At 41.8% G+C, this 63,327-nt stretch overlaps 4 protein-coding genes and 1 long non-coding RNA gene across 5 annotated transcripts; 4 read left to right on the top strand and 1 right to left on the bottom strand.

Annotated features, from left to right (window-relative positions):
* Positions 1-16,155: 16,155 nt before the first annotated feature.
* Positions 16,156-16,875, top strand: LOC133001321 (uncharacterized). The gene is made up of 4 exons (XR_009678232.1): positions 16,156-16,223; positions 16,352-16,467; positions 16,655-16,724; positions 16,842-16,875. It is a non-coding gene; the product is annotated as an uncharacterized LOC133001321 (long non-coding RNA).
* Positions 16,876-29,636: 12,761 nt separating this feature from the next.
* Positions 29,637-30,655, top strand: LOC133001537 (uncharacterized). The gene is made up of 2 exons (XM_061071137.1): positions 29,637-29,725; positions 29,902-30,655. Exons 1-2 carry the CDS (start codon positions 29,718-29,720, stop codon positions 30,653-30,655), a joined length of 762 nt encoding a protein of 253 aa, XP_060927120.1. The 5' UTR covers positions 29,637-29,717.
* Positions 30,656-31,956: 1,301 nt separating this feature from the next.
* polk (polymerase (DNA directed) kappa) lies at positions 31,957-40,076 on the top strand. The gene is made up of 14 exons (XM_061071678.1): positions 31,957-32,320; positions 32,631-32,750; positions 32,896-33,048; positions 33,481-33,612; positions 33,741-33,891; positions 34,024-34,281; positions 35,091-35,215; positions 35,416-35,582; positions 35,677-35,709; positions 35,819-35,915; positions 36,604-36,775; positions 36,930-37,913; positions 39,076-39,124; positions 39,263-40,076. Exons 1-14 carry the CDS (start codon positions 32,192-32,194, stop codon positions 39,342-39,344), a joined length of 2,652 nt encoding a protein of 883 aa, XP_060927661.1. The 5' UTR covers positions 31,957-32,191; the 3' UTR covers positions 39,345-40,076.
* A 780-nt stretch (positions 40,077-40,856) lies between these two features.
* Positions 40,857-46,080, top strand: ankdd1b (ankyrin repeat and death domain containing 1B). Its single transcript, XM_061071997.1, has 15 exons — positions 40,857-41,031; positions 42,166-42,266; positions 42,382-42,480; positions 42,584-42,682; positions 43,117-43,221; positions 43,329-43,430; positions 43,568-43,666; positions 43,965-44,063; positions 44,146-44,244; positions 44,435-44,533; positions 44,639-44,737; positions 44,970-45,065; positions 45,395-45,596; positions 45,790-45,921; positions 46,025-46,080. Exons 1-15 carry the CDS (start codon positions 40,857-40,859, stop codon positions 46,078-46,080), a joined length of 1,662 nt encoding a protein of 553 aa, XP_060927980.1.
* On the bottom strand, positions 45,973-57,222 carry poc5 (POC5 centriolar protein homolog (Chlamydomonas)). The gene is made up of 13 exons (XM_061071996.1): positions 57,163-57,222; positions 54,190-54,273; positions 53,536-53,689; positions 52,729-52,836; positions 52,370-52,569; positions 51,024-51,200; positions 50,663-50,767; positions 49,881-50,060; positions 49,237-49,420; positions 47,525-47,661; positions 47,125-47,226; positions 46,846-47,016; positions 45,973-46,755 (listed from the first exon to the last, which is right to left on the bottom strand). The coding sequence occupies exons 2-13, from the start codon at positions 54,271-54,273 to the stop codon at positions 46,621-46,623; spliced, it is 1,737 nt and encodes a 578-aa protein (XP_060927979.1). The 5' UTR covers positions 57,163-57,222; the 3' UTR covers positions 45,973-46,620.
* Positions 57,223-63,327: the final 6,105 nt, after the last annotated feature.

Raw genomic sequence — 63,327 nt, 5'->3', positions numbered from 1 at the left:
TTTCACACAGACAGCAGTACAGCCACATAGAGGTTTCTGAACCAAAGCTAAACATCCACTGTTATACGTTCAATGAATCTTGTTATCTTGCAAAGCGAGGTCGTGATGACTGGATGGAACAAAACAGTATTTATTCAACAGCACATACAATTAATACAGCAACATAATTCTGATCAACAACCGTCATGCTGCACCAACGTTTTCTTGCAGTGGCCAACTTGTAATGTTGGTATAATAATATTAAATATATTAATCAACAATTTCACAGGTGTGGTGTATGTAAAACACTTCTGGGTTTTATGTTTGGCAACGTGGTTTGAACACTTCTTCCCAACAACATTTAAGTGTTTCAATTTATCTGGGTTTGTATTTGTATTTGGACAAGACAAAAAAAAATATATATATATTTTTTAATAAATATATAAATATTATATACTGTACAGTCTGCGCTCTGAGCCCTCCTTCACCCGCACTCACACTAACCTGAGGACAAACCCCTGACTCCCAGCCAATGAGAAGCACACCATCTCACCCAACCACAGCCATTGGTAGCTTCAACTGACAACAGTGTCACGTGCCCAAACACTGACGTATTTACGGACAATCTGTAAAACTCAGTTATTCAAATAATAATCCTTATAACTAAACGGAACTCTATAAGTAAGCCATCAACATTGACAATTAGTTACCAGTCCGTTACAATATCATTAACTCCACAACACAATAAAACATAATTCTGAAGATGGTCATTAATTTATTGATATCAAACGGAACATTCGAATATTTTTAAATATCAACTTTCGGGCGGTTGCCACGGAAACAGCATTCACGTCATTCAAGCGTGTCTTAGCTGCCTCTGATCACTGAGGACGTCAGGCAGAACCAGACTCTCTCCAGTTAGGTTTCGTCTTGCGCTTGCAACCATCACTTGTGTCTGGATTATCTCTGCGTTGGACGACTCCGTTTATCGTTATATTTAACGTTTTTTGGACATTCTGCGTTCTCTGCTTGTTTTGTATTGTCATGTACACCATGGCTACAAAGTTGGAGAAATCCGACAACCCAAAAGGCATCTACAAACCCATCGAGGTATGTGTGAACATAGTGTTTTCTGTTGAAGTTGGACCGTAAACATTTTTATATGTAGTTTCAACTGTAGATCCAATCCCATTTCACCCATTAGCCCTTCCCCTCCTTTGTTTTAACAATAACCTTTGAGAAATCGCTACCATTGGCATGATGGCGATTTTTTTAGAGGGTCTAGCTAGCGATTTTAACTAGCATGCTAACGATAGCGATTTTAGCTAGCATGTTATGGCATTTTTAAAGGTTGTTATAAATGACCATAATACGTTGAAATTAATATTAAACTAAGATATTACAAGTAATAACCGTCGAAAAGAAGGAGTGGGGGGGTGGGTGAAATGGGATATGAAACTGTAGAATGACATTCTCTTATTTCATTACAGGAATTGTTTCAAACGCCTTGTTATGAGATATCCCAGCTGTGCTGCTGGAACAGCATCTCCTACATAAGACAGGTGAGTAAGACCCACTGAAGTTTTTAGTCTGCAGCAAAATGAAGTCACTAAAATAATATGTGTCCTTTATTTATACGTAAAAACTAAGATTTATATATAAAGACATTTGACCTATTTTCTGTTGTGTAGACTGCAGCTCTGACTGAGCTGCTGAGACTTCAGGAGAACAATCAGCTCCCGTCATCAGTGTCTGGTGAAGACATGATGAATCTGATCGAGGATCGGTGCAAAAGCTGGCTGACCGTGCAGTAAGTTAGTGACAAACACTCACAAGCACACACACACGGTCCAGTTCTAACTTTGACCTCTCTGCTCATGTCACACCAGTGTGTTTGTGAGGAAGAGGAGCAGTAGACATGAACCTTGTGTTTTCTTTCTTTGTCAAGGCTTTGGGAGTTTCATCTGAAGCCCTACGATAACCCTGAGTCCCTCCCCCTGCTCAATCTGTACAATCTTGTGAGTAAACACTCCTGAGAAGACATCACAGGAGTTTGGCCTAAATTGTTAAATGACTCTTGATTTCTTCTGTAAAGTCGTCCAATCTTCTCATCACGTCATCTTTCCTTGTGTCAGGTCTGGGAGGTGAGCAACAGTTTGAAGAAGAGGGACATTGAGTTTGAGGCACGACAGTTCCTCAAGTTCCCAAAGACCAGGCCACCTATGTTCATGTGAGTTTTGTCACAATTGCAACATTTATTACCCTGTGTGTGTGTGTGTGTGTGTGTGTGTGTGTGTGTGTGTGTGTGTGTGTGTGTGTGTGTGTGTGTGTGTGTATACATCGCACCTCCAATACTTTTTATCATTGGTTCATTTGCAGTGGTTGTTTTGTGTTTGTGAAGTTGTGTTAACACAAACTTTCAATGACTGTAACCTACAGAGATCCAAGCATCATCAGTGTGGCTCAGGAGTTCTCCAGCATCCTGAAGGAGCAGCAGCCCCTCACCTCCAAACACCTGGGCCCACCAGAGGTGGTGCTTGAGGTGGTGCCTAAGGTCCTTCAGGGCTTCTGGCTGCCTCCTGAAGACACCTGCCTGAACATGCCCTCCCAGCACCTCAGTGTTCTGGCTGTTAGCCTGACCAAAGCAGTTGAGGACAAGGTCTCCAAACTTTTGCCCTCACTGCTCCCTGAAGTTAGCTTCACCCGCTCCACCAGGGACAAACTGGTCCAGTCGATCCAGGACAGTGTTAGACGGATCTTCCCTCCCCCCGTCCTGATGGAGAAGATCAGCTGCTTTGCAGTAGATCTGATGAAGTCCATCACCACCATCGCATCAAATAACATATGTGAGCTGTTTCAGCCACAGATTTCAACAAAGAAGCCAAACACTGTTGCTGAAGAGGTGAAGCAGGAGCCTCATGAGGAGTCAGCATTCACTCCTCCACCACCAGCTCCTCCTGTGAGTCCTCCTGCTGAGCCTGCTGTGGTCCTGGGTGGTGAGGGTCTCTCTCAAGTACCCACCATCCCACCAGATACTGTGAATCCTGTCATAAACAACATGAAGACAACAATGGAGAAATCCGACGCCGCAAAAGGCATCTACACGCCCATCAAGGTATGTGTGAAAACTTTTCTGCTGGAGTTGGGCTGTAAACATTTAAAGATGTAGTTTAAATTCTGAACAAGGATCTTTAGAATGATATTCTCTTATTTCATTACAGGAATTGTTTCAAACGCCCATTTATGAGGTTTCCCAGCAGTGCTGCTGGCACACCAACTCCTACATTGTCGAGGTGAGTAAGACCCACTGTAGTTTCCAGACTGCATCAAAATGAAGTCACTTAAATAATCCTTGTCCGTTATTTATACATACAAACTAAGATTTATATATAAGACGTTTGACCTTTCTTCTGTTGTGTAGACTGCAGTTATGACTGAGCTGCTGAGACTTCAGGAGAACAATCAGCTCCCGTCATCAGTGTCTGGTGAAGACATGATGAATCTGATCGAGGATCGGTGCAAAAGCTCGAGAGTGCAGTAAGTTAGTGACACACAATCACAAGCACGCACACACACGCACACACACAAACACACACATATAAACACACACACACACACACAGTCCAGTACTACACTTGACCTCAACTTTGCTCATGTCACACATGTGTGTTTGTGAGGAAGAGGAGCAGTAGACATGAACCTTGTGTTTTCTTTCTTTGTGAAGGCTTTGGGAGTTTCATCTGGAGCCCTACGATAACCCTGAGTCCCTCCCCCTGCTCAATCTGTCCAATCTGGTGAGTACACAGTCCTGAGAAGACGTCACAGGAGTTTGGCCTAAATTGTTAAATGACTCTTGATTTCTTCTGTAAAGTCGTCCAATCTTCTCATCACATCCTCTTTCCTTGTGTCAGGTCTGGGAGGTGAGCAACAGTTTGAAGAAGAGGGACATTGAGTTTGAGGCACGACAGTTCCTCAAGTCCCAAAAAACCCGGCCTCCTCAGTTCATGTGAGTTTTGTCATATTTCACACAAATTAATTTCCCTGTGTCTTTGTGTGTGTGTGTGTGTGTGTGTGTGAATACATCGGTCCTCCATACTTTTTATTAGTTTACTCTGCAGTCGTTGTTTTGTGTTTGTGCTGTTGTGAAGTTGTGTTAACACAAACTTTCAATGACTGTAACCTACAGAGATCCCAGCATCATCAGTTTGGCTCAGGAGTTCTCCAGCATCCTGAAGGAGCAGCTGCAACAGCCCATCACCTCCAAACACCTGAGCCCACCAGAGGTGGTGCTGGAGGTGGTGCCTAAGGTCCTTCAGGGCTTCTGGCTGCCTCCTGAAGACACCTGCCTGAACATGCCGTCCCAGCACCTCAGTGTTCTGGCTGTCAGCCTGACCAAAGCAGTTGAGGACAAGGTCTCCAAACTTCTGCCCTCACTGCTCCGTGAAGTCAGCTTCACCCGCTCCACCAGGGACAAACTGGTCCAGTTGATCCAGGACAGTGTTAGACGGAGCTTCCCTCCCCCCGTCCTGATGGAGAAGATCAGCTGCTTTGCAGTAGATCTGATGAAGTCCATCATCACAATCGCATCAAATAACATTTGTGAGCTGTTTCAGCCACAGATTTCAACAAATGAGCAAAACACTGTTGTTGAAGAGGTGAAGCAGGAGCCTCATGAGGAGTCAGCATTCACTCCTCCACCAGCAGCTCCTCCTGTGACTCCTCCTGCTGAGCCTGCTGTGGTCCTGGGTGGTGAGGGTCTCTCTCAAGTACCCACCATCCCACCAGATACTGTGACTCCTCCTGCTGTCACCAGTACAAAGCAGAAGAACATGGACCTCAAGGCCAGGACACAAAAGTTTAAAAAGTCTAAAAAGTCTCGGCTGAGTCCGTCCCTTCACTCAGTGGTGAAGGAAAAATCTCTGCTGCTCTTTTCTTACTAAAGAGGCAGAGTGAAAAAACTATTCCCTCGCATTGTTGGATATAATTATCATGTATCATTTCTTTTCCATTTTATTTTATTATGAAGATAAGATATCTTTTTAATTATTGATTCATGTAGTTATATTGTATCATGTCCATCAGTCATTTCAAGTGTAAATAACAAATTCCTTTAAATGTCATATTTCATATTACAAATAATAAATGTATTGTTTGATCGCAGTCTGTCTCTATCAGTCCTTTTCTATTTGTTGTGAGTTGCACCAGAAAATGAAAACATGGATAAATTAAAACCGGAGTCTGACTGATTTCATTTCATATTGTTGCGCTGGTAACCCAGTCTGATCTCAAGCTCCACATGTCGGAAAGTTTGCGTTGAAATGACGATGATCCATTTTTCAGGCTAGTTATGATACATCTCTGAGCTTTAGTTGACAAATACTGCTTGATCATTGGATGTTGCATCGATTCTTTATCACTTAAAAGATATATGTTTGACACAAGTAGGAATAAATTCACCACAACCCAGATATAATTTTTATTTAACAGTGATGTTTTTATTTTCTCTTCATGCTAATATTCTGAGATCCCTTCCTCACCTTGAGCTCATCAGGCAGCTTCTTCTCCCCCACCACGAGGAGACACTGCCTACATCTCCTTCTTGTTGGCCACGTAGGCAGTGATCCTTTATCATTATGCTATTTGAAACTACTTTCTATTATGCATTATGCTAAAGTTGTAATTGGTCTTGTTGAAACCATATACAGTCTATGGTTGAAACCTGCAGTTACCCTGTGTCAGCGGACCTGGACCATCTGACAGCCGTTCAGTTGTGCAGTGACTTACCACATCCTCTAGATGTAGGTGTTGTCTGCTTTCTTTGCTGTTGTTAATGACTCATGTCTCGGTATTTCCCTTTCACACAGACAGCAGTACAGCCACATAGAGTTTTCTGAACCAAAGCTAAACATCCACTGTTATACGTTCAATGAATCTTGTTATCTTGCAAAGCGAGGTCGTTATGACTGGAAGGAACAAAACAGTATTGATTCAACAGCACATACAATTAATACAGCAATATAATTCTGATCAACAACCTTCATGCTGCACTAAAGTTTTCTTGCAGTGGCCAACTTGTAATGTTGGTATAATAATATTAAATATATAAATCAACAATTTCACAGGTGTGGTGTATGTAAAACACTTCTGGGTTTTATGTTTGGCAACGTGGTCTGAACACTTCTTCCCAACAACATTTAAGTGTTTCAATTTATCTGGGTTTGTATTTGTATATGGACAAGACAAAAAATATATATATATATATTTTAATAAATATATAAATATTATATACCGTACAGTCTGTGCTCTGAGCCCACCATCACCCGCACTCACACTAACCTGAGGACAAACCCCTGACTCCCAGCCAATGAGAAGCACACCATCTCACCCAACCACAGCCATTGGTAGCTTCAACTGACAACAGTGTCACGTGACCAAACACTGACGTATTTACTGACAATCTGTAAAACTCATTTTTTCAAACAATAATCCTTATAACTAAACGGAACTCTATAAGTAGGCCATCAACATTGACAATTAGTTACCAGTCCGTTACAATATCATTAACTCCACAACACAATAAAACATAATTCCGAAGATGGTCATTAATTTATTGATATCAAACTGAACATTCGAATATTTTTAAATAACAACTTTCGGGGTTGCCACGGAAACAGCATTCACGTCATTCAAGAGTGTCTTAGCTGCCTCTCATCTCTGAGGACATCAGGCAGAACCAGACTCTCTCCAGTTAGGTTTCGTCTTGCGCTTGCAACCATCACTTGTGTCTGGATTATCTCTGCGTTGGACGACTCCGTTTATCGTTATATTTAACGTTTTTTGGACATTCTGCGTTCTCTGCTTGTTTTGTATTGTCATGTACACCATGGCTACAAAGTTGGAGAAATCCGACAACCCAAAAGGCATCTACAAGCCCATCCAGGTATGTGTGAACGTAGATTTTTCTGTTGAAGTTGGATCGTAAACATTTGTATTTGTAGTTTTAACTGTAGATCCAATCCCATTTAACCCATTAGCCCTTCCCCTCCTTTGTTTTAACAATAACCTTTGAGAAATCGCTACCATTGGCATGATGGCGATTTTTTTAGAGGGTCTAGCTAGCGATTTTAACTAGCATGCTAACGATAGCATTTTAGCTAGCATGTTATGGCATTTTTAAAGGTTGTGATAAATTACCATAATACGTTGAAATTAATATTAAACTAAGATATTACAAGTAATAACCGTCGAAAATAAGGGTGGGGGGGTGGGTGAAATGGGATATGAAACTGTAGAATGACATTCTCTTATTTCATTACAGGAATTGTTTCAAACGCCTTGTTATGAGATATCCCAGCTGTGCTGCTGGAACAGCATCTCCTACATAAGACAGGTGAGTAAGACCCACTGTAGTTTTTAGTCTGCAGCAAAATGAAGTCACTAAAATAATATGTGTCCTTTATTTATACATAAAAACTAAGATTTATATATAAAGTCGTTTGACCTATTTTCTGTTGTGTAGACTGCAGCTCTGACTGAGCTGCTGAGACTTCAGGAGAACAATCAGCTCCCGTCATCAGTGTCTGGGGAAGACATGATGAATCTGATCGAGGATCAGTGCAAAACCTGGCTGACCGTGCAGTAAGTTAGTGACAAACACTCACAAGCATGCACACGCACACACGCACACGCACGCGCACACGCACACACAGTCCAGTATTAACTTTGACCTCCACTCTGCTCATGTCACACCAGTGTGTTTGTGAGGAAGAGGAGCAGTAGACATGAACCTTGTGTTTTCTTTCTTTGTGAAGGCTTTGGGAGTTTCATCTGGAGCCCTACGATAACCCTGAGTCCCTCCCCCTGCTCAATCTGTACAATCTGGTGAGTACACAGTCCTGAGAAGACATCACAGGAGTTTGGCCTAAATTGTTAAATGACTCTTGATTTCTTCTGTAAAGTTCTCAAATCTTCTCATCACGTCCTCTTTCCTTGTATCAGGTCTGGGAGGTGAGCAACAGTTTGAAGAAGAGGGACATTGAGTTTGAGGCACGACAGTTCCTCAAGTCCCCAAAGACCAGGCCTCCTATGTTCAGGTGAGTTTTGTCACAATTGCCACATTTATTACCATGTGTGTGTGTGTGTGTGTGTGTGTGTGTTTGTGTGTGTGTGTATACATCGCACCTCCAATACTTTTTATCATTGGTTACTTTGCAGTGGGTGTTTTGTGTTTGTGAAGTTGTGTTAACACAAACTTTCAATGACTGTAACCTACAGAGATCCCAGCATCATCAGTTCGGCTCAGGAGTTCTCCAGCATCCTGAAGGAGCAGCAGCAGCAGCCCATCACCTCCAAACACCTGGGCCCACCAGAGGTGGTGCTTGAGGTGGTGCCTAAGGTCCTTCAGGGCTTCTGGCTGCCTCCTGAAGACACCTGCCTGAACATGCCGTCCCAGCACCTCAGTGTTCTGGCTGTTAGCCTGACCAAAGCAGTTGACGACAAGGTCTCCAAACTTCTGCCCTCACTGCTCCCTGAAGTCAGCTTCACCCGCTCCACCAGAGACAAACTGGTCCAGTCGATCCAGGACAGTGTTAGACGGAGCTTCCCTCCCCCCGTCCTGATGGAGAAGATCAGCTGCTTTGCAGTAGATCTGATGAAGTCCATCACCACCATCGCATCAAATAACATCTGTGAGCTGTTTCAGCCACAGATTTCAACAAAGAAGCCAAACACTGTTGCTGAAGAGGTGAAGCAGGAGCCTCATCAGAAGTCAGCATTCACTCCTCCACCACCAGCTCCTCCTGTGACTCCTCCTGCTGAGCCTGCTGTGGTCCTGGGGGGTGAGGGTCTCTCTCAAGTACCCACCATCCCACCAGATACTGTGACTCCTGTTATAGACAACATGAAGACAACAATGGAGAAATCCGACGCCGCAAAAGGCATCTACACGCCCATCAAGGTATGTGTGAACACTTTTTCTGCTGGAGTTGGGCTGTAAACATTTAAAGATGTAGTTTAAATTCTGAACAAGAATTTTTAGAATGACATTCTCTTATTTCATTACAGGAAATGTTTCGAACGCCCATTTATGAGGTTTCCCAGCAGTGCTGCTGGCACAGCAACTCCTACAAGGTCGAGGTGAGTAAGACCCACTGTAGTTTCCAGTCTGCATCAAAATGAAGTCACTAAAATTATCCTTCTCCGTTATTTATATATAAAAACTAAGATTTATGTATAAAGACATTTGACCTTTCTTCTGTTGTGTAGACTGCAGTTATGACTGAGCTGCTGAGACTTCAGGAGAACAATCAGCTTCCTTCATCAGTGTCTGGTGAAGACATGATGAATCTGATCGAGGATCGGTGCAAAAGCTTGAGAGTGCAGTAAGTTAGTCACAAACACTCACAAGCATACACACACACACACACACACACACACACACACACACACACACACACACACACACAAACACATGCACACACACACACACACACACACACACACACACACACACACACACACACACACACACACACACACACACACACACACACACACATACACACACACACACACAGTCCAGTACTAACTTTGACCTCCACTCTGCTTATGTCACACCAGTCTGTTTGTGAGGAAGAGGAGCAGTTATCATGAACCTTGTGTTTTCTTTCTTTGAGAAGGCTTTGGGAGTTTCAGCTGGAGCCCTACGACAACCCTGAGTCCCTCCCCCTGCTCAATCTGTACAATCTTGTGAGTAAACACTCCTGAGAAGACACATTGTCCTGAGAAGACATCACAGGAGTTTGGCCTAAATTGTTAAATGACTCTTGATTTCTTCTGTAAAGTCGTCCAATCTTCTAATCAAGTCCTCCTTCCGTGTATCAGGTCTGGGAGGTGAGCAACAGTTTGAAGAAGAGGGACATTGAGTTTGAGGCACTGCAGTTCCTCAAGTCCCCAAAGACCAGGCCTCCTATGTTCAGGTGAGTTTTGTCACAATTCACACATTTATTACCCTGTATGTGTGTGTGTGTGTTTGTGTGTGTGTGTGTACATCACACCTCCAATACTTTTTATCATTGGTTACTTTGCAGTGGTTGTTTTGTGTTTGTGCTGTTGTGAAGTGGTGTTAACACAAACTTTCAATGACTGTAACCTACAGAGATCCCAGCATCATCAGTTTGGCTCAGGAGTTCTCCAGCATCCTGAAGGAGCAGCAGCAGCAGCCCCTCACCTCCAAACACCTGGGCCCACCAGAGGTGGTGCTTGAGGTGGTGCCTAAGGTCCTTCAGGGCTTCTGGCTGCCTCCTGAAGACACCTGCCTGAACATGCCCTCCCAGCACCTCAGTGTTCTGGCTGTCAGCCTGACCAAAGCAGTTGAGGACAAGGTCTCCAAACTTTTGCCCTCACTGCTCCCTGAAGTTAGCTTCACCCGCTCCACCAGGGACAAACTGGTCCAGTCGATCCAGGACAGTGTTAGACGGAGCTTCCCTACCCCCATCCTGATGGAGAAGATCAGCTGCTTTGCAGTAGATCTGATGAAGTCCATCATCACAATCGCATCAAATAACATTTGTGAGCTGTTTCAGCCACAGATTTCAACAAAGGAGCAAAACACTGTTGCTGAAGAGGTGAAGCAGGAGCCTCATCAGGAGTCAGCATTCACTCCTCCACCACAAGCTCCTCCTGTGACTCCTCCTGCTGAGCCTGCTGTGGTCCTGGGTGGTGAGGGTCTCTCTCAAGTACCCACCATCCCACCAGATACTGTGACTCCTCCTGCTGTCACCAGTACAAAGCAGAAGAACATGGACCTCAAGGCCAAGACACAAAAGTTTAAAAAGTCTAAAAAGTCTCGGCTGAGTCCGTCCCTTCACTCACTGGTGAAGGAAAAATCTCTGCTGCTCTTTTCTTACTAAAGAGGCGGGGTGAAAAAACTATTCCCTCGCATTGTTGGATATAATTATCATGTATCATTTCTTTTCCATTTCATTTTATTACGAAGATAAGATATCTTTTTAATTATTGATTCACGTAGTTATATTGTATCATGTCCATCAGTCATTTCAAGTGTAAATAACAAATTCCTTTAAATGTCATATTTCATATTACAAATAATAAATGTATTGTTTTATCGCAGTCTGTCTCTATCAGTCCTTTTCTATTTCTTGTGAGTTGCAACAGAAAATGAAAACATGGATAAATTAAAACCGGATTTCAACACACTTACAAATATCCAGAATAACATAAAATACAGGTGTCTGACTGATTTCATTTCATATTGTTGCGCTGGTAACCCAGTCTGAACTCAAGCTCCACATGTCGGAAAGTTTGCGTTGAAATGACGATGGTCCATTTTTCAGGCAGGTTATGATACATCTCTGAGCTTTAGTTGACAAATACTGCTTGATCATTGGATGTTGCATTGATTCTTTATCACTTAAAATATATATGTTTGACACAAGTAGGAATAAATTCACCACAACCCAGATATAATTTTTATTTAACAGTGATGTTTTTATTTTCTCTTCATGCTAATATTCTGAGATCCCTTCCTCACCTTGAGCTCATCAGGCAGCATCTTCCGCAGCTTCTTCTCCCCCACCACGAGGAGACACTGCCGTAGCATCTCCTTCTTGTCGGCCACATACTGATTGGTTGAATTGGGAGGTTGAGGTCCAGCCCCCCCTCCTCAGTGTCACTGCCAATCCTGTCCAGCTCTGGGGCAGCACATTCATCTTTGGAGTTTACCTTTAAAAAACAGTACAATACGTTAAAAGACACGTTAAAAAGTGTCTGTAGGTCTGTAAACAACTTGAAATCAGATTTGAGTGTGTTAAAGGTGGAGAAGGTTATATTAATATCAAATGCTTTAATTGACAATTTGTTTTATTCAAACTGATTTTAAGAAGTCCTAATACGCCCCTTAATTAATGTATTTCATTATTATCCCCTGTTTAATGGGAAACACATTACCAAGTTCCTAAAGTTGACAAGATATGTGCTAATCTTGTGATATCTAGCTTCTTCCTGATACAAATGGTGGATGAAGTTCGGATTACCTTTCAGTATATACACTACTGTTCAAAAGTCACCCAGACAACTTCGTGTTTTCCATGAAAACTCACACTTTTATTTATCAAATGAGTTGCAAAATGAATAGAAAATATATTGATGTGCACCAGGTCTAAGTATTCTTTTCCTGTGTGTGTGTGTGTTTGTGTGTGTGTGTGTGTGTGTGTTTGTGTGTGTGTGTGTGTGTGTGTGTGTGTGTGTGTGTGTGTGTGTGTGTGTGTGTGTGTGTGTGTGTTTTCTCCTCTGCACTTTGTATGAGCGTGTCTGAATTTTAGTCCTTAAATATGTTAAAATATTACTTTACAGGTCTCAAATGTGTTTAGGTAGGTCTTAGTTATCTTAACATTCATCTACTGCTGCATCTGTTGCACTTGAAATCGGTTTCTTCAGAGAAATGTTTGAGAGACCCACATAGTTTGTAATGTTTTCATGTGTTAGCTCTTTCTCAGTGGTACCAGGTATTAGGATGCTGTAATAAAACAACAAACAAGACCAGCATGGAACTGATGATTGAAATACACACTAGGCCCGGCTGTGGGAAGTACTGCACATACCTACTCTCTCTGCCTGTAGTTCATGAAATACGAGGCATTTCTACACTTGACTACATCACCTTATCTTCAATTATAAATTTCCTTCATATCTATTTGACGTAGGTCTTAAACTTAGTTCATTATGCTATTTAAACTACTTTCTATTATGCATTATGCTAAAGTTGTAATTGGACTTGTTGAAACCATATACAGTCTATGGTTGAAACCTGCAGTAACCCTGTGTCAGCGGACCTGGACTATCTGACAGCCGTTCAGTTGTGCAGTGACTTACCACATCCTCTAGATGTAGGTGTTGTCTGCTTTCTTTGCTGTCGTTAATCACTCATGTCTCGGTCTTTCCCTTTCACACAGACAGCAGTACAGCCACATAGAGGTTTCTGAACCAAAGCTAAACATCCACTGTTATACGTTCAATGAATCTTGTTATCTTGCAAAGCGAGGTCGTGATGACTGGAAGGAACAAAACAGTATTTATTCAACAGCACATACAATTAATACAGCAATATAATTCTGATCAACAACCTACATGCTGCACCAACGTTTTCTTGCAGTGGCCAACTTGTAATGTTGGTATGATAATATTAAATATAATAATCAATAATTTCACAGGTGTGGTGTATGTAAAACACTTCTGGGTTTTATGTTTGTCAACGTGGTTTGAACACTTCTTCCCAACAACATTTAAGTGTTTCAATTTTATCTGGGTTTGTATTTGTATATTAATGGACAATACAAAATATATATATACATTTTTTAATAAAAATATAAATATTATATTCTGTACAGTCTTTGTTCTGAGCCCACCTTCACCCGCACTCACACTAACCTGAGGACAAACCCCTGACTCCCAGCCAATGAGAAGCACACCATCTCACCCAACCACAGCCATTGGTAGCTTCAACTGACAACAGTGTCACGTGCCCAAACACTGACGTATTTACTGACAATCTGTAAAACTCAGTTATTCAAACAATAATCCTTATAACTAAACGGAACTCTATAAGTAAGCCATCACCATTGACAATTAGTTACCAGTCCGTTACAATATCATTAACTCCACAACACAATAAAACATAATTCTGAAGATGGTCATTAATTTATTGATATCAAACTGAACATTCGAATATTTTTAAATAACAACTTTCGGGGTTGCCACGGAAACAGCATTCACGTCATTCAAGAGTGTCTTAGCTGCCTCTCATCTCTGAGGACATCAGGCAGAACCAGACTCTCTCCAGTTAGGTTTCGTCTTGCGCTTGCAACCATCACTTGTGTCTGGATTATCTCTGCGTTGGACGACTCCGTTTATTGTTATATTTAACGTTTTTTGGACATTCTGCGTTCTCTGCTTGTTTTGTATTGTCATGTACACCATGGCTACAAAGTGGGAGAAATCCGACAACCCAAAAGGCATCTACAAGCCCATCCAGGTATGTGTGAACGTAGATTTTTCTGTTGAAGTTGGATCGTAAACATTTGTATTTGTAGTTTTAACTGTAGATCCAATCCCATTTAACCCATTAGCCCTTCCCCTCCTTTGTTTTAACAATAACCTTTGAGAAATCGCTACCATTGGCATGATGGCGATTTTTTTAGAGGGTCTAGCTAGCGATTTTAACTAGCATGCTAACGATAGCATTTTAGCTAGCATGTTATGGCATTTTTAAAGGTTGTGATAAATTACCATAATACGTTGAAATTAATATTAAACTAAGATATTACAAGTAATAACCGTCGAAAATAAGGGTGGGGGGGTGGGTGAAATGGGATATGAAACTGTAGAATGACATTCTCTTATTTCATTACAGGAATTGTTTCAAACGCCTTGTTATGAGATATCCCAGCTGTGCTGCTGGAACAGCATCTCCTACATAAGACAGGTGAGTAAGACCCACTGTAGTTTTTAGTCTGCAGCAAAATGAAGTCACTAAAATAATATGTGTCCTTTATTTATACATAAAAACTAAGATTTATATATAAAGTCGTTTGACCTATTTTCTGTTGTGTAGACTGCAGCTCTGACTGAGCTCCTGAGACTTCAGGAGAACAATCAGCTCCCGTCATCAGTGTCTGGGGAAGACATGATGAATCTGATCGAGGATCGGTGCAAAACCTGGCTGACCGTGCAGTAAGTTAGTGACAAACACTCACAAGCATGCACACGCACACACGCACGCGCACACGCACACGCACACACAGTCCAGTATTAACTTTGACCTCCACTCTGCTCATGTCACACCAGTGTGTTTGTGAGGAAGAGGAGCAGTAGACATGAACCTTGTGTTTTCTTTCTTTGTGAAGGCTTTGGGAGTTTCATCTGGAGCCCTACGATAACCCTGAGTCCCTCCCCCTGCTCAATCTGTACAATCTGGTGAGTACACAGTCCTGAGAAGACATCACAGGAGTTTGGCCTAAATTGTTAAATGACTCTTGATTTCTTCTGTAAAGTTCTCCAATCTTCTCATCACGTCCTCTTTCCTTGTATCAGGTCTGGGAGGTGAGCAACAGTTTGAAGAAGAGGGACATTGAGTTTGAGGCACGACAGTTCCTCAAGTCCCCAAAGACCAGGCCTCCTATGTTCAGGTGAGTTTTGTCACAATTGCCACATTTATTTCCCTGTGTGTGTGTGTGTGTGTGTGTGTGTGTGTGTGTGTGTGTGTATACATCGCACCTCCAATACTTTTTATCATTGGTTACTTTGCAGTGGTTTTTTTGTGTTTGTGAAGTTGTGTTAACACAAACTTTCAATGACTGTAACCTACAGAGATCCCATCATCATCAGTGTGGCTCAGGAGTTCTCCAGCATCCTGAAGGAGCAGCAGCAGCAGCCCCTCACCTCCAAACACCTGGGCCCACCAGAGGTGGTGCTTGAGGTGGTGCCTAAGGTCCTTCAGGGCTTCTGGCTGCCTCCTGAAGACACCTGCCTGAACATGCCCTCCCAGCACCTCAGTGTTCTGGCTGTCAGCCTGACCAAAGCAGTTGAGGACAAGGTCTCCAAACTTTTGCCCTCACTGCTCCCTGAAGTTAGCTTCACCCGCTCCACCAGGGACAAACTGGTCCAGTCGATCCAGGACAGTGTTAGACGGAGCTTCCCTACCCCCATCCTGATGGAGAAGATCAGCTGCTTTGCAGTAGATCTGATGAAGTCCATCATCACAATCGCATCAAATAACATTTGTGAGCTGTTTCAGCCACAGATTTCAACAAAGGAGCAAAACACTGTTGCTGAAGAGGTGAAGCAGGAGCCTCATCAGGAGTCAGCATTCACTCCTCCACCACAAGCTCCTCCTGTGACTCCTCCTGCTGAGCCTGCTGTGGTCCTGGGTGGTGAGGGTCTCTCTCAAGTACCCACCATCCCACCAGATACTGTGAATCCTGTCATAAACAACATGAAGACAACAATGGAGAAATCCGACGCCGCAAAAGGCATCTACACGCCCATCAAGGTATGTGTGAAAACTTTTCTGCTGGAGTTGGGCTGTAAACATTTAAAGATGTAGTTTAAATTCTGAACAAGGATCTTTAGAATGATATTCTCTTATTTCATTACAGGAATTGTTTCAAACGCCCATTTATGAGGTTTCCCAGCAGTGCTGCTGGCACACCAACTCCTACATTGTCGAGGTGAGTAAGACCCACTGTAGTTTCCAGACTGCATCAAAATGAAGTCACTTAAATAATCCTTGTCCGTTATTTATACATACAAACTAAGATTTATATATAAGACGTTTGACCTTTCTTCTGTTGTGTAGACTGCAGTTATGACTGAGCTGCTGAGACTTCAGGAGAACAATCAGCTCCCGTCATCAGTGTCTGGTGAAGACATGATGAATCTGATCGAGGATCGGTGCAAAAGCTCGAGAGTGCAGTAAGTTAGTGACACACAATCACAAGCACGCACACACACGCACACACACAAACACACACATATAAACACACACACACACACACAGTCCAGTACTACACTTGACCTCAACTTTGCTCATGTCACACATGTGTGTTTGTGAGGAAGAGGAGCAGTAGACATGAACCTTGTGTTTTCTTTCTTTGTGAAGGCTTTGGGAGTTTCATCTGGAGCCCTACGATAACCCTGAGTCCCTCCCCCTGCTCAATCTGTACAATCTGGTGAGTACACAGTCCTGAGAAGACGTCACAGGAGTTTGGCCTAAATTGTTAAATGACTCTTGATTTCTTCTGTAAAGTCGTCCAATCTTCTCATCACATCCTCTTTCCTTGTGTCAGGTCTGGGAGGTGAGCAACAGTTTGAAGAAGAGGGACATTGAGTTTGAGGCACGACAGTTCCTCAAGTCCCAAAAAACCCGGCCTCCTCAGTTCATGTGAGTTTTGTCATATTTCACACAAATTAATTTCCCTGTGTCTTTGTGTGTGTGTGTGTGTGTGTGTGTGAATACATCGGTCCTCCATACTTTTTATTAGTTTACTCTGCAGTCGTTGTTTTGTGTTTGTGCTGTTGTGAAGTTGTGTTAACACAAACTTTCAATGACTGTAACCTACAGAGATCCCAGCATCATCAGTTTGGCTCAGGAGTTCTCCAGCATCCTGAAGGAGCAGCTGCAACAGCCCATCACCTCCAAACACCTGAGCCCACCAGAGGTGGTGCTGGAGGTGGTGCCTAAGGTCCTTCAGGGCTTCTGGCTGCCTCCTGAAGACACCTGCCTGAACATGCCGTCCCAGCACCTCAGTGTTCTGGCTGTCAGCCTGACCAAAGCAGTTGAGGACAAGGTCTCCAAACTTCTGCCCTCACTGCTCCTTGAAGTCAGCTTCACCCGCTCCACCAGGGACAAACTGGTCCAGTTGATCCAGGACAGTGTTAGACGGAGCTTCCCTCCCCCCGTCCTGATGGAGAAGATCAGCTGCTTTGCAGTAGATCTGATGAAGTCCATCATCACAATCGCATCAAATAACATTTGTGAGCTGTTTCAGCCACAGATTTCAACAAATGAGCAAAACACTGTTGTTGAAGAGGTGAAGCAGGAGCCTCATGAGGAGTCAGCATTCACTCCTCCACCAGCAGCTCCTCCTGTGACTCCTCCTGCTGAGCCTGCTGTGGTCCTGGGTGGTGAGGGTCTCTCTCAAGTACCCACCATCCCACCAGATACTGTGACTCCTCCTGCTGTCACCAGTACAAAGCAGAAGAACATGGACCTCAAGGCCAGGACACAAAAGTTTAAAAAGTCTAAAAAGGCTCGGCTGAGTCCGTCCCTTCACTCAGTGGTGAAGGAAAAATCTCTGCTGCTCTTTTCTTACTAAAGAGGCAGAGTGAAAAAACTATTCCCTCGCATTGTTGGATATAATTATCATGTATCATTTCTTTTCCATTTTATTTTATTATGAAGATAAGATATCTTTTTAATTATTGATTCATGTAGTTATATTGTATCATGTCCATCAGTCATTTCAAGTGTAAATAACAAATTCCTTTAAATGTCATATTTCATATTACAAATAATAAATGTATTGTTTTATCGCAGTCTGTCTCTATCAGTCCTTTTCTATTTGTTGTGAGTTGCACCAGAAAATGAAAACATGGATAAATTAAAACCGGAGTCCGACTGATTTCATTTCATATTGTTGCGCTGGTAACCCAGTCTGATCTCAAGCTCCACATGTCGGAAAGTTTGCGTTGAAATGACGATGATCCATTTTTCAGGCTAGTTATGATACATCTCTGAGCTTTAGTTGACAAATACTGCTTGATCATTGGATGTTGCATCGATTCTTTATCACTTAAAAGATATATGTTTGACACAAGTAGGAATAAATTCACCACAACCCAGATATAATTTTTATTTAACAGTGATGTTTTTATTTTCTCTTCATGCTAATATTCTGAGATCCCTTCCTCACCTTGAGCTCATCAGGCAGCTTCTTCTCCCCCACCACGAGGAGACACTGCCTACATCTCCTTCTTGTTGGCCACGTAGGCAGTGATCCTTTATCATTATGCTATTTGAAACTACTTTCTATTATGCATTATGCTAAAGTTGTAATTGGTCTTGTTGAAACCATATACAGTCTATGGTTGAAACCTGCAGTTACCCTGTGTCAGCGGACCTGGACCATCTGACAGCCGTTCAGTTGTACAGTGACTTACCACATCCTCTAGATGTAGGTGTTGTCTGCTTTCTTTGCTGTTGTTAATGACTCATGTCTCGGTATTTCCCTTTCACACAGACAGCAGTACAGCCACATAGAGTTTTCTGAACCAAAGCTAAACATCCACTGTTATACGTTCAATGAATCTTGTTATCTTGCAAAGCGAGGTCGTTATGACTGGAAGGAACAAAACAGTATTGATTCAACAGCACATACAATTAATACAGCAATATAATTCTGATCAACAACCTTCATGCTGCACTAAAGTTTTCTTGCAGTGGCCAACTTGTAATGTTGGTATAATAATATTAAATATATAAATCAACAATTTCACAGGTGTGGTGTATGTAAAACACTTCTGGGTTTTATGTTTGGCAACGTGGTCTGAACACTTCTTCCCAACAACATTTAAGTGTTTCAATTTATCTGGGTTTGTATTTGTATATGGACAAGACAAAAAATATATATATATATATATTTTAATAAATATATAAATATTATATACCGTACAGTCTGTGCTCTGAGCCCACTTTCACCCGCACTCACACTAACCTGAGGACAAACCCCTGACTCCCAGCCAATGAGAAGCACACCATCTCACCCAACCACAGCCATTGGTAGCTTCAACTGACAACAGTGTCACGTGACCAAACACTGACGTATTTACTGACAATCTGTAAAACTCAGTTTTTCAAACAATAATCCTTATAACTAAACGGAACTCTATAAGTAGGCCATCAACATTGACAATTAGTTACCAGTCCGTTACAATATCATTAACTCCACAACACAATAAAACATAATTCCGAAGATGGTCATTAATTTATTGATATCAAACTGAACATTCGAATATTTTTAAATAACAACTTTCGGGGTTGCCACGGAAACAGCATTCACGTCATTCAAGAGTGTCTTAGCTGCCTCTCATCTCTGAGGACATCAGGCAGAACCAGACTCTCTCCAGTTAGGTTTCGTCTTGCGCTTGCAACCATCACTTGTGTCTGGATTATCTCTGCGTTGGACGACTCCGTTTATCGTTATATTTAACGTTTTTTGGACATTCTGCGTTCTCTGCTTGTTTTGTATTGTCATGTACACCATGGCTACAAAGTGGGAGAAATCCGACAACCCAAAAGGCATCTACAAGCCCATCCAGGTATGTGTGAACGTAGATTTTTCTGTTGAAGTTGGATCGTAAACATTTGTATTTGTAGTTTTAACTGTAGATCCAATCCCATTTAACCCATTAGCCCTTCCCCTCCTTTGTTTTAACAATAACCTTTGAGAAATCGCTACCATTGGCATGATGGCGATTTTTTTAGAGGGTCTAGCTAGCGATTTTAACTAGCATGCTAACGATAGCATTTTAGCTAGCATGTTATGGCATTTTTAAAGGTTGTGATAAATTACCATAATACGTTGAAATTAATATTAAACTAAGATATTACAAGTAATAACCGTCGAAAATAAGGGTGGGGGGGTGGGTGAAATGGGATATGAAACTGTAGAATGACATTCTCTTATTTCATTACAGGAATTGTTTCAAACGCCTTGTTATGAGATATCCCAGCTGTGCTGCTGGAACAGCATCTCCTACATAAGACAGGTGAGTAAGACCCACTGTAGTTTTTAGTCTGCAGCAAAATGAAGTCACTAAAATAATATGTGTCCTTTATTTATACATAAAAACTAAGATTTATATATAAAGTCGTTTGACCTATTTTCTGTTGTGTAGACTGCAGCTCTGACTGAACTCCTGAGACTTCAGGAGAACAATCAGCTCCCGTCATCAGTGTCTGGGGAAGACATGATGAATCTGATCGAGGATCAGTGCAAAACCTGGCTGACCGTGCAGTAAGTTAGTGACAAACACTCACAAGCATGCACACGCACACACGCACGCGCACACGCACACACAGTCCAGTATTAACTTTGACCTCCACTCTGCTCATGTCACACCAGTGTGTTTGTGAGGAAGAGGAGCAGTAGACATGAACCTTGTGTTTTCTTTCTTTGTGAAGGCTTTGGGAGTTTCATCTGGAGCCCTACGATAACCCTGAGTCCCTCCCCCTGCTCAATCTGTACAATCTGGTGAGTACACAGTCCTGAGAAGACATCACAGGAGTTTGGCCTAAATTGTTAAATGACTCTTGATTTCTTCTGTAAAGTTCTCCAATCTTCTCATCACGTCCTCTTTCCTTGTATCAGGTCTGGGAGGTGAGCAACAGTTTGAAGAAGAGGGACATTGAGTTTGAGGCACGACAGTTCCTCAAGTCCCCAAAGACCAGGCCTCCTATGTTCAGGTGAGTTTTGTCACAATTGCCACATTTATTACCATGTGTGTGTGTGTGTGTGTGTGTGTGTGTGTTTGTGTGTGTGTGTATACATCGCACCTCCAATACTTTTTATCATTGGTTACTTTGCAGTGGGTGTTTTGTGTTTGTGAAGTTGTGTTAACACAAACTTTCAATGACTGTAACCTACAGAGATCCCAGCATCATCAGTTCGGCTCAGGAGTTCTCCAGCATCCTGAAGGAGCAGCAGCAGCAGCCCATCACCTCCAAACACCTGGGCCCACCAGAGGTGGTGCTTGAGGTGGTGCCTAAGGTCCTTCAGGGCTTCTGGCTGCCTCCTGAAGACACCTGCCTGAACATGCCGTCCCAGCACCTCAGTGTTCTGGCTGTTAGCCTGACCAAAGCAGTTGACGACAAGGTCTCCAAACTTCTGCCCTCACTGCTCCCTGAAGTCAGCTTCACCCGCTCCACCAGAGACAAACTGGTCCAGTCGATCCAGGACAGTGTTAGACGGAGCTTCCCTCCCCCCGTCCTGATGGAGAAGATCAGCTGCTTTGCAGTAGATCTGATGAAGTCCATCACCACCATCGCATCAAATAACATCTGTGAGCTGTTTCAGCCACAGATTTCAACAAAGAAGCCAAACACTGTTGCTGAAGAGGTGAAGCAGGAGCCTCATCAGAAGTCAGCATTCACTCCTCCACCACCAGCTCCTCCTGTGACTCCTCCTGCTGAGCCTGCTGTGGTCCTGGGGGGTGAGGGTCTCTCTCAAGTACCCACCATCCCACCAGATACTGTGACTCCTGTTATAGACAACATGAAGACAACAATGGAGAAATCCGACGCCGCAAAAGGCATCTACACGCCCATCAAGGTATGTGTGAACACTTTTTCTGCTGGAGTTGGGCTGTAAACATTTAAAGATGTAGTTTAAATTCTGAACAAGAATTTTTAGAATGACATTCTCTTATTTCATTACAGGAAATGTTTCGAACGCCCATTTATGAGGTTTCCCAGCAGTGCTGCTGGCACAGCAACTCCTACAAGGTCGAGGTGAGTAAGACCCGCTGTAGTTTCCAGTCTGCATCAAAATGAAGTCACTAAAATTATCCTTCTCCGTTATTTATATATAAAAACTAAGATTTATGTATAAAGACATTTGACCTTTCTTCTGTTGTGTAGACTGCAGTTATGACTGAGCTGCTGAGACTTCAGGAGAACAATCAGCTTCCTTCATCAGTGTCTGGTGAAGACATGATGAATCTGATCGAGGATCGGTGCAAAAGCTTGAGAGTGCAGTAAGTTAGTGACAAACACTCACAAGCATACACACACACACACACACACACACACACACACAAACACATGCACACACACACACACACACACACACACACACACACACACACACACACACACACATACACACACACACACACAGTCAAGTACTAACTTTGACCTCCACTCTGCTTATGTCACACCAGTCTGTTTGTGAGGAAGAGGAGCAGTTATCATGAACCTTGTGTTTTCTTTCTTTGAGAAGGCTTTGGGAGTTTCAGCTGGAGCCCTACGACAACCCTGAGTCCCTCCCCCTGCTCAATCTGTACAATCTTGTGAGTAAACACTCCTGAGAAGACACATTGTCCTGAGAAGACATCACAGGAGTTTGGCCTAAATTGTTAAATGACTCTTGATTTCTTCTGTAAAGTCGTCCAATCTTCTAATCAAGTCCTCCTTCCGTGTATCAGGTCTGGGAGGTGAGCAACAGTTTGAAGAAGAGGGACATTGAGTTTGAGGCACTGCAGTTCCTCAAGTCCCCAAAGACCAGGCCTCCTATGTTCAGGTGAGTTTTGTCACAATTCACACATTTATTACCCTGTATGTGTGTGTGTGTGTTTGTGTGTGTGTGTGTGTGTGTACATCACACCTCCAATACTTTTTATCATTGGTTACTTTGCAGTGGTTGTTTTGTGTTTGTGCTGTTGTGAAGTGGTGTTAACACAAACTTTCAATGACTGTAACCTACAGAGATCCCAGCATCATCAGTTTGGCTCAGGAGTTCTCCAGCATCCTGAAGGAGCAGCAGCAGCAGCCCATCACCTCCAAACACCTGGGCCCACCAGAGGTGGTGCTTGAGGTGGTGCCTAAGGTCCTTCAGGGCTTCTGGCTGCCTCCTGAAGACACCTGCCTGAACATGCCGTCCCAGCACCTCAGTGTTCTGGCTGTCAGCCTGACCAAAGCAGTTGAGGACAAGGTCTCCAAACTTCTGCCCTCACTGCTCCGTGAAGTTAGCTTCACCCGCTCCACCAGGGACAAACTGGTCCAGTCGATCCAGGACAGTGTTAGACGGAGCTTCCCTACCCCCATCCTGATGGAGAAGATCAGCTGCTTTGCAGTAGATCTGATGAAGTCCATCATCACAATCGCATCAAATAACATTTGTGAGCTGTTTCAGCCACAGATTTCAACAAAGGAGCCAAACACTGTTGCTGAAGAGGTGAAGCAGGAGCCTCATCAGGAGTCAGCATTCACTCCTCCACCACAAGCTCCTCCTGTGACTCCTCCTGCTGAGCCTGCTGTGGTCCTGGGTGGTGAGGGTCTCTCTCAAGTACCCACCATCCCACCAGATACTGTGACTCCTCCTGCTGTCACCAGTACAAAGCAGAAGAACATGGACCTCAAGGCCAAGACACAAAAGTTTAAAAAGTCTAAAAAGTCTCGGCTGAGTCCGTCCCTTCACTCACTGGTGAAGGAAAAATCTCTGCTGCTCTTTTCTTACTAAAGAGGCGGGGTGAAAAAACTATTCCCTCGCATTGTTGGATATAATTATCATGTATCATTTCTTTTCCATTTCATTTTATTACGAAGATAAGATATCTTTTTAATTATTGATTCACGTAGTTATATTGTATCATGTCCATCAGTCATTTCAAGTGTAAATAACAAATTCCTTTAAATGTCATATTTCATATTACAAATAATAAATGTATTGTTTTATCGCAGTCTGTCTCTATCAGTCCTTTTCTTTTTCTTGTGAGTTGCAACAGAAAATGAAAACATGGATAAATTAAAACCGGATTTCAACACACTTACAAATATCCGGAATAACATAAAATACAGGTGTCTGACTGATTTCATTTCATATTGTTGCGCTGGTAACCCAGTCTGAACTCAAGCTCCACATGTCGGAAAGTTTGCGTTGAAATGACGATGATCCATTTTTCAGGCAGGTTATGATACATCTCTGAGCTTTAGTTGACAAATGCTGCTTGATCATTGGATGTTGCATTGATTCTTTATCACTTAAAAGATATATGTTTGACACAAGTAGGAATAAATTCACCACAACCCAGATATAATTTTTATTTAACAGTGATGTTTTTATTTTCTCTTCATGCTAATATTCTGAGATCCCTTCCTCACCTTGAGCTCATCAGGCAGCATCTTCCGCAGCTTCTTCTCCCCCACCACGAGGAGACACTGCCGTAGCATCTCCTTCTTGTCGGCCACATACTGATTGGTTGAATTGGGAGGTTGAGGTCCAGCCCCCCCTCCTCAGTGTCACTGCCAATCCTGTCCAGCTCTGGGGCAGCACATTCATCTTTGGAGTTTACCTTTAAAAAACAGTACAATACGTTAAAAGACACGTTAAAAAGTGTCTGTAGGTCTGTAAACAACTTGAAATCAGATTTGAGTGTGTTAAAGGTGGAGAAGGTTATATTAATATCAAATGCTTTAATTGACAATTTGTTTTATTCAAACTGATTTTAAGAAGTCCTAATACGCCCCTTAATTAATGTATTTCATTATTATCCCCTGTTTAATGGGAAACACATTACCAAGTTCCTAAAGTTGACAAGATATGTGCTAATCTTGTGATATCTAGCTTCTTCCTGATACAAATGGTGGATGAAGTTCGGATTACCTTTCAGTATATACACTACTGTTCAAAAGTCACCCAGACAACTTCGTGTTTTCCATGAAAACTCACACTTTTATTTATCAAATGAGTTGCAAAATGAATAGAAAATATATTGATGTGCACCAGGTCTAAGTATTCTTTTCCTGTGTGTGTGTGTGTGTTTGTGTGTGTGTGTGTGTGTGTGTTTGTGTGTGTGTGTGTGTGTGTGTGTGTGTGTGTGTGTGTGTGTGTGTGTTTTCTCCTCTGCACTTTGTATGAGCGTGTCTGAATTTTAGTCCTTAAATATGTTAAAATATTACTTTACAGGTCTCAAATGTGTTTAGGTAGGTCTTAGTTATCTTAACATTCATCTACTGCTGCATCTGTTGCACTTGAAATCGGTTTCTTCAGAGAAATGTTTGAGAGACCCACATAGTTTGTAATGTTTTCATGTGTTAGCTCTTTCTCAGTGGTACCAGGTATTAGGATGCTGTAATAAAACAACAAACAAGACCAGCATGGAACTGATGATTGAAATACACACTAGGCCCGGCTGTGGGAAGTACTGCACATACCTACTCTCTCTGCCTGTAGTTCATGAAATACGAGGCATTTCTACACTTGACTACATCACCTTATCTTCAATTATAAATTTCCTTCATATCTATTTGACGTAGGTCTTAAACTTAGTTCATTATGCTATTTAAACTACTTTCTATTATGCATTATGCTAAAGTTGTAATTGGACTTGTTGAAACCATATACAGTCTATGGTTGAAACCTGCAGTAACCCTGTGTCAGCGGACCTGGACTATCTGACAGCCGTTCAGTTGTGCAGTGACTTACCACATCCTCTAGATGTAGGTGTTGTCTGCTTTCTTTGCTGTCGTTAATCACTCATGTCTCGGTCTTTCCCTTTCACACAGACAGCAGTACAGCCACACAGAGGTTTCTGAACCAAAGCTAAACATCCACTGTTATCCGTTCAATGCATCTTGTTATCTTGCAAAGCGAGGTCGTGATGACTGGATGGAACAAAACAGTATTTATTCAACAGCACATACAATTAATACAGCAATATAATTCTGATCAACAACCTTCATGCTGCACTAACATTTTCTTGCAGTGGCCAACTTGTAATGTTGGTATAATAATATTAAATATATTAATCAATAATTTCACAGGTGTGGTGTATGTAAAACACTTCTGGGTTTTATGTTTGGCAACGTGGTTTGAACACTTCTTCCCAACAACATTTAAGTGTTTCAATTTATCTGGGTTTGTTTTTGTATATTAATGGACAAGACAAAATATATATATATATTTTTTTAATAAATATATAAATATTATATACTGTACAGTCTGTGCTCTGAGCCCACTTTCACCCGCACTCACACTAATCTGAGGACAAACCCCTGACTCCCAGCCAATGAGAAGCACACCATCTCACCCAACCACAGCCATTGGTAGCTTCAACTGACAACAGTGTCACGTGCCCAAACACTGACGTATTTACGGACAATCTGTAAAACTCAGTTATTCAAACAATAATCCTTATAACTAAACGGAACTCTATAAGTAAGCCATCAACATTGACAATTAGTTACCAGTCCGTTACAATATCATTAACTCCACAACACAATAAAACATAATTCTGAAGATGGTCATTAATTGATTGATATCAAACGGAACATTCGAATATTTTTAAATAACAACTTTCGGCGGGTTGCCACGGAAACAGCATTCACGTCATTCGTGCGTGTCTTAGCTGCCTCTGATCTCTGAGGACATCAGGCAGAACCAGACTCTCTCCAGTTAGGTTTCGTCTTGCGCTTGCAACCATCACTTGTGTCTGGATTATCTCTGCGTTGGACGACTCCGTTTATCGTTATATTTAAAGTTTTTTGGACATTCTGCGTTCTCTGCTTGTTTTGTATTGTCATGTACACCATGGCTACAAAGTTGGAGAAATCCGACAACCCAAAAGGCATCTACAAGCCCATCGAGGTATGTGTGATCATTTTTTTTCTGTTGAAGTTGGACCGTAAACATTATTATATGTAGTTTCAACTGTAGATCCAATCCCATTTCACCCATTAGCCCTTCCCCTCCTTTGTTTTAACAATAACCTTTGAGAAATCGCTACCATTGGCATGATGGCGATTTTTTTAGAGGGTCTAGCTAGCGATTTTAACTAGCATGCTAACGATAGCATTTTAGCTAGCATGTTATGGCATTTTTAAAGGTTGTGATAAATGACCATAATACGTTGAAATTAATATTAAACAAAGATATTACAAGTAATAACCGTCGAAAAGAAGGGGTGGGGGGGTGGGTGAAATGGGATATGAAACTGTAGAATGACATTCTCTTATTTCATTACAGGAATTGTTTCAAACGCCTTGTTATGAGATATCCCAGCTGTGCTGCTGGAACAGCATCGCCTACATAAGACAGGTGAGTAAGACCCACTGTAGTTTTTAGTCTGCAGCAAAATGAAGTCACTAAAATAATATGTGTCCTTTATTTATACGTAAAAACTAAGATTTATATATAAAGACATTTGACCTATTTTCTGTTGTGTAGACTGCAGCTCTGACTGAGCTGCTGAGACTTCAGGAGAACAATCAGCTCCCGTCATCAGTGTCTGGTGAAGACATGATGAATCTGATCGAGGATCAGTGCAAAAGCTGGCTGACCGTGCAGTAAGTTAGTGACAAACACTCACAAGCACACACACACACACACGGTCCAGTTCTAACTTTGACCTCTCTGCTCATGTCACACCAGTGTGTTTGTGAGGAAGAGGAGCAGTAGACATGAACCTTGTGTTTTCTTTCTTTGTCAAGGCTTTGGGAGTTTCATCTGAAGCCCTACGATAACCCTGAGTCCCTCCCCCTGCTCAATCTGTACAATCTTGTGAGTAAACACTCCTGAGAAGACATCACAGGAGTTTGGCCTAAATTGTTAAATGACTCTTGATTTCTTCTGTAAAGTCGTCCAATCTTCTCATCACGTCCTCTTTCCTTGTGTCAGGTCTGGGAGGTGAGCAACAGTTTGAAGAAGAGGGACATTGAGTTTGAGGCACGACAGTTCCTCAAGTTCCCAAAGACCAGGCCTCCTATGTTCAGGTGAGTTTTGTCACAATTGCCCTATTTATTACCCTGTGTGTGTGTGTGTGTGTGTGTATGTGTGTGTGTGTATACATCGCACCTCCAATACTTTTTATCATTGGTTACTTTGCAGTGGTTGTTTTGTGTTTGTGAAGTTGTGTTAACACAAACTTTCAATGACTGTAACCTACAGAGATCCAAGCATCATCAGTGTGGCTCAGGAGTTCTCCAGCATCCTGAAGGAGCAGCAGCAGCAGCCCCTCACCTCCAAACACCTGGGCCCACCAGAGGTGGTGCTGGAGGTGGTGCCTAAGGTCCTTCAGGGCTTCTGGCTTCCTCCTGAAGACACCTGCCTGAACATGCCGTCCCAGCACCTCAGTGTTCTGGCTGTTAGCCTGACCAAAGCAGTTGAGGACAAGGTCTCCAAACTTTTGCCCTCACTGCTCCCTGAAGTTAGCTTCACCCGCTCCACCAGGGACAAACTGGTCCAGTCAATCCAGGACAGTGTTAGACGGATCTTTCCTCCCCCCGTCCTGATGGAGAAGATCAGCTGTTTTGCAGTAGATCTGATGAAGTCCATCACCACCATCGCATCAAATAACATCTGTGAGCTGTTTCAGCCACAGATTTCAACAAAGAAGCCAAACACTGTTGCTGAAGAGGTGAAGCAGGAGCCTCATGAGGAGTCAGCATTCACTCCTCCACCACCAGCTCCTCCTGTGACTCCTCCTGCTGAGCCTGCTGTGGTCCTGGGTGGTGAGGGTCTCTCTCAAGTACCCACCATCCCACCAGATACTGTGAATCCTGTCATAAACAACATGAAGACAACAATGGAGAAATCCGACGCCGCAGAAGGCATCTACAAGCCCATCAAGTAGAATGATATTCTCTTATTTCATTACAGGAATTGTTTCAAACGCCCATTTATGAGGTTTCCCAGCAGTGCTGCTGGCACACCAACTCCTAAATTGTCGAGGTGAGTAAGACCCATTGTAGTTTCCAGTCTGCATCAAAATGAAGTCACTTAAATAATCCTTGTCCGTTATTTATACATAAAAACTAAGATTTATATATAAGACGTTTGACCTTTCTTCTGTTGTGTAGACTGCAGTTATGACTGAGCTGCTGAGACTTCAGAAGAACAATCAGCTCCCGTCATCAGTGTCTGGTGAAGACATGATGAATCTGATCGAGGATCGGTGCAAAAGCTCGAGAGTGCAGTAAGTTAATGACACACAATCACAAGCACGCACACACACGCACACACACAAACACACACATATAAACACACACACACACACACACACACACACACAGTCCAGTACTACACTTGACCTCAACTTTGCTCATGTCACACCAGTGTGTTTGTGAGGAAGAGGAGCAGTAGACATGAACCTTGTGTTTTCTTTCTTTGTGAAGGCTTTGGGAGTTTCATCTGGAGCCCTACGATAACCCTGAGTCCCTCCCCCTGCTCAATCTGTACAATCTGGTGAGTACACAGTCCTGAGAAGACATCACAGGAGTTTGGCCTAAATTGTTAAATGACTCTTGATTTCTTCTGTAAAGTCGTCCAATCTTCTCATCACATCCTCTTTCCTTGTGTCTGGTCTGGGAGGTGAGCAACAGTTTGAAGAAGAGGGACATTGAGTTTGAGGCACGGCAGTTCCTCAAGTCCCAAAAGACCAGGCCTCCTATGTTCAGGTGAGTTTTGTCATATTTCACACAAATTAATTTCCCTGTGTCTTTGTGTCTGTGTGTGTGTGTGTGAATACATCGGTCCTCCATACTTTTTATTAGTTTACTCTGCAGTGGTTGTTTTGTGTTTGCGCTGTTGTGAAGTTGTGTTAACACAAACTTTCAATGACTGTAACCTACAGAGATCCCAGCATCATCAGTTTGGCTCAGGAGTTCTCCAGCATCCTGAAGGAGCAGCAGCAGCAGCTCATCACCTCCAAACACCTGGGCCCACCAGAGGTGGTGCTGGAGGTGGTGCCTAAGGTCCTTCAGGGCTTCTGGCTGCCTCCTGAAGACACCTGCCTGAACATGCCGTCCCAGCACCTCAGTGTTCTGGCTGTTAGCCTGACCAAAGCAGTTGAGGACAAGGTCTCCAAACTTCTGCCCTCACTGCTCCTTGAAGTCAGCTTCACCCGCTCCACCAGGGACAAACTGGTCCAGTTGATCCAGGACAGTGTTAGACGGAGCTTCCCTCCCCCCGTCCTGATGGAGAAGATCAGCTGCTTTGCAGTAGATCTGATGAAGTCCATCATCACAATCGCATCAAATAAAATTTGTGAGCTGTTTCAGCCACGGATTTCAACAAAGGAGCCAAACACTGTTGCTGAAGAGGTGAAGCAGGAGCCTCATCAAGAGTCAGCATTCACTCCTCCACCACCAGCTCCTCCTGTGACTCCTCCTGCTGAGCCTGCTGTGGTCCTGGGTGATGAGGGTCTCTCTCAAGTACCCACCATCCCACCAGATGCTGTGACTCCTCCTGCTGTCACCAGTACAAAGCAGAAGAACATGGACCTCAAGGCCAAGACACAAAAGTTTAAAAAGTCTAAAAAGGCTCGGCTGAGTCCGTCCCTTCACTCACTGGTGAAGGAAAAATCTCTGCTGCTCTTTTCTTACTAAAGAGGCAGAGTGAAAAAACTATTCCCTCGCATTGTTGGATATAATTATCATGTATCATTTCTTTTCCATTTCATTTTATTATGAAGATAAGATATCTTTTTAATTATTGATTCATGTAGTTATATTGTATCATGTCCATCAGTCATTTCAAGTGTAAATAACCAATTCCTTTAAATGTCATATTTCATATTACAAATAATAAATGTATTGTTTTATCGCAGTCTGTCTCTATCAGTCTTTCAACACACTTACAAATATCCAGAAATAACATAAAATACAGGAGTCTGACTGATTTCATTTCATATTGTTGCGCTGGTAATCCAGTCTGAACTCAAGCTCCAATTACTATCTTTTTCCTGAGTTTTCAACCATATTCAAAAGTCTTCTGAAAATGTCCTTTACAAAAGTAAAAGTAGCAACACCACACAAGGTATTATCTGACATTTTTCCTGCATTGACTGTTAATGTTTATTTAGTGTCTTTACACACTATTTTAATACAAATCCTCAATGTAGTAATGTATTATGTGCTAGTTTTTGTACTCTGTACATTAGAAAGCACTGTACACATTTGAATGTTTTAGGTCTATAGATAGATAAATGGCAAATAGCACTGCGTGTCGGGCAAATTCCCACTTTAACTTAAACTCTACATTTGAATGTGGATATTAATAGCAAGATTATTCACAGTAACAATGATTCAGCAATGAAATTACACCTCACTCACACACACACACACACACAGGGTCAGTACCTGAGCCTAAACACACATTTGCTCTTAAAGGAACTCACTTCAAGATCACGTGTTTCAATGGGAAAGCTGCGTGAAGTCAAACGTAATAAAGAAATGCCCTGAAGGGATCGCAAATTCAATCACAGAGTCCTATTGTGTTTTCTGTAGCTCGTCCTCTGGCCTAAACAGTGCTGGTAAATACAAGCTGCTCGAGTTTGTAAATAGAATCTGTTTAATAAAATAAAATAAAACAAAATAAATTGGAGCAACTTTATTTCAGTGGACCATGTTCATGTTGGGCTATATTACTTGCTTCATTTGAAGGAAATTAATTTGATTTTGTAAAACTTCTCTAGATGGCACGGTGTCATATCAAACGCACGTTCAGCACAAAACCATCTTTAACATTAAATTATTCATATATATATATTATATACTACTTATATACTATATTTATATATAGAGAGAGTCATTCAAATAAGCCCCGCCTCTTCCGTTGGTGACGACACTATGCGGAAGTGCAGTCCGTTTCAAACGGTTTCAAAACATGTAGGGACACAATCGTCAGACAGACTCAGGAGATCCACTGTTAGACAGCTGATAGATATATATATATACAAATTGTTGATTTTATATACTGATGGTTATTGGATCGAGCTGGAGAAGGCGCTCATATGATGGGAAACAGTGCTACGTTGTCTTACAGCTTTATCTGCTAACTTTAGAAGAGAGTTAAGATCGATGTTCATTGGACCATACCGGCCAAAAAACGACTGTTTTTACATTTAAAGACATTTCTTCAGGATGGAGAATGGGGTCGAGTTCTCCAAAGGAGAGGGCTTCCTCTCCAGAATGGCTCTCAACGACAACAAGGCTGGTATGGAGGGTCTGGACCGGGACAAGATCAACAAGATCATCATGGAGTCGTCCAAGGTAAACTCAGACAAGTCAGAGTCACTTGTTCAGTTCGTCCAAACACACATACTCCCAGTGATCAACACATACTCACTTGTGCTACCACCATCATTCTTAACTTAGGTATGTGTAGAAAAGTACAAACCAGGCTCTCGTGAGCTGTGGAAGACATGTGATGTCCACTGTTACAGATTGTGTCCAGCCTTGTGTGAAACTCCCATATCCCCAGTGTGATGACACAGTCCTGGAACACTGAAGCTTCACTGTGTCTGTGCTGCAGGATCTGTAATTCCTGTAACTCTGTGTTGTCCTTGTCGTTCTGCTGCAGGGATCGAGGTTTTATGAGAATGAGCGGAAGAGAGAGCAGCAGGTGAACCAGCGCATTGAGAAAATGATGCTTCAAAAGGCACAGATCACAGATCAGCAGCTAAAGACGGCTCAAGCTCAAGTAAGACATGTTACGGCCTGGAGCTGGTGGCTTTGGTTACTTTTATTGTTATTTATAACACATAGGTAGACAAATGTGATCAGGTGTAAAGGCTACATTTCAAACATCACGCTTTCAGTGTTTGTGATCAAATCTCTCGGTGCAGGTGGACAGGATGGCCTCAGCGCTGGAGACGGGTCGTGATCTAGGCCGTGCGATTGTGCATGTGGACATGGACGCTTTCTATGCTGCTGTGGAGATGAGAGACTGTCCTGAGCTGAAGGAGAAACCCATGGGTGTAGGATCCATGAACATGTTGGTAGGTTGATATATTACCAGGGAAATGAACTGTATTATGACATTAATTTCAGTTTTGGCTGTCTGTATAGGTGCACCAGGTATTGAACATGTCCAGAACTCATTTAGCAACACAAGCAGGTCAGGGGAGAAATGGTAATTGTTAAATATAAACTGCAATTCATAACAAGCAGGAACTATCATCATGGTGGAAATATTTACTCCATCATCATTGATCTTCAAACCATAAGTTATAAACATTACTTTGTGGGAATAAGTTATCATCACTTACTTAATTCTTAATATGTTGAATTAAGTTCAGAATATAATACTGTAAAATTCTAGATCATTGATTTCAAACGTAACCAAATTTAACATTCAAACAAGAGTTTTGCACCAGTTTGCCTTCCCTATGTAAAAGTGCTTTATTTGGATCTCACCCTTTCTTTTTCAGTCAACATCTAACTACCATGCCAGGAAGTACGGGGTCCGAGCTGCTATGCCCGGCTTCATTGCAAAAAAACTCTGCCCTAACTTAGTCATTGTTCCAACCAACTTTGAAAAATACAGAGCTGTGAGTGAGGAGGTAAGAGCAATGCCACAACACACACACACACACACACACACACACAAGCTCACAAACAGCTCTATGCAGCCCTTTGTGGCTTCTTGCTCAAACTAACAGGTGCTCATGAATGTGTTTCCCTCTGTTAGATCCGGCAGATTTTTGCCGACTATGACCCTCACTTCCAGCCAATGAGCCTGGATGAAGCCTATCTGGATTTTACAGACCATCTGGACCAGAGGCAGAGCTGGCCGGACTCCTCTCGTACACATCGCTTCCGCGACACCAGCACTACCACAGGCAGGACTTAATTATACGGAATTATTATATGGTGTGATCGTTTTTTTATTTGTATTTTTTAGACAATTTGATAGAACACCTTTTTGCATTTCATCTGATTATTGTATGAAATTATTTCTCTTCTGTTAAAAGGTGAAGATCAGATTGAGTTTCACCGAGAGGCAACTCCAGAGGTGATCGACCTGTCTCCAGTGCTGTTTGAGGACAGCCCTAGCTCCTCTCCCTGCTTGCTGGGCTCTGACGCTGCTGCTGCTGCTGGTGGTGGTGGTGGTGCTGCTGCTGCTGGTGGTGGTGGTGGTGCTTTCGAGGTGTTTGGGACGTCTGTCGAGGAAGCTGTGAGAGAGATGCGCTTCCGCATTGAGCAGAAGACGATGCTGACTGCCAGTGCAGGTGAGGGGGAAACAAATCAGGTGTGATTGTTAAAACTGCATCCTTTATTGTTTCTCTTTAATTATAATTATGTTATAGATGAATTAGTCGATATCACGTTTGTATGCATCACCTCCTCTTACTCAACAGTGCCATGTTATTTTTGATCATTTTGCTTTTCTCTTTGAGTTCTACCATTTTGAACACAATTTAGGACCAATGTCAAATACGACAGATTTGAAGGAATATCAAAGTCCCAGAATTAATCTTTACACTTCCCCATAATTGAAGATACAGGGAAGTATCCTGGTCGAGAATAAATCTCAATACACCGCAAACTACAAGCAGATACAGTCGGTATCCATAGTCTTTAATTTACCACAGTCACGCTGAGGGCACTGCGATCAATTCTGACCGGGATGTTAATAGACTATCAGTTATCAGTTCTACAATGGTCATTTTTGTAGTCTATTACAGCATGCTAATATCTGTATCACTGAGAAAGAACTATAACACAGAGAGACAGTAAACTGTGCGTACTACCAAAATATTGTCCTTATCTTTAACAGACATACCTAAACACATTTAAGACCAAGTACCTACTATTTTAATATATTTATGGCCTATTTATATTACTGAATTACGACTTTTTATGTCCCCGCGGAAACTCTGTGTAACTCATTCTTAACAACAACAAAACTGCTCAACGATAATAATAAAATGTGCAAAGTCTGTCTTGATGTTTAGAATTATGATCAACATTATGCACATGTTTTACCAGCTGTTCATCTGCAAACACACCTCTCAGTCACATTACTCCCTCTCCCTAGGCATCGCTCCAAACATGATGCTTGCCAAGGTGTGCAGTGACATGAACAAGCCCAACGGCCAGTACAGACTCCCGTCCACCAGAGCGGCGGTCATGGACTTCATCCAGAATCTTCCGATTCGCAAAGTACAGTGCACATTGGTTGCTCAAACTAAAACATAAACAGAGCCTTGTGGGGTTGCCGATAAATAATTATGGAAAGCTGTTAGAATGTAATCATGAGTTTTTGTGATTAATGATGTGCTTCTGATGGGGAAAAGGTGGTTGAAAGAAAAATCTGTGTGAATATTCAAAAATAGTGGAAATGTTTTTGGGTTTTCCTTCAGGTGTCTGGGGTCGGGAAGGTGAGTGAGAAGATGCTGAATGCTCTCTGCGTCAGTAGCTGTTCTCACCTTAGACAGCAGATGGTGCTGCTGTCATTGTTGTTCTCTGAGACGGCCTGGCACCATCTCCTGCAGGTTTCCATGGGTCTAGGCTCCACATATATACAAAGGTAATGTCTGTTTATTTGATCAAACTCAACACAACCGATTAAAGCAAAAGAAAATTTCAGAAATAGAGGTAACTCTCATGGTCTTTGCTTTCAGGCACGAAGAAAGAAAAAGCATGAGCACAGAGAGGTTGGTTTTTTAAAAAGGCATAAATTGACCCTGACAGGATTTAATTTATTCTTTTGGCATCTGGCCTCTGAACTCATATTTCCTTTATTGTGACATTGTTTTCCTACAGGACATTCAGAGAGCTCAATACAGCTGAGGAGCAGTTTTCTTTGTGCAGGGAGCTTTGTGAAGATTTAGCACAAGACATGAAGAAAGAGGACCTGAAGGTAATGAATGTCAGAGCCGGTTTCTTTATGTAGTAACACTACGCACATTTTCTGTACTAGCAGGGAGAGTGAGAACATGTTTTGGCTCACACAATACTGCATTTGATCTTAGACACTGACCTGGTTACATCAGCCATGCATGTGGTTTATTTTATAGCTGCGGCAGACTGAGCTCAGCTGGGTGTTGCCTCAGAGTTCTAGAAGAACTGTCTCAAAAGAAATAACAGACTGAGAGAATTTAAACACTACAAAATCAGAGTTTTGGATAAAAACAAATCCCATTCCAGGCCACCCAAGAATTGCCCTGTTTCCAAACCAAATCTCCAACCCTTTTCCGAATCGATAAAGAACGGACGGGATGGCCCCAGCGTGGCCGTAACCCCCCCTGCCTGGGTCCCGAAGTGGCCGTGATAGCAGGGAGGAAATGGAGGGCCATTAAGGAAACAGCGGGGGCTTCTATCAGCCTCGGAAATGTCTCCCTAGGACATGATCACATTACTATGAAAGCACTTTGTCGCGTGTTACAAAAATGCATTCTGACAAATCAATCGCTGATGCGACAGATTGTACAGGTTTATACCTCTTCTATTTATGTCCCATTGGTTATGTCACAGCTGCTTTAAAGCAGGGATATTGGTGTTGGGAAGACAACAGAAATGATCGTAACATTGTATTTTCTTCATTTTAGGGTAAAACGGTGACGCTGAAGCTGAAGAACGTTAACTTTGAGGTGAAGAGCAGGGCGCTGACGCTGTCGTACGCTGTCGCCACAGCAGATGACATCTTTGCCGTCGCTAAGGACCTACTGAAAACCGAAATAGAAAATGAAATCCCCCAGCCACTCAGACTGAGGCTCATGGGTAATAAGATTTTGCAATTAAACTGACATATCAATTAATATAACTGTCTTGAAATAAATCGAAATGTTCTGTGACACGCCCGCTTGTGGAAGTGATAACACGGTCGGCGTTCGTTTGGGATTTTTCTCTGGATCATTTGTTTTTGTGCTCGTAGGTGTTCGAATTTCTGCTTTTGTCACCTCTGATGACAAAAAGCCGCGGCAGAGGAGCATCATTAGCTTTCTTCAACCAGGCAAGACAGACTCCGATGGCTGCGTCAAAGTAAAGCAGCAAAAACCAGAGAGGGAGGATCTCTCCAGTGGCTCCGTCCAAACCTGCACCGTCGACTGCTGTCCCCCCACGCAGAAACAGGAGGAAGTTCCCTGGCAGAGCAAGAAAAGGGGGTTAGAAGGAGGCCAGACTGGTGAAAAACCCCAACTGTCTTTCTTTCAAAGGGCCCATGCGAAAAGATTACAACTGCAGGTGGCAAGTTCAAGCACACAGGTGGAAGGACACAGGGAGAGTCCACCTGTAATTACCTCCTTAGAGTCTGATGGTGAAGATATTCTAGAGCCTTCAACGAATGCCTGCACGAATAGCGACTCTGATCTTGTAGAAAAAGACTTGGAGGCCAAAGCATCCACATCAGACTGCGGCGCCTCAGTGTCAAAGAGCTTCACTTGTCCAGTGTGTTTCAGGCAGGTGGAGACGACAGATTTAAATGCCTTCAACAGACACATAGACCAGTGTCTGAGTGGATCCTCCAGAAAGCCCAACCAAAGCACAGATCCGGACTCAGAGTCGGATTCGGACTTGGAGAGTAACCAAAAAGAACGTGAGGTGAAGGAAAAATGGAGGGAGGAGCGTGAGGTCAGAGAGCTGGAGGCGAACACAGTCGATCTTCAACACCAACACAGCTTGAAAACAGACAATTCTATTCAAACTGTCTTGTCGAACATTGAGAATAAAACTGCGCCCTCGCAACAGCTGTGCAGTGTCCTCATGTGCCCGGTGTGTCAGCTGACCCAGGACACAGACGACCTCACCGTCTTCAACCGCCACGTCGACCTCTGTCTCAACCAGGAGGTCCTGAATGAGCTGGGGGGACGCACGTCATGGCCCATAAATCCTCCTTCAGTAACAAATGGCAAGGCCACAGGTGAGTGTGTGTATATCAAACACTTCCTCACTAATATCATGATGCATTTTTATTGTGATTCATCAGTAATGCTGCATTTTGTGTCTTTGGGGTTTGTCTGTATTTAACCGTATGGATCAACACTCTGTCAATATATAATAGAGCCTGACTTATTTATCGATTGGCAGAAAAAAAAACGGGCCGATATGAGCCCAGGCAAATCAATGACTGCTCATATTTACTGATGAATTTATGTTACAGAATAAAAAATGCAGATAAAATGTGCTTTTATCATTATATTTCACGTACAAATTCCTTAATCTAATCTAAGTTCTATATATAAGTTTTTTCTTTTTCTTTAGAGTTATTGATAATAAAGTTGATGGGTGAACTTTAAAGCCTCGATTACATTTTCTTGTGGATTGAGAGGGACTCACAGTTATCATCGCCAATATTTTTATATATATGTATATCAATCAATCAAATTTGATTTGTATAGCCCACATTCCCAACACACAATTTGTCTCATAGGGCTTAACATAATGCGAGATCCTCTGTTCACAACCCTCAACAAGAGTAAGGAAAAACTACCTAAAACCCATCACCTGGAGGGAAACAAATGTAGAAATCTCGGAGAGAGCCACATGTGAGGGATCCCTCTCCCTGGACACAAGCCGATATATATTAGTATTTGTGGATTTCTACTTCTTAATATTGATATCAGCATCCGCCCCAAAATACAATCCACATCAGTCGGACAAAAATGCATAAATCTGTGCTGATGACAGATCCTGTTAGTTACGTCTATAAGCTGCGGCTGTGTGATGTCTTTGGAATCCACAGAAGGAATGTCTGTATGAGAGAAAGTCTGTGACCTCTGACCTTGTTATTTACTGACACCGACTATGTGTGAGGAGGAGAAGACACATCTCGTTTCAATCCGAGGGGGGGGGGGCTCCCTTTTCCCCCGGTCTCGGAAATGGGCGAATCACTTTCTCACCTGTTCATTTCCTACAATGAACTGCACCCATGGTTTCCTCTTAAACAATCCTGCCTCAGAGATTGCTCTCTTTATTTCCCTGAGAAGGTTCTGTAATTGTGTACTTCCTCAGTGGAGGTCATTTTTTTTTGTCAGACAAGAGATAAAAAAAAAAGGTTTTTATCCATCTGTTCCTGTTCACAGAGAGAGGCTCACTCCTGCCAAGGCAAGCAAGTAAAGGAAAAAGCAAAAGGTGAGACTGCTTCCTCACACGTTGCTGCGGCACAAAATATTAGCATTTGACATTTAGCATGTCCCTTATGAAAAGATGTATGAGTTTACAGTTGTGTCAACATGTTTTAATCAAAATGTTGATTTCTTGGTCTTTTAGACAGGACTGTCCTTCCTCTCCTCCATCGAAGAAAGCTAAAGTCTCTGGTCCTGTAAACACCATCGACAGGTTCTTCAGGTGACAACATGCGCACATCCTTATCTGGAGAACCAGGGGAAGTTTTCTTCACGTTCCCTTGGTGTCACTGCAAAGGTTTCAGTGGATGTCCCACATCCATCCCTCCATCATCTGTTCCACTTCTCCTTTGAGGGTCAAGGGGGAGGAGTTGGAGCCAATCCCAGCAGACAGTGGACAAGAGGTGGGGTACGCCCTTGACAGGTCAGCAGCGTATCCCAGGGGCCAACATACAGAGACAAATTATTTATTCAAGAGTTTATTGTCATGTGCACAACAATTACATTCACACCTAGGGTAAGTTTAAAGTCTCCAATTAACTTATCCCACTCTGCAAGTCTTTGGACTGTGGGAGGAGGCCGGGGGAGAAAACCCACACAGACACGGGGAGAACATGCAAACTCTTCACAGAAAGACCACGGCCGAATCAGGATTCAAACCTCGGATCATCCTGCTGTGACACAACAGTGCTAACCACCATTGATCAAAAACATAGGGTCTTAAAAAAAACTGCTTTTGTATATAAAATCTCTGAAATAAGAAAATAGGCATTTGCACTAATAAGCCTTATTTTTTCCTATACACAAGATAAAATATGACAAACGCAATCTTTTGTTTTAAGAGATTTTTAATGACCTTGTTGTCTTTCGATGCCAGTTTCATGTCAATTGCATATTTTATGTTCCTGAAAATGAGCCTCGTGTTTTTATTTGACTGTACGCTTGAAAATTAGGATATTTATTAACTCTATTTCCAAATGTTGTTTGAGCTATTTTACGCCGATATATCCAGTAATTTCCATTTGTATTTATTACATGTTCCAACGATAATATTATATATTTAATAATATAGATAAGAGAATCCTTCTATCATGTAAATCAATGTGGCAATAAATGACTGTTTTTATTATTTGACAATGAATCGCCCTCTCTTTGCTGTTTATGTTACTTTCGACTACAAAGCGTGAACCCAATGAAGTACGTGTTGATTAAGTTTGTTTTCAGAACATGTTTGACTGCAGGGTTGCTGGTCTCTCAGATAAATACCTGCTGCTGGTGAAGCTTCCCAGTTGCCAACAGCAACAGGTTGTGTGAATGTGAGACTGCTAAAAAAGACTGAGTGTAACTAGTCAAACATCCTTGGACAAACAAGTTCAACTACTTTTAGAGCCTTGTGTTGATCTTTGGTAAACATTGAACTGGGTTGTCTAATACTAATAATATTATCATGTTCCCGATCACTAGTCACGGAGCACAGGGGACGAGTCATGTTAAATACACTCGTTTACTATCAGCAGCCAGCCTCTGAAGGGTGGGAGCTGGTGAAGCAAACAAGGATCAGCCCTCCAGCGTTTAGAAAGAAGCTGGAGTACACTCACATTTCAACGTTTGCTGTTGACGTTCTCTTCTTTATTTTGTGTTTCTTTTCTCCTCGGGTGTTTTGTTGTCCAAGAAGTTACACACGGTTTGTAGCATTAGACTAAGTCCGCCTAAGTAAAGGAAATTTAAAGAGCTTCCAAATGGAGAGGAAAGCTTTGGCTTTGAGGGCGGTTATCAAGAAGCATAGCCCGACCAAGGAGAACCTGGACCCCAGGAAGTGGATGAGAGAGGAGGATGTGAGGGCCTTCTCTGACTTCATACTAAACAAAAACTCGGACAAAGACATCGACAGGAGCTTTGACAACAAAGAGATGTGTGAGTACAAAAGGGCGATGAACATTTTACACTCACTCTGTCATTTAACTTACAGCATTTACCTGTTGAGCTCCTGACAATATATTCAATCAATATAAAAGTAACATCGGGGCACAGCCCTTCAAATGAACTGCGACTTGGAATAACTATAACCAAAAATCACCACAATAGTACACAGCAAGGTTGGAGGATTTGCATTCACACTTATGTCACATTAGAAAACAGACAAGACGGCACACACCACATAACACAAACATTACACATCATTTACACAATAGAGGACGATCCGCCATCAACTTATAGTGAGATCAAATAAAACTTAACATGTGTACATTTTATATTGACATCGGGGGCGGCTGTGGCTGAGGGGTAGAGTGGTCGTCCTCCAACCTGAAGGTCGGCGGTTCGATCCCCAGTCTGAACCATCTGCATGCCGAAGTGTCCTTGGGCAAGATGCTGAACCCTCAATAGCCCCCCATAGAATAACAAAGTGCTGCAAGTATGAATGTGTGTGTGAATGTGAAACTGTACTGTAAAGCGCTTTGAGTGGTCTTCATCAGACTAGAAAAGCGCTATATAAATACAAATCCATTTACCATTTACATCAAGCCTCAAGTGTATCCGTGTCTCAGTTACATTTCTACCATTATTAATTTGACACAACATGTGTTCAAATGATTAAATCTTAATCACCTCATTGAGCCTCTCATTGTGAGTCTTGCAGTTTGAATAAGACCAACTTTTAAGATACTGAAATGCTGTTGGACGCATTAGGTATCAGTGTTCCGTCACAGAGGAGAGAGAGTAGTGGGTCTGATAGTAGAGCTGTGTTCCCCAGTATTTCAGTTGTTTCTCAGCAGAATGGATGAACCAAGGAACACTCATGTGCAAGTATGTGCCCAACTCACTTTTACACCTCCATTGGTTGTCTCATTTTATGAAGTATATTAATGTCCAGTAACATCTCTCCACTATTTAATATCGGATAAATTATTTATACATTTATAAATTGCTATAATATGACCACACGTGTGTTCAAGCTAAACATTAAAAAAAATAAAGGGGGGAAAAACCCCATAAAATAACCTATAAATTGTATAGAATATACATATTTATATCTGTTGTGTTGTGCAGTGCTTGATTCAGAGAGGGAGTTTATGAAAGCAGCGAAGAGGAATGATGTGCAGACCATGAAGAACCTTGGGAGAGGTCTGAATGCCAACGCAAAGAATGTGGTGGGTCTAATAAAAACAAACTCCCCTGTGCACCTCATTGCTCCACACTGTATAATACCACTTAACATTTCGAGGGTTTAACAAATGATTTACTTTACTGAGTTGATTTCCTCAGCACAACAGGACTGCCCTTCACTACGCAGTGGCTGGCAAGAACAAGGAGGCTGTTCAGCTTCTTCTGCAGCGCAGGGTCAAGGTGGATCAGAAGGACAAGGTGAGAGGAACTGAGATGTGTGCGTGTGAAGAGTTGAGCGTGACGATAGCATCATACATTGATAGTAACAATAACTCTCCACTTTGTGTTCTGTGTCTGACAGCACGGCGTGGCACCCATTCATCTAGCTGCCTGGTTTGGCAGTTTGGAGATCTTGAAATTATTAGTGCAGGCCGGAGCTGAGCAGAAGGTCGAGAACGAGGTAAAAGAAGAACAAACCTCAAGGCGGACACACATGTACTTTTCTGTTGAGCAAGACGCATGAGCATATCACCCCTTTCAAATTAACTTTGACATTTTATTACTCACTTATACGGCCCAACCTTGAAATGCACTTCAGAATTATTGAGCATGTATGTGCCTTCCTGGTCACTGAGCTCTTAGGAATGTTTGATTTGCACTAAATTATACGGCTCTTATTTGTTTAGTTCATTTTTTTAACTGCTTTATCTAATATGTAACCAATGTCCTTTTAGTCATCTGCCTTGTCTGGTTTTTAATTATTGGACTTTAAAAAAGTTTAGTATTATCAAAACATCCTTTTGTTTCCTGGTTCAATTCAAGTTAAATTTCGTTCGACACTTACAATGTCTAATTAAAATTTAATAATTTAGTTCTATTTGTCTTCTGCCTCAGGACGGACTGAACATTTTGCACTGTGCTGCCATCAACAACCACACTGAAATAGTTGAATATATTGTAGATGATCTACAGATGAAAGAACTGGACAAAGATGACCTGGTATCAACATAAGCCTAATTTTTTTTAAGCAACATAAGACTCACAAAGGACGACCAAGGAACAACCCACTAAACGCTTCAATTGTACCCCTGACTCTTATATTTCAGACAGGGCACCAGGCGTTTGCGTTGGCGGCAGAGCACGGATGTGTTGACATGTTACAGATGCTGATGAATCCATATGAAATGGCCTCCATGAAGCCCAACAAGGTGTGTTTGTGTGTGTGAGTGTTGCTCCTGTTTAAACACCCTTCTGCCTGAGTGCATGTTTCTGTGACACACCTGCTGGAGAGCTGAAAGTCAAACACTCTTTGATACGAGCGGTTTCCCTCCCTCCCTTCTGTCAGAGAGGCGACACTCCCCTGCACTTAGCTGCCAGGAACGGCCACTTGGACGCCCAACATCTGCTGCTGCTGAGCTTTGATACCCGGGATGAAGTCAACATGGTAGACAATCAGTGTTAACATGCTCTCTATCACGGTGTGCTTTGTGACGAGTGTGTGCTCCGGGGCTGATCCAGTGCAGCGTGGTGGCTCCACTTTGGGATTAATTAAGATGTATCAAACATGTGCTGGTTATTATTCTAGAATAAAGTAAACAGTGCTGTGGATTAAACTCCCGCTCTGACTGGGGATGCTGGATGTTCTGCTGGACAGATTCTGCTGACAATCACAGTCATGACCATATAAAAAGGGTCATCCAGCACCACCGGTACTTTTAACTGATGGATCCTCTGTGACACAGGATGGTGAGACAGCTCTGTACCAGGCTGCAGACAACGCTCATGAAGAATGTGTGCTGGCCCTGCTGGAGGCCGGCTGTGACCCCAACATCGCCACAACGGTACAGTAATGTCCTTTACTGATGCTCTAATCCCTCTCTAGTGTCCTGCTGCTTTTAATGACACGGCTCCCTTCTCCTGTAGGTCAACCGCTGCGCTCTCCACCCAGTTTCAGAGAGAGGAGACAGATCTCTTGTCCAAGTCCTGTTAGAATACCAAGCCGAAACTGACTTTCAGAATCAGGTGAGCAAACACAACCTAGGTGGCAATAGTGAGCTCTTTCAGTGAAGTTTTCTGAAAACGCACGCACACATCAGTTGTGCTGTAGCTAATCCACTGTCCGGATGCCTATCATTGTAATTTTATTATAATTAATATTTATTATTGACTCATTCCCTTCTGGACTCATGTAACAGGATGTTTTTGCCCTCAGCACCTAGAGGTTCCTCTCCACCTGGCAGTGATCAACAGTCACATCCCTGTCATCCATTCTCTCCTGCAAGCTGGCTGCAACATTAATGTCACCAATAAGGTTTGATCACTGCACTAGCACACTTCAAATAAGGTGTCAGCCAACGTAAACAAACATTTAAGTGCATGGGTAATGTGTTGTGCTGTTATATGTCTGTACTGTTAGAGGTCCCAGACTGTTATGCATCTTGCTGCAGAGCTGGCCAGGTTAGAAGTTGTGGACATGCTTCTTAAAGCTGGGCTGGATCTGACAATCAAGGACAGGGTAAGAATTTAAACCAAAATTTGCTATGTAAATATGTGCCCTTTTTATGCACATTGTTTTATCTTGATCAAGTCCTCACAATCAGACGATAAATGGTTGAAAAAAAAACAACTAAATGACTAGCTTGAGGCATAACATCAGGTTGCTACATTGAAAATATAGGAAAAAAATCTTTCATTATTGTTCTAATTCAAGTTTGTGTATTTTGCTGTATGTGTTGGGTGTGGAGTAGCAGGGTAAAACAGCTCTGGGTGTGGCAGCCAGAGCGAATGAGGTGATTGTTGTGGACATGATCATCAAAGCAGAGAGATACTACAACTGGAAGTTGGTGAGAGATAACGAAATTACTATTTTCATATATGCTATTATCCTTTCTTGAAGCTGTAAAAATCAATCATTCTGATCATTACAAATGATTAATTTATTAACGTCACATTTCTGAATCTCTTCAAACATCTAATTTGTCAGCCAAAAATGTAATTAATGATATTCCCGATTCCTTTTCCACTCTTGACTTTCAAAATGTTGACGTGTGGCATTCATTTTGCGAATCACCTGCATGACTGTCTTTCCAATAATCACTTTCCCGGGCCCCTTGCGTTCTCGGAGGCTGGTGGCCTTTATCAATCTGCTGACATGATTTAATTGCCCTTTCAGAGCAACCCTGGGCTTAATGAGAGCGTTCATAGCGAGTATCCGCTAACGTTTAAACTCGACCACCACAATGATACCAGGCAGATCCGTTCCATGGCCTGGCGCCTGGCGTACGAGCTGCTGAAGCCGGGAGACTGGAAGAAACTGGCAGAACACTGGAACTTCACTAAGGAGCAAGTGTGGGCCATCGAGGAGCAGTGGACAGGTGTCACGACTCACAATGACCCTTCAGGATTTTTCACTGTGCTTCTGGCAACTCACTGAAATATTCTGTTAGAGATTCAGATGGCTGACTTTTTTTTCAAACAGACTATTTTATTTTTCTATTTTCTATTCCAATGCATGTTGATTTCAGAGGGTGATTTTTTTACTGTACAGTGTTGTGTGTTTGTCCTCAGGTCAGCAGAGCTACCATGAGCATGGGAACAGGATGCTGCTGATCTGGCTCCACGGTGAGCAGCTGGCTCAGACAAACCCAGCAAAAGAACTCTACCAGGGCCTCATCTTCACAGGGAGCAGGAAAGCTGCAGGTAGAATCAACTTTTATTTAAAAGAAATATTCTTAAGAATATATAAACATGAAGCTCTGTAACCGTGGGAGGTTCATAACAGAAATGTTGATTTGTCTTACAGATAAGATTCGGATGGAAGCAGAAAGTGTCAGCCATAAGAGCTGCAACATATCATGAGGATGAACAACATTTACTCCATGTTTACATCAACTTCATCTACTCCCGAAATAATTTATTTATATATATAAAAAAGATTGTGCATCAAATAATGGACAAATGGCTTGGGTTCAGTCAACAACCTTTGGTCTCAGTAGAAATCATCAGTATCATCATCAGCACAAATATTTAAAATGATGTGGTTTTACACATGACAACCTCACCTGTGCATAATTTATATTAAAAACATTCACTGAAATAAATGTTGTAATACTTAACTCTGCCACTGTTCATTATTCATAACTAAAAACATCCACATGTGCAGTTCTTAACACCTGTGTCCATTTGCATTTGCATCCATGGCATTTCACATTCATGAAGGAAAGTGAAAAACAAATGTTCACTTCAAATGTAGAGACAAAGAGCAAATTCAACACTTCAATATAAAATGGACCTGAGGCCAATGCCAGGATAACAATTTCTAAAGTAGCTGCATTGGGTGTGTTTAATCTTAGTTCTAAACCAGGTGAGCATCACTTTCTGACATATATGCGTGTGTGGTCAGTCAACTACTTTGATGGAGTGTACATGGCACGTGCTGGTTTGTGGTCTGGATTGGCCTCGGCCTCCGGTGGAGCTGTGGCCATGTTGGGTGGAGTGAGGAAACTTTGCAGCCGTGGCCTGACCGATTGTGAGCTGAGAGAATGAAAGAGAAACAAAAGAAAAGGTAAATGCATTATAAAACAACGTAGACAGTTATTCGCAGTAGTGCAGACTGTTTCATACCTGCGTCACAGGATGATGACGTTCAACCGTCACAGAGCTCATGGGCGGAGCCACACCCGACACCTGCAGGTTGCTGCGTGCAGTCTTACTCATGTCAGCTCTCCCTGTGACTCGAGCAGTTATGGTTTTCAGGGGTTTTTGTTGACCGGCTGTCACAGCACGACCACCGACCTGAAACAATCAACAGTCACATCAAAATGGAATTTAATCTTTTTTGCTGGTCAACCTAGTGACTACTGAGCATCGTGGACAGTAGCCTGACTACAATCTAATGCTAACCTGTTTGTTGGAACTTGCAGCGCCCCCAAGTGGTAGTAAGTTGTGCACCACTGTAGTGGGATGGGGAACTTCTGATCTGGCAAGAGGGACACCAGGACCCAACTGAAAAGGGAGATCATCAGTGAAAAAAGGAAGAGGAGTGAGATGTAGTGCCAGTAACAGATCATCATAGTACAGTAAATAAAAAGAGGTTTACTAAAAAAGAATAACAACACAATACATGTTGTGTTGCAAACAATACAACAAAATATAATAATTTCTGTTTTAGTGGTATCTACCTACATCTTTGTAAGTTGAGTGTATCGACAGAATTGTTGGTATACGAAGGTAAAATTTGAGAAGAAATTGAACTTTGGCATAGAGGAGCTATGGTGTCAATAAAGGTATGTCAGGGTCTCACCATATCCTCTGCGTCACAATGGGAGGGGGGGTCCGGGCGGTCAAAGTGAACTGGGCTGAACCGCGTGGAAGAGATGGGATACGCTTGACGTTGAGCCAGTGCAGCAGAGCCAGGATCATCCTGGGGAGGCAGAGGATCTGTACAAAATAGAAAGGTATATACACTGTCACACTCTGACACAATATATTCTCGATACAAGTTTGTTACAGTTACAGAAAACCACCGTAAATGAAGCTGGACGAATGCTCTGAATCTGTGCTAATCAACTTAATATGAAATCTTGATGACATGCATCTTGCAAAAAAAAAAAACAACCAATGTGATATTTCCTTTTAGAATAGCTGTCTTTATTGATGATTCAAAACTGACATGTGAGTTTGAGTATGAGTTTGAAATTCAAATCTTCGATGTCTCTTTGTCATTAGAAGATATGTAATAATAACTGAATGTATAACTGAGCAAAGTGCCAACTACACACTCCCTGGTAAATTAAAAAGGTGGGTGACCATTATCAATCCAAAACCCCTCTCAACTATCTGTACTTAAGAAATAGACTTAGAGTCACATCAAGCCAATTCATTTTGAGTTAGTCTGGTTGGCAAAGATGTGCAAGTAATGAGAGATAATAAACATGAATTAAGACTCAAAGAAATAGAAATTAATATTTAATTAACAGCCCTGTTTGACAGTTACATAGTCAAATACATCTCAGGTTGCAAGACTCATTACAGCTGAAAGCAAATGGATGAACAGAAACGCACGCCTGAGTTCATTTGTACAAGATAGTGGGACAGTGAGATTCAACTTCAGCAGACATGTGTCATAAAAAGAGTGGCCCAGTGATCTGTGCGGCATGAATTCTAAAAAGTCAAGAACTCTGCACAGAATTTATTGTGCAGCCCAACATTTTTTGTTTGAACACCGGAGTAGAATTTGTACCTGATCTGAGGAATCCTGACTTTTGGTGGAAAAAGCTAACGAGTGCAAAACCATCATGAACCCATTAATCTATCCTGGTTGCTTTCAGTTGGACATTGTGGCCAAATGTTGCAGAGTGAGCGTTTAGGTCAAGAACTAGGCTAATAAACACTATATTACTGCCACCTAAATGCTCTGTGAACCATAAAAGCGTTGCACCTCATATTTGGGATACTCCCGAATAAAGAAGTGTCATCGTCTGCTTCTTACCTCAGCCAAGAACGTTATGTATCATTTCAGGCAGTTTAGGGAACTGATATGTCATTTATCCTGAATATATCCTATTGTCAAATATCCTGTATTGTAATTAACCAAGTATTCACAGCATTTACATCTTACAAAATAATGATTTTTAAAATATTGCATTGGAACTTATCCAGTACCGTTCAGTACCACATCCAGGTTATAACCTGTAAAAAATACCTCTGAGTCTAACTCATCAAACCATTAAGTAAGTTAGTAAATTACACCAAGAAAAGGAAAAAGGTCCATGTCTACTCCTCTAATTCATCAATCTACAAAACTGTCAATAGGACAAAGGCTGAGGTTTAATGGAGAAATGGTTTCAGTCTTTTTTGTCCGTTCGATTCCGACATGACAGCTGCGTTAAATCAATACAGCACAGAGAGAAGGGTAACAATATGTTACAACTCTTTTTGTTTAGTCGTGGCTCCTCTGATGAGGACAGATGGATATTCACTAAAAATAGGTTTGTGTAAAGGTCTGTTACAGACCGTGCTGATCGTGAGCTGGAGGTGGCTCGGGCGGTCCCTCTGTGGCGTTGAACATGCTGAGAGCCTCCATGTTGAGAGCACACACGCTCCTCATGAAGGCTTTCTTCATGGACTCCTCATAGCGCTCTCGCTCCAGTCGTAGTCTCTGAATCTCGGCCTGAGCCCTTTCTATCGCCTCGCAGTGCTGCGGAGACAGGAAGCAGAGAACAGAACCACTCATTTATCTGTTTATATGGCACTTTCATTTTGAGCCTCTGTATCCCACCCTTGATATTCACCTTTAACACCATCAATAACACTTCAATAAACCTTTACTTCTATTTTCTTCATAGTGATTTCACTGCAACCATTTAATTTACTTTAGCGTTGCTGTTATTTACTGAAAAGCTGAAACTGTATGTATTTATAACATGTAACTGAATTAACCTTTAAATATAAATCTATGTAAGAGACAAAGCAAACCTAGTAGCTACAGTGGGTTTCACTGAAGGTGACTCAGCTCTGATACTCCTCTCTGAGTCACTGACTGACAACAGATGCTGTGATTCATGCAGTAAAACACATCTGTGAGGTTGAGTCAAGTATGAATTCAGCATTGCAGCATCACCAAACACCTGCTGTTCTGTACGCAGGTCCTTGTTTACCTCTGCCAGCTTGGCCTCATACTCAGTAGACAGTTGAGCGCAGACCTCTTCAGCCCTCGCGCGACAAGCCTGCTCCACCTTGACCTTCCAGTGTTTCTGGGTCAGAGCGTGCCAGCCCAACCACACCTTCTTCTTCAGCTGCTGATTGTAGTGCTGCTGTGCTACCTGAGCAGCATAAGCCTGGCAGGAAGAAACCACGAGACCATGAAAATATTCACCAGAGAATAATTACACCCATAATTCATTCTCTGTGCAGGTGCAGTGCATTTTCTTGCGTTGGTCGCTTTATCGCAGCTTAGACAAAAATATGAGTCACCCAATTAGTTTTCCATTTTAAAGAAAGAAACAGACATTTTGTAAATGCAGGAGGAAAAAAAACACGGTAGTTCATCAGTGCACTGACAAAATTTCGGGTGTGTACATTTTGTAAGAGAAGATATTTGTGTCATAAAAAATTACACTGTACTGAGTGTAATCTCGAAATTTTAAGAATACTATTGCATTCCTTTATGCAAAGAATATACATAAATAAATAGTTAATTAATACAAATTAGAGACAAAGAATATGGTAATGAGTAAACTATGAAAAGAACAAAGACAAGTGTGTATTGTTCAAGATGTGAGAGTTTGAAACTTAAACGAACAACAAAGACTGAGAGTGAGCAAACATGTCAGCCATTTAAAGGATTCTGTAAATATGCTCCTTGCATTTAAAAAGGCAATGAAATCGACACAAAAACCCACAACCAACCCCACTGTGAATATCGATTTGAACTATGTACCTCTCCTTTGGCCTCGTTGTGTCGAAGTCTCCAATGTGTGAAAGCCCCCATCTTTTCGAGCTTTTCTTTCTGTCTGTCCAACACCTGGCTCAGGTTCCCAATCACCTGAGGGAGGACACACAGCAAGTCAGTACAAACGTTATTATGTTATCATTAATTTGTTAAATGTTCATAAGCATTAAAGACAAAAAGTGCAAGTTAGCAAAGGATAAATGGAAGAGGCTAAGTCATGTATTAAGCCTTCTCAGCCCTACACTAAAACTTCACAACAATGAAAACAACTGTAAATTAAACCTCAGTTTGGATATTAATCCAACAAACCACATCATGTACTAGAGGAAGTGAATCCACGTGCAGTCACCTCATCTTTTCTCTGGTTTGATGTCTCATAGGTGTGGAGCAGCTCCTTCAGGCTGTCCAGCTCTGCCTTCAGGCCAGCTTGCTGTGCGGCACACCTCTCCTTCTCCTGCTTCATCTCCAGCTTGTGTTGCTCCGCAAACACATGCTTCCACCTCCGCAGCTCCCTCATCACATTTGACTAATCGGGAAAAAGGACAGTGGGACAGTCATGGTGTGTTCATTTCACCGCATTAGCAATCATGGACAAAAATACACACAAGTGAAGTTGTTTCATAATAAGATGAACAGATGAGCAGGAGGGTTTGTCACTGACAGGAAGCAGAAACTGCATGAACAGAGCAGGTTTCATCCTAAGTTTTTTTCATTGGATTCATTTTTTGAAATGTCTAACAATACCTTGGCATAGAATTGGATTCTGAGGTGCAGCTTCATTTTCAGGCTTCTATGTGCAAACTGCATAAGATCCAAAAAGGTTTTTACAGACTAAATCGTACCACAAATGTAAACATGGTTCATAAACAAAAAATTCTCAACACCCTCTACTACAGTCCATTGTTCTCTATTGACTTTTCCCAAGGCCAGCTCTACTCTTTTATTAGCTCTGCTTGGCAGATCGTTGGTTGTCATCTGCCCTTCATGAATGAGCTGTACAAGATCAGGAGAAAAGGGCAGGAAGGACGCCCACATCCTCCAGAAGTCACTCCACTGGGAAACCCAATTAGAAGGTCACTGCTTCCACGAAGAGTTGAACTGTCATTCAATTTAGAGAGACTCAAACACATGTACATTCCCTTTATAAGCTTTGACCTCTTCCTCACTGCCACTGTCAATGTACCTGTTCCACAGCTCTTCTTGTTAGTTAGTTTTATTCTATGGGAAGTAATTACAATTGCCGATTTATTATCTGAAACTTTTTCCATCATTCGCTACTTTGTTTTGTAAATGTACGTCTGAAACACTAAATATATGTTTCAGATACAGCGTCATTTAATTATTTGCTTTTAAGATTGCTCTATTTAGGCTTCATTAATCTGTCAAAACTGCACCATAGATTTGACCACTTATGCACAACTCTTAATTATGATTAAAATACCAGTTTTCAAAGTAAATTAACAATTTGATGTCATGGCTTCAATTCATTAAGAACAAACATGTCAGCTCTGCCTTATTTTGCTGCCAACTGCTGCATCTAAAAACCCATCCCTGCTATTTTATGCACACCACGTTCAAGAAGTTATTACTCAGCTACGTCAGAGCACCTAAATATAGCCACACAATATTATTTATGGTCCGCTCTTAAACAGACAGCAAGTAAGAGCCAGTAAATTGATGAGAGAGCAGATCAACCTTCAGATTGTTACTCCACGTGTCCAGAATGTTCTCCATCTTGCCGATGCTCTCCTCCGAGATAAACATCTCCGTCACAGTCGAAGCGAGGGGGTCCGGGCTGTTTGGCCTGGACCTCTTAGTCGCCGCCTGCAACCTGTCAGAGGCACCGTCTGAGAGCAGTGACCCCCTGCTAGACGAGTGACCCACCATCTCCTCAGCTGAGAGGTAAAGAGAAAAACAGACAGAGTGTCACTAGAAATTAGGCAACTAGATGGTCTAGATATTTCTGAGCTTATTTTACATTTAAAAGAAATTAATATATGGTTAGATAGCACATATAAGGATTTTGCTTCTTTGTAGTTTGGATTCATTTTTACCATTAGGTTCTCTGGAGTGTGTGGGGGGCTCAACAACCAAGGGTGAGGCCTGTGTTGATCTCACACTCCTGCTAGAGTGCCTCCCGTCTTTAGCTTCCGCGGAAGTACCTGAGGGCAGAGAAAAGAGAGCTGAGGGAGGGGAGTCAGCAAGAAAGTCGCAAAGGTAAAAAGACAAAGAGGACACTTTGACATGGGATAAGTGAGTAGAATTAAGTAAAAGTAAAAGATTGGAAAACAAAGGACCGTTTCAGAAAAAAAGAGGTAATGGAAAGAATGCTGATTAAGGTGAGTACGGTCCTCATCCAGGAATGCATTTATGTCAATATCTTAATTGAATACTGCAGGGAGAAGAGAGAGAGCCTGCACTCTAAAGAGCAGTACGGGCAGGGCGCCAGGAGATCATTACCAATCAGCCCGTCTGCTTTCTCCATCCCTGTGCATTACTCCATGACAGTTAAAGCACTAAACCTCCAATAAGAGCTGCAGCTGGAGCGAGAGCTAGCGGGGGAGAGTGCTGGGCTGCTTAACATGCAGGCATCGTAGGGAACAGAGATTGGGGGGGTACAATCTGACAGACTGATATCATGTATATCTTGACTAGACTGGTTCACAAGCTGGAAAAAAAACAAAAAAGGGGCTGATAAATACAATTTCTTTTTCATGTTGTGATGCCATTTCCTATTTGATGGATGATCATCCTATTTGATGGATGATCATCTGATGGGGGCTCAAGTTGTGTTTCTGTCAGAGGGGCTTAGCGAGATGTGTGTACGAGTGTGACCTGCACACGAGGGGAACCTACGATACCTGCTGGGAGCTGGGATTTTGTGTCATCTTTTCTCTGGGACTTCCGACTCTCTGCAGACAGATGCGAGACGCTCAGCCGCTGCAAGTGAGCAGTGGTGAGCGTCTCAAACTTAGGAGTGACCACGGCGGAGCGGAGGAGCTCCTCATACTCATCCTGTTGATCCAGAAACAGAAAAGAAGACCAGTGGGCTCAAGTGTTTTATGATAACTATTACGGAGGCTGTTTTTTTTAGAAACTTGCTTTTATTTTCATAGTTTGATAGAATTTTATGTAGCAATCAAGCCAATTGGTTACGATGACATGTCAGTCATCATCTTCAATTTTGACATACAAAGAGTGTATAGGAGTGTGGATCAAAACCAAACTTACTGGTAAGTGAAAACTACAATGAAAGTTAAAGTTACTGTCCCTATTGAAACATCACCTGATGTCACAACTTTTGACTTCTACTTAAATTCACTAACCACAGTTAAAATACTTTACCATGCAACCGGCTGATCTAATAAGATAATTCATGAGTATTTCCTTTGTAAGTGGACTTCATCTTTGGTTGAAACTGGGTCTACCTTTAAACTGGTATGACTGGCCCGAGTTGACTTCAATGTGTATAAAAGCACAGGAACTGTAAAAGTGTGGTTTGTTTATTTTATCACCTGAAGCTCAGAGGACACAGAGCTGCCATGATCCGAGTCCTTGGGCAGGTCAGGACTGGTTGGTTCCTCCTCGTCTGATGACATCTACACATACACATACATGACAGGTCAATGAAACAACAACAACAGCGTGAGCTAACGTCAGGTCCCAGTGTCTAACCCTCTATGTTAGTAACACATTATCATTTTCATTAAGAGTAAACAGCAGACAGACAAAACTTAGTTACTCATTTCTACATAGGTTACTGTATAAAGAACATACATGTGTGTAATGGAAAATGTTACCATCATACCACACTATATATGATCTCTGCTTATGCATATTATTTCTGCTTTTGAAACTGTTAAGATGACACTAGAGCCACAGATCTGACTAGGTTTGTGTCCCACCACCAAGACTTCAAAGAAGCCTTCAACCTGTGTCCAAGAGGCCTTCAGCATGTGTCTGTGTCTTTAATTAGCTTTTTTCTACTTTATCAGAAAAACAGTCTGAAATGTTTCAAGTCTCAGACTCCAATGCACACATCTCACCTGCTAAAGTTGACAAAAAAAAAATGGACAGACTCTTTGCTAAAAAAAAAAGTCAAATAGCCACTGATTGGAAAACTACTAAGAATGCATCCATACTATATTCCCCCCAACTGCATGCATATAAAACGGTTCAACTGGTACCTTTAATGTCGGCGACTTATCCTTTTTATCTCAAATAGATGTTGCAAACATCTCCGCTCTACAGGAAATCCCTAAGACACTGTGGGCTCAAGGCGAACATGACGTTGACGTTGCTCAAACTGCAGTTATAACGCCTAAATCGGATTTCAGGCCCTGCCAACAGCAATATCCATTGAAAACTGAAGCCATTATAGGCATTACTCCAGTTTTTGAATCATTACGAAAAGCAGGAGTAATCAGCCATTACTCACAAGCACGCACTCTTATGTTTCACGGGAAAAATCTAAATTGCAATTTGAGACTAGACCGAAGCAGAACAAAGACATGACTGACTCAGAAGATCATAGACGACAGACGCAGAAGAACAAAGACTTGTCCGACGCAGAAGAACAAAGACGCGACTAGCACCTCTGAGTTCCATATGAGCAAAGAGAAACATGCAGATAATGTAAATGACGATGGAGATAGCAGGACTTCACCCCTGTGGGGGAGGCCATCAATGTTTGTTTCTACTTGAGGCAAATCCCTACAGTTTTCCATGATTTCTGAAATCTTTTTTTTAATCAATTTTAGCGCTCCTATTTGATGTGATTTTTAAACTGTTCTTATCCCAAGGTTGTGATGGTAAAAAGTTCAGTTAGTAATTGTCCCAATAATTTTGTAATGTAAAATATTAATGTTTTGTATTTTAACAATTCAATTAGAGAAGCAGTTTACTGAGCTGGTAACACATATCCTGTGTCAAATGTGTTTATGTATTCAAGAGCAATTTATGTTAACTGGACTAGAGAGTCCATCTTATCTGGTGTTTTAGTTGTGAGTTGTTTATTTTATTATTTTATTATTTTATTAGATGTTTGTTTTATCTGTTTATGTTTTATTCATCAAAGATTTTTCAATATTTCTAAATCAAATTCAAATGTCAGACTGAGTAATGTTCATTGCTCTTTGAAAAGGTGAACTTGCATGATATGTTATAATATAATTTTTCCTAAAATGGTTTTAGAGTTATGACAATATATAATCCAACAAAATTCGCTATCGAGACCATCAGCCATATTATTTGTTATATTTTATTTATTTTATTGCACAAAGTTAGAGGTTTCCTTGCACTGTTACACATATCCAAGTAAAACTGGTACTGTGAAATGATATACCCTTAACTAAATAGAGAACAAATTTGGAGTGACTAAAAAAACTTTTCCACACAGAAATTCTTTGTGATTTTTTGTTATTTTTAGAATTGGAAGATAAAGACTGCTTAAGAATGTAACTTGATTTTCACCCTTAGATATAATATGTGCTTACTGCAGGTACATTTTGTATCTAATGTTGTGATCATTTTATGATCAAAAGGGAGGCATGTATGGAACATTTTACCATCATACCACACTATATATAATCTCCCCTGAGATTTTAATATTCACTCAGTTCAAACATGTAGTTCTCACAACCCAGACAGTACTTCTCACACACAGAGTTCTCACAACGAATAGTAGACACATACACACACACTCACAGTTCAACAGTTCAACTCTTCACACACACACATCTCTTCACTGCACCTGTCTAAAAAGCATACGCCTGCAACTGTTTCTCTGTCATTCCCTCTGCAGACTTCTCTTCGCACACTGTACGACTGTCTGACCTTCCTTGCAAGGAATAAAATCCTCTTAAACGACTAGTACTCTCGAATCTCTTTATTTCAGAAGTCTCACAAGGTCAAATTCCCATCACATGTGGAACTAAACTGTAAAGTGGGACTTGATAAAAGAAAGATGAAAACGGTTCCCTAATGTTCAAATAACAAACACATGATCGCATATAATGTTCAGTAACATGATATTCAGTATACAAACATTTGACACAACACGGAAGTTCCCTTCTGATTGTGAAAACACAACCGAGACTTCAAGTGCAGCTTCTACACAGCAGTGACAAATGCACAACAAGGATAATCTGGGGCTCAGTATGTAACTGCAGAAGCGGGAGGTAACTTTAGGGTCGCACATTTAACAGACAACTAATCGGCTCTTTAATATGTGAGATATAATTTGAGATACATTAAAAACCGTACATAAGTTTAAAACAGCCAATAAAGCAGTTAGATGAAACATGAGACTGTTAGTTAGTTTGCTCCCCTTTTCGATACCCAGGTCATGACCTTAAATCTGCACTGACCACGACACGCTTCCTTCTCAGCTGCTGTAACGTAATCGGACTAAATCTGTGCAGCGACTAGTTCCCGCTGTTAACAACGATCCGCTAATTTATAACCAAGCTGTTCCCGGACGTGTTTACCTGACAGATGTAAACACTGCTGCTAGTTCCCACAGGCTGCCTCACTGCTCCCTGTCCACAAGTTATTCGTCAGTTTAAAACAGAGCTTGCTTTGCCGTTTGAAAACCACTCGATTGCTCAACAACGGAGTCTCCAATTGGCTACTGTCTCTGAAGCTTCCTGCAAGATCGTCTCTGATTGGCTGAAGTGTTTTCATGGCAACGGGAAGCGGAACAACGCTCAGCTCACCAGCTGCTCCCACCAGTGTTCAGGAAATACGATCTGAGTTTGTTGTGATTTCTGATCGATCGATCAATAGACAGACAGACAGACAGACAGACAGACAGACAGACAGACAGACAGACAGACAGACAGACAGACAGACAGACAGACAGACAGACAGACAGACAGACAGACAGACAGACAGACAGACAGACAGACAGACAGACAGACAGACAGACAGACAGACAGACAGACAGACAGACAGACAGACAGACAGACAGACAGACAGACAGACAGACAGACAGACAGACAGACAGACAGACAGACAGATAGATAGACAGATAGATAGATAGATAGATAGATAGATAGATAGATAGATAGATAGATAGATAGATAGATAGATAGATAGACGGATAGATGGATAGAGAGAGAGAGAGAGATTTAATTTAATTTTTGTGTGGATATGGATAATAAGCTGTGTGTATCTAGTCTCAATGCATGTATATGCAATATCGTGATAAAGTGACAGTCAGCCTTGTTCTTTATTGATTCTGATGGAAAATTAGTTTACATATTAGTGTATACAAGAGAATTTAGTTAATACTATTTTAATCCTGTCAAAATTACAACAGGGGCTGCTGATTTGCTCCTGTGATTTTTCAGATCATATAGCTGTGATGGCTTGTGATTAGTTGATAATCTGCCATAAGGAAGTAAACTTAAGCTTTGTAAAGAAGTTGAATACCACCACGCTGTGAACCTTCCTGTGGCCATTTCTCCTCTAAAGGCAAACTTACATAAGCAAACCTGGTGCTTAGCAGTATTAAGACACATATGGGAGATTGGCCTAATGGCTTGGCAGTCCCCAGACATGGGCAGACTTCAGAGAAGAGACATATGGTTCCTCTCAGCCGAGCTGTGAGCAGTCCTGTTGGACCGCGGCCTTCTCGCCACCTGGCCGTGAGTACATCGCTGCCTGAAGGTGTCCTGTCAGCATCGTCATGAGGGAGACCTGTGTGCTGACTTTGAAAAGGAGGAGGAGAGGTTGAATCATTGTGACACTGTGACAGTGCTGTAGTGTTCCCCCGAAACACGTGTTTACAAAGTGTTGTCTGCCCATAAATCATGCTTTCAATCTGACACATTTTATATAGAAAAAAATATATATATTCAAGAAATGAACAGGATGAAAAATTAGTGCCAGCAAGTCCTGGCGCAGACACCCCTCAGTGCGCACACACATTTAACTATTACATGTCTTGACAGCTGAAGCCAGCTATGAATTTGAACCAGAATCGTGAGGCACAGAGGATAATCCTCGCTGCTCTGTGGGGAGAGGAGGTTTCCTGTTGAATGACAGGAAGCTGTGGCTCACACAGATTATTTATTTCCATTTCAGAGCAGATGATTCACATGTTTTGAAAGGTTTCGGTCTTACGTGTTCATCCCAGTTTCTCTTTTACGGTGATTTTTGTCATCCCAACCTGGCTTGCTGCTTTTTATGCTGCTTTTTTTCTCTGCATTTGTTTAACTTATTATAACAAGGACTGACTAGAAATAGACAACTGCAGGGTTTGTGTTTGCCTCGTGGTAGCCACCATATTTAGGGGATTGCTACTGACTGATATTTATGAGTGAATGGAATTTGGTGAAGATCCAAATAAAAGTTCTGATCCAGTGAATTGTGGTTTCGTATGGGGACTGCCGGGCCTTGGCAGAGGTAAACACTCTAATGAGTGCCATCGCAGTTTTATTAAAGGACAAACAGGCACTTTGATAAACATGAGCACTTTGGTCCATCATTTAAATGTGCCAGATATAACTAACCAGGATAATTTTAATTAGCAGTCCCTGGCAGGTTGATGGCATATAAAAAAACATTCAAAAGCACATACAAGCACATTGTTACAGACAAGAACACACAAGCAGTATAATGGGCAAAGTAAATAAACCCAAAGGACTTGACAATAGCACAAAGTCACATGAGCACAGGAAGAAGCACATAAACAAATAAACAGACAAAAGCACATACACACAGACAAACAGACAAATGGTAAAACAATGACACAGCTGCTCCTACAGATTATAACATGTTTGATTTTCCAGTTACTGTTTTTTAACAGATTTGGAGAAAGAGTCTTCATGTGACATGTGCAGCATCTGTATTCCAGTAGTCTAAAAAGACTATACGGATTAATTACCCCGTGTGGGAATATATCAAATTGCATAAAATTTGCATCAGTCACACTTGGTTACATCAAATGTCTCGGATATCGACAGAATATTCTGTTTGATCTTTAATTAACACAAAGAAGTTAAGATCAAACAAACGCTTATTGGTTATTACTCCAATCTTTTAATCCACATGGGAAGAACTGTGAATAAAATAAAAGAAATAGCTTAGACCGGAGTTTAAGATATAGATGATACAGGCAGAAGTCCATTCTGTACCTATTCTGTAGTGTTTTCCCTTTGTGCCAGACAAAGGTAATAAGCCACTGTTGATAGTGGTTAGATTAAAGCCTGTGTTGCTGCCTCAAACCTTTCTTCAGATCCCCTTTTGTAAATTCACCCTCCTTTCAGCAGAGGAAATGCACCTGGGCTTGTTGGTTGAAATGGGATTCCGCTCACATTCTTCTCTCATAGCCTGTTCAATCTGTTCCAGGACAATAATCACAATCCATTTGACGTTCTTCCCCCCCGGTATTTTAGCTCAGGTACGTTAAACTATTCAAGACCTTGCAATGCCAGACAGAACAGAAATTAGGAAATAACACTCTGTGCTCGTACAAGTTGACTTTGTAAAATAAGTTTTTCCTACAGTAATTTTTTTAACAAAATGTTTTTTTATTTGACGAAGTCCACAAAAATGTTACAGTTGTTTTGTATTCTTGTCATTTCCTCTCTTACATTCCTTTTGTAAAACTGCAGATTGCAAACATGGTGTAGAATTGTTTGTGCCTTTGATCGATTTTCAGTCAGACGTATTTACAGACAACCATAACTCCCGAAGACAGCAACTAATGTCCTATCATCAATCGTAATGTTATCAACCCCTTTTTCTCTCATATGGGACAATGATGACCTCCCATTGAACACAATGTTGCCAGAACTGGTAGCAGAGTTATTCTGAGCTGCCTGCTGTTTTCAAATTAGTTTTCATTACATTTTGATGGAGCAGGACTTCCCCCTTGGGCCTATCTAATCCATCACATCTCTCCATCGGCGACACCAGTGTCCTTTTGTTTTGCTCTCAGAATGCCTGAGCACAGAATTCACCGGCAAACACGTAGTATCAGCAACCAGGTGAGAGACAACACAGCTGCAAAATTTCTGTCTTTTTTATGGAGCATATCCACGTGTGGAGGCTTTGAGGAAAGATCGAGACCACTGATCAGCCGGAGCCTCCATCTCCAGAAGCCACAGTCAATTAGCATCAGTGTCCTGGTCGGTTTGTTATATCTGGATGAAGATAAGCAGCAGACTTTTGTTCTAGTCTACATCCACCTCTCTATGTATTCTTTAAATAAGCTCAGACTACAGCCTGTATATTTTAGATCTGATGTAGATTATTACAATTCACAGTATATCCGTATTAGAAAAACGCTATATTTTTTGGATTTAAACTTTGAATAATATCCATGCAACAGAAATCCAGAGGTTTTATATTTGGTATATTAGAACCAAAAAAACGTATATATACACATGTTTGGTATATCATAGATCATCTGAAAGCAATTTTGTTCAGGACAATTCAAAAATGACCTTAAAACAAGATAGAGACGTCCACTTAGAAAATAACACAATACACCATGAAAGAGCTGTTCAGTTGTGTTGAGCTACAAATGCAATTTCTTTAAAAATACTACATTTTTTTAGTTACATATGTCTTTTGTATATATGCATTTCATGTAAGAATGTAACGCATTTTTATTCATATTGTATAAAAGCATGAACATGTATTTTTTCATATGTAGGAAGGTGAGAGCTATGATTTGACTAGTACTGCTCAGCCGGTATAAGTATATACTGTTTATTTATATATATATGATATTCCAACACTGTCACTTTCTTATTACAGCACCTACAACCAATATAAGGCTACATTTGCTTCGAGCAGTATATGGGAATTCATTACACTGACAGCTATATTCCGAACATGTCAGTATGCAATGTGCAAGCCCCAGATAAAGAAAATCATTGTATTTTCACTGTAATAAAAAGACAGAACATTTCTGACTTGTGTGTATGTTGATGTAACAAACAGACGAGTATACAGCTTATGAGAAAGAAGGCATGCGCAGTGAACTCTCTCTCTGTGTGTGAGTGCGTGTGTGTGTGTGTGTGTGTGAGAAAACCATTTTAAGCATAGATCTTACAGAGTGAGGACATTTTGGGAAGGTGGGAACATTTTGACCGGTCCTCACTTTTTCAATTGACTGTTTATGGGCTTTAGACTTGGTTTTAGTGTTTGGGTAAGGGTTAGGTTTAGGTTAGGGGCAGGATATGGTTAGGGTCCGGCATTTAGTTTTGATGGTTATGGTGAGGGTGAGGGGCCAGGGAATGCATTATGCCAGCTCTTGTCCTTACCAAGATAGAAGTACAAGAATGTGTGTGTATGTGTGAGAGAGAGAGGGGGGGTGTACTGTCCCCTACATTAAGCTAAGTGCTCCTCAGCTGTCCCGCACTAGTAAAAGGAGTCCTTTGGCTTGAGGGGGGGTTTGTCTCCCAACTCTGAATCAAAGGCAGAGAGTGTCCCAGGCCTCAGGTCATTGCTTCTGTCAATCATCAAATCCAGAGGAAAAAGATAGTTGCTATTTTTGTTCATGTGTGTCCTTGCACACTTTCCAGCTGTGTGTGTGTATGTTTGTGTGCACACTTTGTGCATCACTTACAATTCATATTCAGCATTGTTTGTGGGGAATGTGACGCACAACCAGTGTCGGATGCGTGCGTGTGGTGGTGTTTCCACTCAGGGAGCAAATGCACAAGCAGGCTGCACTGTTGACTGCATTTCCCACATATAGGCTGTTTTAACTTGTAGCAATAGAGATGTCGTTTTTCTAGAAGGTTAGAATAAGGAATCAGATGGACAGGGTGTGTAACATCAAAGAGCTCGCTCACAGCCATTTCTGCAGTGGAGTCTCACTGGTGGCGCTGGTACAGTTTGCAGGCTTTAACGACGTGAATACTGAAAGGCTGAATGTCCCCGTGCTTGCATCAGTCCGTCATCTCCTCTTTTCCTCCCTCCCTCCCTCCCCTTCTACAGGAACCACTCGCTCGTTTCAGAGCCGTTAGGATCTGACATAGCCGGCACACAGGCAGCCACTCTCTCACACTTTATCTAAAGAGCCTACTTATCGCAAAGAGCCTGCGTTAGGTTATGCAATTATTGTAACAGGATTGTATAATCCTTGCTGTGCTGTTCATCGATAGTATTACTCCCTCTGCGGTCATCATTTGCAGCCACAAGAGGACTGAAAGTGTTTTATTGCACCTCAATTGCATTCGAGAATCAAGGGATTTACCTACTGCACAGTCGTCAAGTTAAGTTCAGTGGAGGGTAAATTCAAAAAAAACATGCTGTTATTGAGAAGAAAAAAGATTTTTGTAAACATAAACACAAACCCCAGACACTTCTACTGGCCCTGTTGTGTACAATGGTTTTATATCAGAACCCTTCTTTCATCATATTGTCATTTGTATCACTGTATTTCCATCTGGTGACCGAGGGAGAGCTCCTTTGAGAACTCATTGATCCAAAGTTACATTTATATCTGCCCTATTCTGGGATGTGTCATCAAGCAACAGGGGTCCTGCATGGCCCTCACTGTATGGCAGCTGGTGAGCAGGTTCATTCAGCTGTGAAGAAAAAGTTTAACTTCAACCTCAAGCCTGGAAACCAGAAGCACATTCCTCTGCCAAGATCCAAAGGTACTTAAATTAATTCACATTTCACCAAAT

This window comes from Limanda limanda, chromosome 5 (genome assembly GCF_963576545.1).
Source record: "Limanda limanda chromosome 5, fLimLim1.1, whole genome shotgun sequence".
Classification (NCBI taxonomy): domain Eukaryota; kingdom Metazoa; phylum Chordata; class Actinopteri; order Pleuronectiformes; family Pleuronectidae; genus Limanda; species Limanda limanda.
Note: the sequence above shows the minus strand (reverse complement) of the source record. Positions and strands in the feature narration are given on the sequence as shown.

Coding starts and splice junctions, on each gene's coding strand:
- poc5 (XM_061071996.1), bottom strand. CDS start 54,273: ATGTCATCAGACGAGGAGGAACCAACCAGTCCTGACCTGCCCAAGGAC. Junction 53,690..54,189: donor CTGTGTCCTCTGAGCTTCAG/GTGATAAAATAA, acceptor CTGGATCAACAG/GATGAGTATGAGGAGCTCCT. Junction 51,201..52,369: donor CGTGGAGTAACAATCTGAAG/GTTGATCTGCTC, acceptor TTTCCCGATTAG/TCAAATGTGATGAGGGAGCT.
- polk (XM_061071678.1), top strand. CDS start 32,192: ATGGAGAATGGGGTCGAGTTCTCCAAAGGAGAGGGCTTCCTCTCCAGA. Junction 33,049..33,480: donor TAGGATCCATGAACATGTTG/GTAGGTTGATAT, acceptor TTTCTTTTTCAG/TCAACATCTAACTACCATGC. Junction 39,125..39,262: donor AGTAAAGGAAAAAGCAAAAG/GTGAGACTGCTT, acceptor TTGGTCTTTTAG/ACAGGACTGTCCTTCCTCTC.
- ankdd1b (XM_061071997.1), top strand. CDS start 40,857: ATGGAGAGGAAAGCTTTGGCTTTGAGGGCGGTTATCAAGAAGCATAGC. Junction 42,683..43,116: donor AGCAGAAGGTCGAGAACGAG/GTAAAAGAAGAA, acceptor CTTCTGCCTCAG/GACGGACTGAACATTTTGCA. Junction 44,534..44,638: donor ACATTAATGTCACCAATAAG/GTTTGATCACTG, acceptor CTGTACTGTTAG/AGGTCCCAGACTGTTATGCA.